Below are 72,089 nucleotides of genomic sequence, written 5' to 3'. Positions count from 1 at the left end.
GTGAAGAAGTTTACAAATTGGAAAAATCCTATATATAAATTAGTCTAAACAGGACAAGGATGAAGTGAGAGAGTTAGTCCTGAAGGAGAAGTATTCCTTGAATAGTGTTATAGAATACAGTTAAGTAAAGATATGCTCAAGGGTTGTCATTTTAAGGTTAGTTATTATGTTAGGTTTGATAGGCAACATTGTTTTGTTTTGTTTTTTGTACACATGAATCACGATGTGATGTATGTGTCCAAGGGGGGAAGTATGCAAGGAGTATTAAGGATGTGAGCAGTAGTAATAATGTGTTATGGGTTAGGTTAAATCATTTTTGTTTTTGTAATAGGAGGCATGGTGTAGAGGTGGTCTGTCTATGAAATAAGTGGATGACAACAAGCTGGAAGCAGGTGTGCTTCATAATCTCAAGGCTTCTCTTGACGGATGAGAGGACAGGAGTAGTATACTGTGTCTCACCTAACATAACAATGTTCTTAAGATTTTATTTTCATGAGTGAAGATAACTCTGCCCAACTGAGTAGGATAATCTGAGTATTTTCTGTGCCCTGGAGACTATGTGATGGCAAAAGACTACAGAAGAAAGAGCTGGAAAGACCCTATGTGGAGGGGCCTGCACCAGGGTTGTAGGCTACCTTAATGATGGTAAAAGTGGTGGAGACAGATACTAAGATCCATGTTCCCCACTATAGGAGTGTTCCAACCTCAGCCATTGGGTAGCATTGTTGTCTTTTGTGTGTGTCTGTGCTTGTGTCTTTGCAGCAGTAACTCTGAGCTTCCCTATGGGAAGGCTGAAAGAAGGACACTTTTCACAGACCGATGTTTATAGATTGAGAGGGACTTTGGCTGATCCGGAGACCCTAGTGACGGGGGAAGGTTAACAACAGAAGTGACCTACATATCGTTGTCCAGGTTATACCAACGATGGTACTGATAGAGGGGAGTATTGGGTATCATCTTAACCATTGTACCAGAGTGAGGGAACTGATGATTGAGAGATCCCAGACCTCCAAGACGCACCAGATATCCTTATCATTGATTAATATGTACTAGACTAGTTACCTGAGAATAAGGGGAATGGAGTACTGATAATAAAATAAAGAGCAGAAGAACAAGACATAGAAGGGATATAGGCAGGAGTAGAATGTAGATTCTTGCACAGGCAGGAACCATAACTAAAAATACAGGAAGGGATCACTATTAAAATACAAGGGTTAAATAGTATTGGTGTGTGAGAAACCAGCACAACGAGTATGGGGAAGTCACATGGGGTAGTGTGACCTTAGGGTAATGAAAGAAAGAGACAGGTGAATCATAGACATAAGGAAAACAGTCCAATACTTAGATAAACAATTTGATGTAGTATTTGGTGTTAGATTTCCAGGGGAAAGTGTTATTAGAAGAGAGAAGTGTAAGCAATTGTTATGAGCAAAAATATAGGAATGTTACAATAAAACAATTGGGTTATATAATTTGGAAGAATTCAAGGGAGAATGTGAAACATAATGATTTGTCATGTAGACAATGTTAATAGGGATGTTTTGGATTGGAAATTAACTCAACTGAACTGTTATGATCTGTCCTTTCCTGAGGTTACAACGGATGGTGTCGTAATGCATTGCAGAGATCAATTGGCTCAGAACGGTGTAAACCTCAATAAAAACCAAAAATCCTCTACTCGGCTGAAGAGGAACAACAAAGGCGTTGAAGATGTTCCTGTCTGACCCACCTCTGACCTGAATTCAACATCAAATCAAAGCAATCAAATGCTTTCTCTTTTGTGCTTTTTCTTTCAAGAATGTGAGGAAAGATGTCTATGCAAATGCAACATTCTTCCTAATTTGGGTATACTGGTTTGCACATGGACAAAACAGGATGATGGTGGAGGTGTGGTGGTTCAGGTGTGACATTGGAATATGAACTATGAAGAACTATGAAGGACATAATGAAGACGCCAGGAGATTGAGTGCCGGTAGAGGAAGGGAGTGTTTGTTGATTAAGGAGGTATTATACACTACTAAATTTATAGTAATTGGGACAATGCATTAGGGTACTGATCTGATGTAATTCTTGGTATGAGGAAGTTAATGCTAGAATTATTATAATATAAATGTACATTCGGCCAGTATCGATATGTGCCAAGGTGGAGTTTGTGTTATGTTTGGAGATGAATGTTGTACTTTTATCCCCAATAATACTGCCCCGGATGGTTCTTTCACGGAAGCAATGACTAAACTCAAGGGACTACGAAAAGAGGTTAAGGAGAATGCTGGGTATGATGTTCATGTTTGGGACTGGATGGAATTAACTTTGAGAAAATGGGGTGCAATGTTTACAAAGATGGGAATAATGATAGGAATATCACTTGTAGTAATGGGAGTAGTGTTTTGTTGTATACTACCTTTGTTAAAATCACTTTTGATTCAAACCACAGTAAAACAAATGACTGTACAGACAAATGTTACTATTTCAGCCAAAGAAATACACCCAGTTCAGGGAGTTCCAGGACAGTATGTTAATAAATTTGGGAAATCTTGTAATGTTAAAGGAGGACCAATGGACTGTCCAATTGGGAATCCTGAATGTCTGTATGGAGTTGTTCCTGGGGGTGGATGGGTCTGTCATGGTTACAAAGCCCAACAGGAAAATGTGGAGGTTAGTTTAGAGGAGAACCTTCCTGACTTGTATCCTATACCTGACTGGGCTCTGGGTCCTCATCAGGATGGGTCAAGTAATGAGGAAGATATATTGGGTTGAATATGTGTGTGTGAAGTGAAACCAAATGTGGCAAGGCTAAGAATAAGTAACTGCATATGCTTACATATATTTGGCAATTAATCTTTGTATTATTTGGGACAATATTGGAATGTCCCATAGGGGGGATATGTAGGATTATTTTATGTATCATTATGACATGTAGGGAGACGCCAAAGGTAAAATGTAATAAACATGTTTGATATTGTATAATTAAGAAACATGTTTAAATAAGAAATGTAGACATTAAGTGTATGCTATGTTTTAAATGAATGCATGTGTTCTTTCACAGAGGCTGTCAACAGTGTGCATTGCATTAGTTCTTTTTTTAAGAAGGGGGCCTGCGCCACTCAGCCAATAGAATGATAGAATGAAAAGGCTTCATATAGAAAAAGCATTCATGACCTTTTGGAGTGGACATTATGTGACAGCTGGATGTTGAAAAAGAAGGGCGGTGCAGAACTAAAATAAGTTAGGAATGTGCGCATGTTTGTTTATTTGTGTGTATAAAAGAGATCTCTAAGCCAGAGAGAGACAGTTTATCCATGGAGAAAAAACTCAGGCTTTTTGTTATGCAATAAAGAGTCTAAATTCTTGAATTCACAGGCTTCCGTGTCTATAGAGATATTTTGTTTGAGTTGATTATTTCTTAGTCAAATGTTTCTACGACACAAGCTCATCATCAAGCTTGAGGCCCTGGGTCTCAATCCCGCCCTGTGCAATTGGATCCTGGATTTCCTGACGGGCCGCCCCCAGGTGGTGAAGGTAGGAAACAACATCTCCACTTCGCTGATCCTCAACATTGGGACCCCACAAGGTTGTGTGCTCAGCCCCCTCCTGTACTCCCTGTTCACCCATGACTGCGTAGCCATGCACTCCTCCAACTCAATCATCAAGTTTGCAGACGACACAACAGTAGTAGGCTTGATTACCAACAACGTTGAGACAGCCTACAGGGAGGAGGTGAGGGCTCTCGGAGTGTGGTGACAGGAAAATAACCTCTCACTCAACGTAAAAAACAACAACAAAGGAGATGATCGTGGACTTCAGAAAACAGCAGAGGGAGTACCCCCCTATCCACATCGACGGGACAGCAGTGGAGAAGGTGGAAAGTTTTAAGTTCCTCGGCGTACATATCACTGACAAACTGAAATGGTCCACACACACAGACAGTTTGGTGAAAAAGGCGCAACAGCTTCTCTTCAACCTCAGGAGGCTGAAGAAATTTGGCCTGTCACCTAAAACCCTCACAAACTTTTACAGATGCACAATTGAGAGCATCCTGTCGGGCTGTATCACCGCCTGGTACAGCAACTGCACAGCCCACAACCGCAGGGCTCTCCAGAGGGTGGTGCGGTCTGCACAATGCATCACCGGGGGCAAACTACCTGCCCTCCAGGACATTTACAGCACCTGATGTCACAGGAAGGCCACAAAGATAATCAAGGACAACTACCACCCGAGCCACTGCCTGTTCACCCCGCTATCATCCAGAAGGCGAGGACAGTACAGGTGCATCAAAGCTGGGACCGAGAGACTGAAAAACAGCTTCTATCTCAAGGCCATCAGACTGTTAAACAGCCATCACTAGCACAGAGAGGCTGCTGCCTACATACAGACTTGGAAATCACTGGCCACTTTAATAAATGGAACACTAGTCACTTTAATAATGCCACTTTAATGTTTACATATCTTGCATTACCCATCTCATATGAATATACTGTATTCTATACTGTCTATTGCATCATAGACTATGCCACTCTGATAATGATAATGACATTGCTCATCCATATATTTATATATTCTAATTCCATTCCTTTACTTAGATTTGTGTGTATTAGGTTTTTGTTGTAGAACTGTTAGATATTACTTGCTAGATATTACTGCACTGTCGGAACTAGAAGCACAAGCATTTCGCTACACTCGCAATAACATCTGCTAACCATGTGTATGTGACCAATAAAATTTGATTTGGAACGCAATGAGCCAAGTAAAGCCCCGCCGGCCAAACTCTCCCCTAACCCGGACGACGCTGGGCCATTTGTGCACCGCCCGGTCACGGACGGTTGTAACACAGCCCGGGAACGAACCCGGGTCTGTAGTGACGCCTCAAGCACTGTGATGCAGTGCCTTAGACCGCTGTGCCACTCGGCCTTGAATGGCCTTTTCTATTCAAAACTTTGAAAGCTTTCAACTTTCCAGATGAAATCATTTAAATTCAATAAAAATATTATATAAATGCTCTAAAGCAAAAATATACACAAATAATACATTATCTGATGAAATTACTTTAGAAAGGGGCACAAGACAGGGATGTCCTATCTCCCCCTTCCTGTTTGCACTGGCAATTGAACCACTTGGACCCAAATGTAACAGGTATCAGTATTGGTAAACATGAATACAAACTAAACTTATTTGCAGGTTATCTCCTAATATACCTGACCAACATTGAAAACTCAATGCAGCCCCTTGCTAAAAATATTTTCAGAATAGTCTAAAATCTCAGGATATAAAATTAACGTGGAAATAAAACAAAATAATGGCAATAAGAAAAATAATAACTCATGATCTACAGCAACCCTTTAAGTGGACCACAAAAAATATAAAATACTTAGGAGGCTTAATAAGTGACAAACAACAAATATATAAAGATAACTTAATCCCATTACTTAACAATATGGAAGCAGATCTAATTAAATGGAACAATCTTCCCATAAATCTAATACAGGTAGAATACATTTATTCAGAATGGCATGGCTTCCAAAGTTTTAATATTTATTCTCGGTAATACCAATTACCCCACTGAAGACATTCTTTAAAAAAGTATACTCGGTCATAAAGGTCTTAATATGGGCAAATAAAACTCATAGACTTAAAAAGGAAAGTTTTACATCTTCCTAAGTCTGAGGGGGTTTTTAACCTTCCAGACATGGAATTGTATCAACTCGCCACCCGAGGCTTTTACTTGCGACATATAGTTAAAAGCACTAAAGAGGAACCATAATAACATATTTTCAAAGGATACAGCGAAGAACATTAACAACTTCATAGTTAAGAACACTATAACAATATGGAAGAAAATGAAACGTATTCTACAAGAACCAATATCACTTCCTAAAAACATAACCCTATGGAACAATCCTTGGATAGCTTTTCAGAATTCACCAATAAATTGGTCCACATGGAAAACTAAAGGCATAAAAACTGTAAATGTCTTGGTAATAGGAAATAGATGTATTTCCATAGCAGAATTAAAAAGCAATTTTGGACTGACCAATGTAGAAACAGTATTTTCAAATACATGCAATTTAAAAGTTTCATATCATGAAATTTCGATTTGAAATCTTTTGGACAGCAGAGCAATCTAGAGGGAATCCTATTTGAGTCAGAAAAGGATATAAATATGCTGGTGAGATATACAAAACCTTGCAGAGAGCATATCCAACTGACAATCTCTTAGTACAAAACATAAACTATTAGAACATAAACTATTAGAACCAAGACTTAAAAAGAGCTGATGGAGGGAATGTTGCAACATAAATAACGAATTACAGTTAACGAAAATGTAGGCTTTATCCAGTATAAACTAATGTATCGAATGTATTATACAAGCACACTACAGCACAATGGCAGAGTCATGTCTTAAGTGTAAAACTAACAATGACTCAGTAATCAATGCCTTCTGGGAATGCTATAAAGTCAGAAAGGTAATGGGCATATTTAGAAAGTTGGCTGTTAGAAATATTACAATGTAAATCTGCTTTTAGTCTGTCTGTCTGCATATTTCAAGACATGGCATATGAGGGTGCAGTGAGATACCCGATGGATTGGATGATACTTTTCTCGTCAATCATCTTGAAAAACGTATACTTAAAACTGGAAATCAACCAATCCTCCATCATTAACACAATGGAAAGGTCAAATGCTTTATTATCTAAATGTTGAAAGTGCGTGGGCGATGAAGAGAAACAAAATGGTGCAGTTTGAGGCCATGTGGTGGAGAGTGATGCAGGCGCTGGAGATGGGGGGTTTGAGTAGGTGGGTCTAAGCAGGTGTGATGTTGTTGATGTTTGTATGCTGTTGGTTGTATGTGTATGTTTTGTATCGTTAAAAAATAAAAAACAGAAAATGATTTAAGTACTATGACATTTTCCCCAGGAATGATTTGATGAGGATGATTTGTATCAATCATGTGGGCATTTGTTTTGCAAACTGCCATCAGAGTAATTTTCTACACCTTATGGTAAACTGTGACAGCAAAAACAAAAAGAACAACAACTTAGTACAATTGATTTGACATTAATGTATTATTTAAGCCTGCCAGCACCTGAATATCATGTTATTTTGGAGATATTATAGGAATATTTCATAACGTTACATTTAGAGCTATGGTTTGTCTACATAATACGTTGCAATTGGAATGATAAAAATACATTTTGGAACGTTGTCTGTAAGTCAAGTGGTGGTGCACTTGTAACATTGTATTTTTAAGTGTGTAGGAACATTTGTTATGTTGGAAATAAGTACTTTAGAGGTTCTGAATGTCAGGAGACTTTACACGGAACGTAACTGAGACATTTGCAACCTTCCCCTTAAGTCTTCCAGAGGTACTGAATGTCATAGCCCATTTGGGACATTATAGGCACATTCATAATGTTTCTAAGAAGTATTATAGAGGTTATAAATATCTGGTCGCTATACAGACATCACGGGGACTTTAAAAACGTTGCTTGGTAGTCCATGAAAGGTTCTGAATATCATGTTATTTTGGAGATATCCTAGGAAGATTTCATAAGGTTACATTTAGAGCTATGGTTTTTGTCTTAATATAACGTTACAATCGGAATGATATAAATACATTTTGGAACATCGTCTGTAAGTCAAGTGGTGGTACACTTGTAACGTTGTCTTTCTAAGTGTGTAGGAACATTTGTTAAGTTCTAAATAAGTACTTTAGATCCCAATATATTGGGGCCAGCATACTTGTGCTTGGAGTAAAGGAAGTGGATCCAGCTCTTCCCCTCTGCAATTTATTTTTCCATATTTTTCCATAATTCTACCGATTTAATAAATGTATGGCAATTCATAATGTAATTTTGACCTCAGTATAGACCTATGGAAGAGGGAACGATACCTAAAAATTATATATTTTTATTATATTAATTTATGAATGTATAACAATAATAATAATTTTTTAAAAAATCAGTAGTGGTGGCCTGACGACGGTTCATCCTGAATATTCCTTTTGACCCCATTATCCGTCATCGTAAATATAAAAGTGGGTGTGGCAACTAACAATACTGAGGCTGGAGCCAGAAAGAAACACCTACGGTACTAATTGGTGAAAGTGAAACAACACAGCTGAACAGCGAAACAACACAGCGGAACAGCGAAGACGCCATCGACTCCGACTGACCGAACACAGTTCACCTCTTGGAAGTTTTTACGAAAGGTAAGTTATCCAGCGTGTACTATTTAAACCAAGTTAGTTAGTGTACTCCCAGCTCCCCAGATAAAGACATTTTGATGATGTCAGGCTATCTAACTAGCGAGGAAGCTTGCCAGTTAGCTAATTAGCCATTTGGCTAATAGATAGTTTAGCCTAGCTACGTTACTTGGATAGTGCCGTGTGTAACCACAGCCTGTGTTACAGGGTTCAGTAATCGTGTTCTTAGGTCCTGATGAAGAACAACATTGACAAGTGTTCTTGGTCTATTACTAGCATAAGCATGTACAAAAAATGAAATGCAGAATATGGCTTGATACATACATTTTTACTAAAGGGCTGTGTTACGGATACAGGTATCCTGTGTCCTGTGTTTTTCCTCTCCTTCTACCCTAATCACAGGTGTCCTGTATGTTCCTGATTGGTGGTCGTTGAGATGTCTGCTGATTGCTAAGGTGGACCAATCAGTGAACATTCCTCTGCATTGCACCACCTGTTGCTGGTTTTTCAATCACACAGCCCATTGTATAAAAACCAGTCAGTTGTGTTTGTTGTTAGAGAGAGACTATTTCCGTATGTGAGTATGGATACTGTTGTGTCCTGTGTACTCACTAAGTTGCTGGTTACCCTGTTTGGTAATTTTGTTAGACTACTTTTTTGTATGTGAGTAATGGAAACTGTGATGTCCTGTGTTTAGAGTACTCACTAATTTGCTGGTTACTCTGTTTGGTAACTTTGTGTGTTTCTGGGAAAAGGGGAAGTTAAGCAAGCTGCCCTTGGGCATACATTACCCGTAGAAAGAACTGTCTATAAACACTAGTTAGACCTGAGCGGACCACCCACTGTATTTTTGTATGAGTAGCAGTAGCTTAGCGGTTCTTGAGGCAGGCAAGATCAGTTTAGGGGTGTTTTACACTATTGTTTCATTTCTTGGGTCCTGCTCAGCCCTTTTTCCCAAACCTTTACCGTGTGTTCACAAATAAACATTTTATGTTTGACGGTAGTTTATGGTTGTCGTGTAGTTTTTCGTTCTCACTGTTCCATGTCATCATCCTAATTTGCATGAATTATGTTACGGGCCTCATGTCCATCCCCCTAGACGTTTAAAGCCACGGGGTTCGTAACATAATGACTAAATCTGCACAATCCAGATAATGAAAAGTGCAATTTATCCGTTCTATAACACCAACATTATTCAAATGCCTTGCAGTGTCACGATAGCCTGAGAAGCTGTAGTCACCTCTTTCCTCATTTAAGTTCTGATTCTAGATGGATATTATTGATAACGTCTTGGGTAGTAGAGATTAATGTTCTTTCCGTTTCTTTACTTAGTGTTCTGAAGATTGAAAATGTCTTCAAAAAAGGTAAACCTACGTGTTGTCTAACTGGTTATTCATTTTAAATGGACAAGTAAGGCAGTCCAATTTTGTACTGTATGTGTAGCGCCATTGTCATATCATTGTTTAATCATTTTCAGACTGTTAAATCCACTGGTGTAACACGGATGTCAAGTACTTCAAGAAAGAGAGAATACAATAGAATCTGGACTAAATTGTCAAGGGAGAAAACTAACCTTAAGAAAAAAAGGGTAGAGAAGGAAGACAATGACAATGAAAGTGGATCTAGTCTCATCAGCCAGTCTGACACGAAGAGTGAAGATACCAGTTCTACTGAATCTGAGAGCAAAATTGAGACAGATAGTGAAGTTGAGGCAGTGGAAGGTATTCCTCCAAGACTGCCAACACATGCTGACGAAGAGTCAGATGGTGAACTTCAGACAGTAGGTGGTACTCCTCCAAGACTGCCAACACACGCTGAGGAAGAGTCAGATGGTGAGCTTGAGGCAGTAGGTGGTACTCCTCCAAGACTGCCATCACACAGTGACATAGATTCAGTGACTGAAGCCAATGCTGGTTGTGCAATTCAGAAGACAACTGACTCTGACAATGATGACGTTGAAAAAGATTCTACCTTCAGAGAGGACCTGGCAACCTGGATAAGTGATTTCCAATTGAAACACAATGCTGTTGATGCACTTCTGAAGATGCTGCAGTCTAATGGTCACCCAGATTTGCCTTCCACTGCTAGAACTCTCCTAGAAAATACCAATGTTTTTGTTGAAGTCAAGTCTAATGTGGAGTTTGTCAGATTTAAAGTGAAGGTGGAGTTAGTGTCGTGGATAATTACCACTATACTTCTTCCAGAGTTTTTGTAGAATGAAGATAGACTTTTATTACACAAAGTAACGAAAAGCCGAGATGATCTACAGAACATCTGTTTTCCCTGACTCGGAGCTCTCCTTTTATACAGCCACAAATGCATAGTCATGCTTTTACAACCTACACAGTTACTCCATTATATGTACATGATTAACATCCTTCGGTGTCACATGTTGTTTACTCACGAGGGCTACGTGCGCTTCTCTAAATGGGGCCTCTGTCACTTATCTCATTATATTGGTGGCGTGACTCAAAACATTATATACATACGTTAAAGAACAATCACACTCTGTATTGACTATATTCACTATCCAGGCATGCATCTGGAGTACAAAGGATCAATCATGTTCATTCTGTTTTACCCTTATCATTTCATAACACATTATAAAACATATCAATTAATACTTAAACATGGTTTACACATGTCATGGCGTGACTCATTCTCAACCACATACATTTAAACCTTTCCCAACAGCCATCCTCCCAGGACCTTGTGGCTATGGTTTTTCCTTGTGACTATGTGCATGTGACTATGTGTGTCAGGTCATAAACACAAACAAGTGACAACACTAGTTCCATTGTTACTCCTATCTCCACACAGCTCCATCACATGTCATTGACATACCCAGACCAGCTGCAGGGAGTTAGAGGGAACCATCCATTATTAGAAGCACAGCATTTGCACTAAAGAAATGTATCTGCTCTGTTTTAACCCTTTAATTGTTTCTTAATCCATAAGCATTTAAGGCATAAGGCGTTTCATTTTACAACATGCATAATTAATATAGTAGTTTTTTATGTTGTCCGCCCCTAAGTGAGAGTAGTTAAAAAAAATAAAAAATCCCCACATTATTGAAACATCTAAGCATCTATCCTCAATCTGTGGTTGGAGATTTGAATGTTTTAGAAATATCCCTTAATCTGGACGGTCTCCCTTTGTTCAAAAGTACCAATATATCGTTATGGCTTTATGGTCTTTTGTGCTCCATCAATCTATCACCACCCACAGTGTTTCCTCTGTCACTTGCAATGGCATCATCGAAACCAAGCTCCCTGGAATTCCTCAATGACACTTTGCTGGAGCTTAAAGAGTTGATGCAGACCGGCTTGAAGTGGGGAGACACAACACTGCAAGTGAAAGTTTGTTCTGTAACATGTGATGCACCTGCAAAAGCCATGGTAAAATGCATAAAGATGTATTCTGGCTACTATGGCAGTGACATGTGCACACAAAAAGGCAGGTATGATGGGAGGATGACGTACCACAGGTAAGAAACCTGTGTCTCAGAACTGACAAATCCTTTAGGGAATTGGTACAGCCAGAACATCACCATGAAGGGAAAACCTCTCCTTTTTGCATCCTCCCCATTGATATGGTGAAGTCATTCCCAATTGACTATATGCACCTTTGTTGCCTCGGAGTAACCCGGAAGCTCTTGATGATGTTGTTGACTAGGGGAAAGACTGGGGCCAGGTTGTCATTGGTGCAAGTCAAGGAGGTCAGTCAACGACTAAACCGACTAAAGGATTCATTTCCAGACTGCTTTGCTCGCAAACCACGGGGATTGGATGATCTTGACCGTTGGAAGGCCACATAATTCAGAGAGTTTCTACTCTGTACTGGGAAAGTAGTGCTGAGAAGAATCTTGTCTAAAGAACAGTACACACACTTCATGGCCTTCAGTGTGGCCATTTGCATTTTAGTTTCTCCTCAACTTTCTTCAATCCACAGTGCCTATGCTCATGCTTTACTGAACTTCTTTGTGGAGCAGGGAAGGGTTTTGTATGGAGACACATTTATCGTGTATAATGTTCACTCCCTCCTACACCTCACTGCTGATGCTGAAGAACATGGCTTCCTTGACAACTGTAGTGCTTTCAAGTTTGAGAACTACTTGCAACAACTAAAGAAGATGGTCTGTTCAGGGAGGTAGCCACTTGTGCAAATTTGTAAAATAATAATAATATGCCATTTAGCAGATGCTTTTATCCAAAGCGACTTACAGTCATGTGTGCATAAATGTTTATGTATGGTGGTCCCGGGGATCGAACCCACTACCCTGGCGTTACACGCGCCATGCTCTACCAATTGAGCTACAGAGGACCACAGAATGCAAGAACGCACAGTAAGAGCTTCTCCCCGCCAACAGGTCATCAAAATTAGACGGCCAAACAATGCCTACCTACTTAATGATAGGTCATGCTGTGAGGTAGTGAGCCAAGAAGATGCCTCTGATACTTACCTCTGCAGGGTGTTTCAGCATCTGGAATCTTACACGCGGAGTCCTTGTGACTCAAGACTGTATTGGACTTTCCGCACCACTACGAGGAGCACACAAATGCATCTCATTGCAAAGAGCAGTCTTGTTAAGCAAGCTATTATACTTGAGGAGGACCATGGCACTCGTGTTGTGCTTACCATCTTGCACAGCCTGTAGCAAGCCCCATTTAGCTATAGCCAAGTTCACAAGCTGTATTAGTTTTGCAAACTATCTTGGCTGGTAAATCAAGAGACTGAACAGTGTGGAATTGGTGTTTTGTTTTTCTGCACAGGGCACACAGCGTTATTATGTTGTACATTTTGTAAAAGAGAACACTGTTGAAGTTGTACCAGAGCAATGGGTGGAGAAGAGCGATGGGGTGAGTTGATCAGTTAAATGGTTTACCCATTTCAGGCAAAGAGATGGATAAATAGTTAACTTTAAACAGTGTCTCATATCTTTCAGGTCCTGTGTTGCTACTGGCCAAGAAATGCCAGCGCAACAATGATTAAGAGAGGAGACCGGCCTAACAAAATATTATGGGAGAAGTACAGAATTTCCATAATTTCATCCACTGGTAAAATAATATTTTTTCTGTATCCATCCACTCCCGTTTATATTGCAATATATGCTTGGTTGTGTGGCTCTGGAGCAGGTTGCATCAGTTGAACATACTCCTACACGTAAGGCTAGTTACAACGTAGAATATGTTCTAAGCCAGGCGTAAACCTGTGTCACCACCTGGTTGTAAGTAATAGCTTTTGCTACGCCAGGGTGTAAAAACTAATTTAATGTGGGGTAGACGTATAGTATAAATCTATAACTAGTTTCCAAGGTAAGTGTTTCATGACTAGTCATGTCGCATCTTGTTCGATTTTCTAAATCATTATGTCGGGCGTAGGTAGGCCCAATTTATCTCTTACGCCTTATTAGCGTCTAACTGGTGCAACCCACTCCTGGTCAGGAGAGTCAGGAACTTCCCCCTCTTAAGTACTATATGTATTTGCTGAAAGTATTACTATGTGAATTACAAATACTCAATACCCTGTTTTGCCAGTGTTAATAGGAAAGTATTTATGACTATGTTTATTGCACGTACAGACAATTACTCTGTGGCAGAGCAACGAGCCAAACGGGGGGTTGACACCTCCAATGTTGAATCTGATGAGGAACCAGCGAAGAGGGCGGTGACTAAACCAATCAGATTCCATGTAGAGCCACCTGGTGAGGATTTCTTAACTGCTCTTATTCCATTGTGTGTATTACATGCATCAGGAAGTAGATGAAATAAATGTCTATGTTTTTGTATTGTGCTTCGTAAGATGATGATGGAAGTGAAGCACTCCAGAAAAAGACAAATGAACCCAGACAAGCCCAGCTTACAGTGCCCCAGCTTCCACCAGCCCCTAGTGGTAAGATCCTGCATTAGGCTACTAGGTCATTAAATGTATAATCAGCAAGTTGATGGTAGGTTTGACACACATTCAAGTATGTGGGTGAAGAAAAGCTTACAGTTAATGCAAGTACTAGTCTTAAATTGAGACGGCATGAAATCATAACCTAATGACAGTTGATATGACAAGAAATTACCACACCCATCTGATCTTGACATACTTGATTATTAGTCACATTACCAAAGTGTAACAGTTATTTTTATTTATTTTATTAGCAACTTCAAGAGCCAGTGTCTTTGAAAAGACCCTACAAGGTACATAATGTTTGAAGTCTGATAAACAAGCCTACTTTCTCAAAGTTCTGTTCCCACCAACTGTATGGGATGAACAGGAAAATCTGTTAAATGTGTACTGTAAATGTGGTAACGGTTTGACATCTGTGATATTCTCTGAAGTTGCAGATGCAGAGGACTTGAGGCCATGTGCCATCTCAAGCCAGAGCGACAGTAAGTGTCTGGTTGTAGTTTGTTAGGGTAAACAATTGAATTTTATGAAGTATTATAGCTTTACAAACATTTACATTTACATCATTTAGCAGACTCTCTTATCCAGAGCGACTTACAAAGCCACTCAATAGAATACAATTACCATCACATTTCTGCATATTAGGTTATTTAAAGTCTTATTACTACTTTGTGCATACTGTTAGAACTTTCCAAATACTTGTGGTGCTGTGTATGGGTGAAACTTGTATTTACAACAGTAGTGAAATCACCCTATTCTTCTGGGGTAAAACACAAGTGTGATGCAATGTTTGTAAATATCTGTATGCATTTGCCATCAAACTAAAAGCATTATTTAAAACAAAATTATGCTTAGCATCTATTTTTGTTGGGATTCATTAACCTTCCCACTGAGCTCCTGCCTGACATCCCTTCACTTTTGGTTCTGTGCCAGTTTCAAAAGCATGCAAAATATGTCTTAATTTTTTTCCTTCTCTTTTCTCAGTTAGTCCAAGTGGCAGCCAGGAAGAAGCTGGCCAAGACAGAGCATCAGAATCAGGTTTCTTTAGCCATCAATATTTTGATCTCGAAATCGTAAATGTAGAAAGTTTAAATAACAGCATGATTTTTTACTTATATTTTAGACCAAGAGCTGCCATCCCTGCTTGATGAGCCTGTGGCTTCTGAGATGCCTGCTGGATACATTAAAGGTATATTATGCTAGCCTATATGTTACAAAATGTTGCTTCTCTTGTATTATCGACATCAATTCCAAATTGTATGGCTGTCAGCAGATATATGGTTATCAATACTACTAATATATATGAAGGGTGGATATTTTGATCGAGGTATTTCACATGGCCTTCATACATGTCCTGCCTGGTACTCATGGCTTGTATCGTCACGCTGCTTGCAGCTAAACTGTTGAGTCTTTATTATTTTGCCGATCTTCAAACAGTGGAGATGAGGATAATGTTGAAACTGTAGATGATCCGTACAAGACTGCTCTGAACCAAGTTATGGAGGCCGTAGAGGCCCGGCAGCCAAAGGAGTCGGAATCCTTGGGGCAACTTGAAATGCTGCAAAACCCAGCAGAAACAAATGAGGAACTAAAGGTTATCTGTGAAACACTTAAAGACTCCCACTATCGAAAGAAAATGGTAGGGATGGCCATTTAAAATGTATCTGTTTGTAGAAAATGTGAAATCTACATCAAGTATTTTAACAGCAATTGACAAAAATAAGTTAGCTGTTTATCAAGAGCCACTTGAATGCGTCCAGATTTGAGAGAAGATTGCAACCTGCAATATTATTGAATCCAAATATCTTAATGTCAACGAAATGCAGTTGTCATACAGTGGGGAGAACAAGCATTTGATACACTGCCGATTTTGCAGGTTTTCCTACTTACAAAGCATGTAGAGGTCTGTAATTTTTTATCATAGGTACACTTCGACTGTGAGAGATGGAATCTAAAACAAAAATCCAGAAAATCACATTGTATGATTTTTAAGTAATTAATTTGCATTTTATTGCATGACATAAGTATTTGATACATCAGAAAAGCTGAACTTAATATTTGGTACAGAAACCTTTGTCTGCAATTACAGAGATTATACTTTTCCTGTAGGTCTTGACCAGGTTTGCACACACTGCAGCAGGGATTTTGGCCCACTCCTCCATACAGACATTCTCCAGATCCTTCAGGTTTCGGGGCTGTCGGTGGGCAATACGGACTTTCAGCTCCCTCCAAAGATTTTCTATTGGGTTCAGGTCTGGAGACTGGCTAGGCCACTCCAGGACCTTGAGATGCTTCTTACGGAGCCACTCCTTAGTTGCCCTGGCTGTGTGTTTCGGGTCGTTGTCATGCTGGAAGACCCAGCCACGACCCATCTTCAATGCTCTTACTGAGGGAAGGAGGTTGTTGGCCAAGATTTCGTGATACATGGCCCCATCCATCCTCCCCTCAATATGGTGCAGTCGTCCTGTCCCCTTTGCAGAAAAGCATCCCCAAAGAATGATGTTTCCACCTCCATGCTTCACGGTTGGGATGGTGTTCTTGGGGTTGTACTCATCCTTCTTCTTCCTCCAAACACGGCGAGTGGAATTTAGACCAAAATGCTCTGTTTTTGTCTCATCAGACCACATGACCTTCTCCCATTCCTCCTCTGGATCATCCAGATGGTCATTGGCAAACTTCAGACGGGCCGGACATGCGCTGGTTTGAGCAGGGGGACCTTGGGTGCGCTGCAGGATTTTAATCCATGACGGCGTAGTGTGTTACTAATGGTTTTCTTTGAGACTGTGGTCCCAGCTCTCTTCAGGTCATTGACCAGGTCCTGCTGTGTAGTTCTGGGCTGATCCCTCACCTTCCTCATGATCATTGATGCCCCACGAGGTGAGATCTTGCATGGAGCCCCAGACTGAGGGTGATTGACCGTCATCTTGAACTTCTTCCATTTTCTAATAATTGCGCCAACAGTTGTTGCCTTCTCACCAAGCTGCTTGCCTATTGTCCTGCAGCCCATCCCAGCCTTGTGCAGGGCTACAATTGTATCCCTGATGTCCTTACACAGCTCTCTGGTCTTGGCCATTGTGGAGAGGTTGGAGTCTGTTTGATTGAGTGTGTAGACAGGTGTCTTTTATACAGGTAACGAGTTCAAACAGGTGCAGTTAATACAGGTAATGAGTGGAGAACAGGAGGGCTTCTTAAAGAAAAACTAACAGGTCTGTGAGAGCCGGAATTCTTACTAGTTGGTAGGTGATCAAATACTTATGTCATGCAATAAAATGCAAATTAATTTCTTAAAAATCATATTGTGATTTTCTGGATTTTTGTTTTAGATTCCGTCTCTCACAGTTGAAGTGTACCTATGATAAAAATTACAGACCTCTACATGCTTTGTAAGTAGGAAAACCTGCAAAATCGGCAATGTATCAAATACTTGTTCTCCCCACTGTATATGCCATATGCCTATTTAGTGTTTGGATTGATTTCCCAATTAACACTTAACTTATCTTAAGAAGAAATGATCAGCCTCTGCCTGTTTACACAAGTTTTAGCCCATGATTACATGATACACTACAAAAATGATTTCTCATTACTATCAATCAGAACTGTATGGCCAGCTGTTTTAGCTGAGGAACACACAAATGAGTGGGAATTATTTTTGTATTATTTAATTTTTTATCAGATTCGATACCCAACCCTCTGCTGTGGCCTGGACCTGGGCTCAGGAATCAGACGAATGATGAAAATTGGAGCAGAGGAGCTGTGGACAGGCTACTCCTTGAAGGGCAGGAAGGGGAAGAGGGCCTTCAATGAGCTATCAATCTATGATGCTGTCACAAGTAAGTAAATACACAAGTTTAGATCGTTATTTATTATTATTTAGTAGATAGTATTATTGGTCAAGTGATGGTAAGTCAAATGTGTATTTATTAACATTTCAAATGATTTAAATCAGTAACAAGGCAGTTACAAACTAAATGTGATATCCTACCACCTGTTAAGATCGGAGTGAGAGGACAAAGGAAAGGTGAAGGAGAGAGGTCTCATGGCCAAAACTGCCTATGAGGGACGAGAGGGACAATACCCAACCTCTGTGGAAAAGTAGTGATATGACATGGGATGTACCATTTCAATTCTTTTTCACAACATAGGAGCGTCCCTGAAAGCACACCCCAAGGCTACCTACCAAGAGGTAGATGACAAAATAGCAGACGCTCTCAAACATGCACCAGCTAGGCTCAAGAGTAATAGAAAGGTATGATTTTGTGTTATTGTGACTTTCAGGAGCGGGTCGAGGAAGCGCCAGTCGATGAGGATGGAGCAGCAGCACCTGAATAAACATAACATAGTTATTCACTTTTAGCTTTAAGCAGTTTTACAGTTCTTGATTGGAGTGCAGTGTTCATGTTTTTACTGACTTGTTATTTTGTGAGATTGCTGTGATTTTGTTTACGACTCTATTGTGATACAGTTAAAAAAAGAAAAAGAAAAAAAAGACCCTCTTATTTTCTGGAATTTTGCATATTTCGTCAGTGGACACCTACCGTCAGGATACTGTGTATACAGTTGAAGTCGGAAGTTTACATACACCATAGCCAATTACATTTACTCCGTTTTTCACAATTCCTGACATTTAATCCTAGTAAAAATTAATTTCAGCTTTTATTTCTTTCATCACATTCCTAGTGGGTCAGAAGTTTACATACACTCAATTAGTATTTGGTAGCATTGCCTTTAAATTGTTTAACTTGGGTCAAACTTTTCGGGTAGCCTTCCACAAGCTTCCCACAATACGTTGGGTGAATTTTGGCCCATTCCTCCAGACAGAGCTGGTGTAACTGAGTCAGGTTTGTAGGCCTCCTTGCTCAAACACACTTTTTCAGTTCTGCCCACACATTTTCTATAGGATTGAGGTCAGGGCTTTGCGATGGCCACTCCAATACCTTGACTTTGTTGTCCTTAAGCCATTTTGCCACAACTTTGGAAGTATGCTTGGGGTCATTGTCCATTTGGAAGACCCATTTGCGACCAAGCTTTAACTTCCTGACTGATGTCTTGAGATGTTGCTTCAATATATCCACATACTTTTCCTTCCTCATGATGCCATCTATTTTGTGAAGTGCACCAGTCCCTCCTGCAGCAAAGCACCCCCACAGCATGATGCTGCCACCCCCGTGCTTCACGGTTGGGATGGTGTTCTTCGGCTTGCAAGCAACCCCCTTTTTCCTCCAAACATAACGATGGTCATTATGGCCAAACAGTTCTATTTTTGTTTCATCAGACCAGAGGACATTTCTCCAAAAAGTACGATCTTTGTTCCAGTCATTTGCAGCAGAGAACTGGAAGGAATGGCGGCCAAAGGAGGTGTTGGCCTTGGGGATGACCAGTGAGATATACCTGCTGGAACGCATACTACGGGTGGGTGTTGCTATGGTGACCAATGATCTAAGATAAGGCGGGGATTTGCCTAGAAGTGATTTATAGATGACCTGGAGCCAGTGGGTTTGGCGACGAATATGTAGTGACGGCCAGCCAACGAGAGCGTACAGGTCACAATGGTGGGTAGTATATGGGGTTTTATTGGGTTCTGATGGGATACGGCAAATAAGTTATATTCTTCAAGAATCAATGGATACAGTGCCTTCAGAAAGTATAATATCCCTTGACTTATTCCACATGTAGTTGTCTTACAGCCTGAATTCAACATGGATTAAATATATTTTTTTCTAACCCATCTACATACAATACCTCATAATGACAAAGTGAAAACATGTTTTTAGAAATGTTAGCAAATTTATTGAAAATGAAATACAGAAATAGCTCGTTGTTAAGATCATTTATTAACTAACTATTTCAGTGTCTCTGTGCGTCTCCCAAAAGGTTGTAAGGCTTTTGGATCAAGAAACGGACAGAGATCCCAGTCTGCAATAGCCAGGTCTTTATTCAGAGAATTCTGTTATCACAATTTCAGAGTCCATCTTTTATACACACACACACACACACACACACACACATGTTCTTATCATAGTCTACTCCCTGCTCGGGCAGGCTGCATTCCTCAGTTATCGCCGTTCTCGCAATATCCTGCAACATATTTCATACTCTCTTCCAAAACGGTTTCTCTTCCTCTTCGCCGTCCGGCCCAACTCCCACTCACATTGCCAAACAGCAACACAATGTAATCTCAACTTGCCCTACGCTCACACATGACCGGGTAGTAGATTCTAACACACCTCACACAGTTTCGGAGTGTAATAATTAGTCACTACCAAGAAAGTACTAATCATACTTAAAACAAGAACATTTCACAACTCTATTTAAGGGTGGAACATTTAGTCATTACTTTTAACCTGTATATATATATATTTACATTTCTATATCACTCGTTTACATAAGTATTCACATCTCTTTGCTATGACACGCCAAACTGACCTCGGGTGCATCCAATTTCCTTTGATCATCTTTGAGATTTCACTACAAATTGATTGGAGTCCACCTATGGCCAATTAAATTGTTTGCTATTAAAATAAATAGAGTCACACACTCTATATACAGTGGGGGAAAAAAGTATTTAGTCAGCCACCAATTGTGCAAGTTCTCCCACTTAAAAAGATGAGAGAGGCCTGTAATTTTCATCATAGGTACACGTCAACTATGACAGACAAAATGAGGGAAAAAAATCCAGAAAATCACATTGTAGGATTTTTAATGAATTTATTTGCAAATGGTGGTGGAAAATAAGTATTTGGTCACCTACAAACAAGCAAGATTTCTGGCTCTCACAGACCTGTAACTTCTTCTTTAAGAGGCTCCTCTGTCCTCCACTCGTTACCTGTATTAATGGCACCTGTTTGAACTTGTTATCAGTATAAAAGACACCTGTCCACAACCTCAAACAGTCACACTCCAAACTCCACTATGGCCAAGACCAAAGAGCTGTCAAAGGACACCAGAAACAAAATTGTAGACCTGCACCAGGCTGGGAAGACTGAATCTGCAATAGGTAAGCAGCTTGGTTTGAAGAAATCAACTGTGGGAGCAATTATTAGGAAATGGAAGACATACAAGACCACTGATAATCTCCCTCGATCTGGGGCTCCACGCAAGATCTCACCCCGTGGGGTCAAAATGATCACAAGAACGGTGAGCAAAAATCCCAGAACCACACGGGGGGACCTAGTGAATGACCTGCAGAGAGCTGGGACCAAAGTAACAAAGCCTACCATCAGTAACACACTACGCCGCCAGGGACTCAAATCCTGCAGTGCCAGACGTGTCCCCCTGCTTAAGCCAGTACATGTCCAGGCCCGTCTGAAGTTTGCTAGAGTGCATTTGGATGATCCAGAAGAGGATTGGGAGAATGTCATATGGTCAGATGAAACCAAAATATAACTTTTTGGTAAACTCAACTCGTCGTGTTTGGAGGACAAAGAATGCTGAGTTGCATCCAAAGAACACCATACCTACTGTGAAGCATGGGGGTGGAAACATCATGCTTTGGGGCTGTTTTTCTGCAAAGGGACCAGGACGACTGATCCGTGTAAAGGAAAGAATGAATGGGGCCATGTATCGTGAGATTTTGAGTGAAAACCTCCTTCCATCAGCAAGGGCATTGAAGATGAAACGTGGCTGGGTCTTTCAGCATGACAATGATCCCAAACACACCGCCCGGGCAACGAAGGAGTGGCTTCGTAAGAAGCATTTCAAGGTGCTGGAGTGGCCTAGCCAGTCTCCAGATCTCAACCCCATAGAAAATCTTTGGAGGGAGTTGAAAGTCTGTGTTGCCCAGCGACAGCCCCAAAACATCACTGCTCTAGAGGAGAGCTGCATGGAGGAATGGGCCAAAATACCAGCAACAGTGTGTGAAAACCTTGTGAAGACTTACAGAAAACGTTTGACCTGTGTCATTGCCAACAAAGGGTATATAACAAAGTATTGAGAAACTTTTGTTATTGACCAAATACTTATTTTCCACCATAATTTGCAAATACATTCATAAAAAATCCTACAATGTGATTTTCTGGATTGATTTTTCTCATTTTGTCTGTCATAGTTGACGTGTACCTATGATGAAAATTACAGGCCTCTCTCATCTTTTTAAGTGGGAGAACTTGCACAATTGGTGGCTGACTAAATACTTTTTTCCCCCACTGTATAAACTCCCAGTAATTTATTGGGTAAAACAACAACGTTTCGGCATCACTGTGCGTTCTTCAGGGTATAGTCATGAATGCTTGAACCAGGTTATGCAACTAATGGCAACCAAAAATGTTTATATCTGTGTCCATGCGTTTTAGTGGATAGACCATATGGTCCAAGAGAATATAGCTTTATTAATGAAAAAGCAGCTAATCATCAATTGCATCATTTTCAAATAACTCTGCAACTCTTCCAGCTATTGACTTTTTTCACAACTGCCACCAGTTTGGTGCCAAAACATTTACAACAAAGACATATTTACATAGTAAAATAAATAAAAGTTTAGGCTTAAGCATCTGCCTCTGATTCCAAAGGTTAGGCATTAACTCCAAAGTCTTAAGGTTAGGCATTAACTCCGGTTAGGCAATAACACACACACACACACACACACACACCTCCCTGTTTGCAGTAAAGATTATCCCATTTGTAGCAGGCGGAGAGCAGGTCTCCTATAAGAGAGCTTCCTGCCTACCTGCAGTCAGTCAGTGTTTACTATGGAGCTGAATGGTTTACAAGAGAAGAGCCAGAGGAATGGGCTGGACAACCAGGCCTTCTACTCTCAGGTAAGGGTACACACATCATTATGGGGTATTGTGTGTACATTGATGAGATTATTTATTTTTTTACTCCATTTTAGAATAAGGCTGTAACGTAACAAAATGTGGAAAAAGTCAAGGGGTCTGAATACTTTCCGAAGGCACTGTATGTGGGTTCTGAATGTGGACAGAAGGTGATGTGCTCTCCCCATCCAAAGTTACTGGAAATCATCACGGGATAAAGATGAAAAACAGTGAAGTTTTGCTTGAACAGATTAAACTCACCATGTGCAAACAATCACGCCTGTGATTGCATGAACAGCACTCATACTGGTGCAATATTTGTTTTTCCTGTTACACACACACACACACACACACATTGTGTGAGTGAACATTCAGACAGACTATACTACCCTATATCCAAGTCTGTATACATTACTTGAATTGCCAACAAGGTACCCACATCTGCCAAGCGCAAGCACTGCAACTCTAGAATAGGCCCATAATGTAATTTACCAGCTACAATAGCCCTACTATTTGCACATCATTAACAATATCCCTTTTGCACCTGACATGCAAAGAAATGTTCTGGGTTGTATAGTCTGTCTGAATGTTCACTCTCACTGTTTGTGTGTGTGTGTCTGACTGTTTGTCTGTCTGTCTGTGTCTCACAGGACACTATCTGCATTGATATGGAAGTTTCTCATCGGCCATCAGAGGATGCAGAATTCACAGAGGAGCTAAAGAAAAAGTCTCTATGGTTTTGTCAATTGTCATTTATTTTCAAGCAATTCCTCAAAAGTCAACACTAAGTGACAGTGGATGTACTGCTTGATATCCCTCCAGGTTCTTGGAAAATAAAATGGAAGGGATCCACCGATATCTAGAGGAGCACAGGTCTAGGATCAGGCTGGTGTTGGGCCTTGTCTTGGCTGCAGGTAAAAAAATAAAATACAGGCCTCTGACCAGTCTGACATGTTATGAGCTGTTTATAGAGTACAGTTATTAGTGGATACTGCATTTCATGTTCGATGGTAAAATTTCCAGTAATTACATGGGGGTGAATTTCTATCATTAAAATGTGGAGTCTGGATATGTTTCCTGCAACAGTCATCCATCAATAAATGTGACTCAACACATCTATGTAAGCTTGTAGTCCAAAATTCAATATACCGTTTTTTACAGTTTATAATAGTTCAAATTCAGAGCTTCAAAATGGTATATCATACACTGCAATTTGAGGATGCTGCTTTGAAAGTTTATAAATGTGTAAACCCACTTAGGAGACAAAGCCCCTTCAAAGAAAGAAAACTTTCACCAATTTGCCAAAAAAGCATTCTCTGAACATTATCTCACCAAGTTTCCCCATTAGAGGAATCATTAACAGTACGAACTTGCCTATTGTTGTATAAGATAGTAAAATCCAGAAAATCACATTGTAAGATTTTTTATGAATTTATTTGCAAATTATGGTGGAAAATAAGTATTTGGTCAATAACAAAAGTTTCTCAATACTTTGTTATATACCCTTTGTTGGCAATGACACAGGTCAAACGTTTTCTGTAAGTCTTCACAAGGTTTTCACACACTGTTGCTGGTATTTTGGCCCATTCCTCCATGCAGATCTCCTCTAGAGCAGTGATGTTTTGGGGCTGTCGCTGGGCAACACGGACTTTCAACTCCCTCCAAAGATTTTCTATGGGGTTGAGATCTGGAGACTGGCTAGGCCACTCCAGGACATTGAAATGCTTCTTACGAAGCCACTCCTTCGTTGCCCGGGCGGTGTGTTTGGGGTCATTGTCATGCTGAAAGACCCAGCCACGTTTCATCTTCAATGCACTCAAAATCTCACGATACATGGCCCCATTCATTCTTTCCTTTACACGGATCAGTCGTCCTGGTCCCTTTGCAGAAAAACAGCCCCAAAGCATGATGTTTCCACCCCCATGCTTCACATTAGGTATGGTGTTCTTTGGATGCAACTCAGCATTCTTTGTCCTCCAAACACGACGAGTTGAGTTTTTACCAAAAAGTTATATTTTGGTTTCATCTGACCATATGACATTCTCCCAATCCTCTTCTGGATCATCCAAATGCACTCTAGCAAACTTCAGACGGGCCTGGACATGTACTGGCTTAAGCAGGGGGACACGTCTGGCACTGCAGGATTTGAGTCCCTGGCGGCATAGTGTGTTACTGATGGTAGGCTTTGTTACTTTGGTCCCAGCTCTCTGCAGGTCATTCACTAGGTCCCCCGTGTGGTTCTGGGATTTTTGCTCACCATTCTTGTGATCATTTTGACCCCACGGGGTGAGATCTTGCGTGGAGCCCCAGATCGAGGGAGATTATCAGTGGTCTTGTATGTCTTCCATTTCCTAATAATTGCTCCCACAGTTGATTTCTTCAAACCAAGCTGCTTACCTATTGCAGATTCAGTCTTCCCAGCCTGGTGCAGGTCTACAATTTTGTTTCTGGTGTCCTTTGACAGCTCTTTGGTCTTGGCCATAGTGGAGTTTGGAGTGTGACTGTTTGAGGTTGTGGACAGGTGTCTTTTATACTGATAACAAGTTCAAACATGTGCCATTAATACAGGTAACGAGTGGAGGACAGAGGAGCCTCTTAAAGAAGAAGTTACAGGTCTGTGAGAGCCAGAAATCTTTCTTGTTTGTAGGTGACCAAATACTTATTTTCCACCATAATTTCCATATAAATTCATTAAAAATCCTACAATGTGATTTTCTGGAGAAAAAAATCTCAATTTGTCTGTCATAGTTGACGTGTACCTATGATGAAAATTACAGGCCTTGCTCATCTTTTTAAGTGGGAGAACTTGCACAATTGGTGGCTGACTAAATACTTTTTTCCCCCACTGTATAACACCAATAAATACACAATAAAAACACAACAAAGGACACACAGACACTAAAAGAAGCACATCGTCAATTAATATTTTTTTTAAAGGCAGAGGCTGTGGATCCGTAGGCAACTGCCCACCCCGTCGCGACCTCTTGGACCTTTCTTCCCCGGAGCTAAAGATCGGAATCACTTTCACATTTATTTTTACGTACAGTGCCTTCAGAAAGTATTCACACCACTCAACTTTTTCCACACTTTCTTGTGTTACAGCCTAAATTTAAAATGAATTAAAAAACGAAAAGCTGAAATGTCTTCTGTAGCTCAGCTGGTAGTCTGTAGCTCAGCTGTGGTCCTCTGTAGCTCAGCTGGTAGAGCACGGCGCTTGTAACGCCAAGGAAGTGGGTTCGATCCCCGGGACCACCCATACACAAAAATGTATGCACGCATGACTGTAAGTCGCTTTGGATAAAAGCGTCTGCTAAATGGCATATTATTATTTATTATCTTGAGTCAATAAGTATTCAACCCCTTTGTTATAGCAAGCCAAAATAGGTTCAAGAGTAAAAATGTGCTTAACAAGTCACATAATAAGTTGCATGGACTCACTCTGTGTGCTGTAATCGTGTCCTTAAGAGTCTATTGATGCATTAGTGCGTCTACATAAGTAACATAGTAATAAAATGTAACAAATCCCCATCAAAATCCGTTAGTTTAAGCTAGAAATATCAGTTTTTTGCATTAGCTTCATAGGTATCCGCCTATGTTGGCCTTCTGCATCTGCAGTGGAAGGTGGCCGAGCTACAGCTGTTTGTCAGACCAAGAGACATCCCGAAAATCGGTCTTCTCAAGAAAACATCTGTAGCGTTCTAACAGTTTGACCACTCTATGGAAAGATGAGACTCTCACGAACACGATGGTGTTCTCCGTTTTAGTCTATGACCCCCCCACAAGACCCACGGGACTCATCTGAAGTTAGCACCGCTGATATGCCAACTTCTGTCTGTAGCGTTCGAACCGTTTGGGCTACAAACTAATATGACCCGACTATGGAAAGGGTGTTCTCTGTTTTGCTCTATGACTCCCACAAGTGTCACGGTCCTTGTCTGAAGGTAACCGGTTTAAAAAAATTATTGGAAGTATGGAGGTCGTTTTGTGCCAACAAAAAAAGGGATTAAATATGTGTCTAAAAAACTATGTGTTTTCAATGTGTTTCTATGGGCTAAAGTAATAAAGGCCAAATTCAATATTCTATTAAAAATATATATATATATTAAAACATATTTATACATACAGGGGTCCTAAAATTCTAAATCAAACAGCTAAATGATCCATGGTATGACCATCTTAAAACAATTCCATAGAGGCTTAGACTTTTAGAGGTTTTTAATATGATTTTTGAATGACTACCTTATCTCCTTACCCCACACATGCAATTAACTGTAAGGTCCCTCAGTCGAGAAGTGAATTTCAAACACAGATTCAACCACTACAAAATGTATTTATTTTTGCCATGTCTGTTTTCCAATGCCTCACAAAGAAGGGTGCCTACTGGTAGATGGGTAAAAGTAAAATAAAAATGATCCCTTAAAACAGTGTCACGGTTCAGACAGACGACCAGAGGACCACAATTGCGTCACACCAGAAAGTTTATTAAAACTTAAGGGAAAAGGGAAGTAGGGAGTGAATGAAGGCTCCAGGGGTAACAGGGATCCCGTCCAATGTGCTGGGTCTGTGCCCCCCCCAGTGGCAGCGATGCGTCCTATGAAGCCGGTGGTGGGTGGTCCAGAAGTCCTGGGGGGGGGGAGACACAGACACAACAGGGCGGAATGAAACAAGGCAGCAGTACAGTTCAAGGGAAATCCAAAATACGTAGTAGCAAGGCAGAAGGCTGGTCAGAGTTACCGGGAGTGAAGAGTAGTCAGGAGTCGTTATGGCAGAAGCAGGTCTGGATCTCCTGGGGCAGAAGAGTATCCAAAAATTCAGGCAGGTCCGGGGTCACAAAACCAGGGTGAGCCAGAAGCGCGAGCAAACAGGTTCCGGGTGTGAGCTTTGCAGACGATCTGACACCGGAGAGCTGAAAGACAGGGCCTTAAATACTGGGAGAGGTAGTGGGTAATGCAGCGCAGCTGGCAGAGTAATTAGAGCAGAGCAGAGCAGGGACAGGTGGAGCTAGTTAGGCTGAGTAGAGAGAGTGGTGAGCAGAGTGGAAGAAAATTAAGGTGGTAACCCGGTGGAGTGAGAGGCTCATGACAGAACCCCCCCCCCAAGGGACGGCCCCAGAAGTCCCAAGAGCAACACCACGCCGGGCGGGAGGAGGGGAGCCGGAGGAGGGCTAGAACTCCTCCGAACGGTCCGAGTGAACGTCCTCATCCTCGGAGGAAGCCGGAGGGCCGTGGTCGGGAGATGGGACAGGTCCCGAGACAGGATCAGGCACAGGACAGGAAGCCGAGCGGGCAGGACGGTTAGGGACCCCTCTGGGGCGGCCCCTACGGATTGCAGGTTGATCAGGATGCCGTTGGTGGAAAGCGGTGATGAGAGTCCTATCCACAATCCGACTAGCTGGCACCCAGGTCCTTTCCTCAGGTCCATAGCCCTCCCAGTCAATGAGGTACTGGAGACCCCTACGTCTGGACCGAAGCAGGCGGCGGACGGTGTAAACCAGACCACCATCGACGAGCCGTGGAGGAGGAGGACAAGGCGCAGCAGGGACCAGCGGACTCTCATGGATGGGCTTAATCTTAGACACATGGAAAGTGGGGTGCACCCTCAGGGAATTAGGCAGTTGGAGCCGGACAGCAGTTGGGCTAATCACTCTTATGATAGGGAATGGGCCAATGAACCGAGGTGCCAGCTTCTGCGACTCCACCCTGAGTGGCAGGTTCTTCGATGACAACCACACCCTTTGACCAACATGGTAGGTGGGAGCAGGAATTCTCCGACGGTTGGCCCCGGTAGTGTAGCTGGCAACGGATCTGAGGAGTGTGGCTCGGGCTTGTGACCAGGTGCGGCGACATCGACGGGCAAAAGCAAGTGCAGATGGGCAAGTAACCTCCTCTTCCTGGCTGGCAAATAGAGGAGGCTGGTATCCATAAACACATTGGAAAGGGGACATACCGATGGCAGAGCAGGTCAGAGAATTGTGTGCGTACTCCACCCATGTCAATTGCTGCGACCAGGAGTGGGGGTTGCGTGAAGTCATGCATCGCAGTGCCTTCTCGAGCTCCTGATTAGCCCGCTCTGACTGCCCATTGGATTGGGGATGGAATCCGGAAGTCAGACTGACTGTGGCTCCCAGCAGGTGACAGAACTCCTTCCAAAAAGCGGAGGAGAATTGTGGACCACGGTCAGAAACTACATCCTTTGGCAGTCCGTGGATCCGGAAGACGTGTTCCAGGACCACCTGGGCGGTCTCCTTGGCGGTTGGGAGCTTGGGGAGGGGAATGAAGTGTGCCATCTTGCTGAAACGGTCAACTATGGTGAGAATGACGGTCATGCCCCTTGAAGGGGGCAGCCCCGTGACAAAGTCAAGGGCGATGTGAGACCAGGGACGTCTGGGCACAGGCAGGGGCTGCAGCAATCCGGCTGGGGGCTGGCAGGACGACTTGTGTTGGTTGCAGATGGGGCAGGCTTGGACGAACTCCCGTACATCCTTTCTCAGAGAGGGCCACCAGAACCTCTGGGCGAGCAGGTTGTAAGTGCGGGTGGAGCCAGGGTGACAAGCTAGGCGGGAGTCATGTCCCCACTGAACGACCTGGGACCTCAGGTCTTCGGGGACAAAAAGGCGGTCAGCTGGGCAAGTGCTGGGACCTGGCTGGTTACGGAGAGCCTCCAGCACCTGTTCCTCAACAGCCCAGGTCAGAGCTGCAACGATGCAGGGACTTGGCAGAATCGACACAGGGTCCTTGGAGGGGTTGTCATCCTTCTGGAATTGACGGGAGAGGGCGTCTGGCTTGGTGTTACGTGATCCAGGCCGGTATGACAGAGTGAAATTAAACCTGGTGAAGAACAGGGCCCAGCGGGACTGCCTGGAGTTCAACCGTTTGGCCGTGCGGATGTACTCCAAGTTCTTATGATCGGTCCAAACGAGAAATGGAATGGTGGACCCCTCCAGCCAGTGACGCCACTCCTCCAAGGCAAGCTTCACAGCCAGCAGCTCACGGTTCCCTATGTCGTAATTGCACTCAGAGGGGGACAACCGACGTGAGAAAAAGGCACAGGGATGGAGCTTCCTATCCTCCGCAGCCCACTGAGAAATCACAGCACCAACTCCCACATCCGAGGCGTCCACCTCCACAATGAATTGCCGGTCCACATCAGGCATCTGGAGGATGGGAGCGGAGGTGAACCTCACCTTGAGGGTACTGAAGGCTTTGTCGGCTGCTGGGGTCCAGGTGAAGGGTTGCTTGGTGCTGGTTAGAGCAGTGAGAGGGGCAGCAACGGTACTGTAGTTCCGGATAAACTTTCTATAGAAGTTAGCAAACCCCAGAAACTGTTGCAGCTTCTTTCTGTTCTCCGGAACTGGCCATGAAGTGACTGCTGATACTTTGGCAGGATCCATTTGGATACTTCCCTCTGCCACTATGTACCCCAGGAAGGCCACTGTCTTGACGTGAAACTCACATTTCTCTGCCTTGGCGTAGAGGGAATTCTCCAGAAGACGATGAAGGACTTGCTGGACATGGCGGGTGTGTTCAGACAGGTTTCTGGAGTAGATTAAGATGTCATCCAGGTAAACGAAGACAAACTTGTTTAACATGTCCCGCAGTACATCATTCACTAGAGCCTGGAACACAGCAGGAGCATTGGTGAGGCCAAAAGGCATAACCAGATACTCGTAGTGACCTGTTGGTGTATTGAATGCGGTTTTCCATTCATCTCCCTCCCGGATCCGCACTAGGTGGTAAGCGTTTCTGAGATCCAACTTGGTAAAAACAGTGGCTCCCTGGAGCAACTCAAAAGCAGAGGTGAGCAGAGGCAGAGGGTAACGGTTTTTCACTGTGATGTCGTTGAGTCCCCTGTAGTCGATGCAGGGGCGAAGAGATCCGTCCTTCTTCCCCACAAAGAAGAAGCCAGCACCAGCAGGAGATGAAGATGAACGGATTAATCCTGCGGACAGAGAGCCATTGATGTAGTCCTCCATGGACTTTCTTTCAGGAGCAGACAACGAATAAAGACGACCCTTTGGAGGGGCTGTTCCAGGGAGGAGGTCGATGGCACAGTCGTACGGTCGGTGAGGGGGCAGAGATGTGGCTCTTGCTTTGTTAAACACCTCTCTGAGACCATGGTAGCATTCTGGGACATTGGAGAGGTCAGGAGCGGAGTTAGTAGGTACTGGCCGAGGGGGTAGTGCGGCAGCAAGCAGGCAGGTTCGGTGGCAGTCCTCTCCCCACTCCCTGATCACCCCGGTCACCCAGTCGAGCTGAGGGTTGTGCCGGCGGAGCCATGGGTAACCCAGGATGAGGGGTTGGCCTGGAGAGGGGAGCAGGTGAAACTGGATAGTTTCTTGATGGTTTCCGGACAGACCCATCGAGACCGGGGCCGTGACATGAGTGACCGATCCGAGTAAGTGTCCGTCCAGTGCCCGGGCAGGAATAGGAGGTGTCAAACGGAGGTTCTCCAGTCCCAGTTGGCGTGCCAGCTTGATGTCCATTATGTTGGCTTCGGCGCCAGAATCCACCAGAGCAGCCAGGGTGTGAGTTGAGTCAGAGAGGCGGAGGTGAACTTGCAGCAGGGGTTTGCGGTCGGAGGACTGGATGGTCATTGAACTCAACCGGACTCCCCCTATGCCCGGTGAGCTTCGGCCCTTTAAAGGGCAGGTTACCACACGATGTCCATCACCTCCACAATAGAGGCAGAGGTTTGAGGTGAAGCGGCGCTGGCGCTCTGCAGGAGTGAGAGAGGCTCGCCCAATCTCCATAGGCTCAGACTGATCAAGCTGACCTGGGTGAGTGGCAGTAGATGACAGGAGCCCAGTCGGATCTCTCCGAATGCCGGTAGTAGGTGGACCTTGGCGCCCCCTCTCACGACGACGGGTCTGTATCCTTCTGTCGATCCTGACAGTCAGTGCGATGGCTTCATCAAGAGTGGAAGGCAGTTCATGGGAGACCAACTCGTCCTTGATATAGTCAGCCAAACTATGGAAGAACGCGTCCACCAACGATGGTGTGTTCCAAGAACTTCGTCTAGCCAGGGTTCGGAAGTCGATGGAATGGTCTGCGACTGTACGTCTGCCTTGTCGAATACTGAACAGTTCACGAGACGCCTCTGCGGTTGGTGAATCCAGGTCAAACACCTTCAGCATCTCCTCAGCAAACAGGTCGAAGGTTGCACATGCGGGGGTTTGACGTTCGAACTCTGCTGTTCCCCAGAGTCGAGCTCGGCCCGTCAGGTGAGTGATGGCATACCCAACTTTAGCCCCCTCCGTGGCGAAGGTCCTTGGCTGCAAGGAGAACTGAAGTCGGCAGCTAGTCAGGAATGGCCGGACCTGGGTTGAATCGCCGTTGAACCGCTCGGGGTTTCCAATCTTGGGTTCCGGAGCAGCGGCTGCAATGACCGGGGCAGGTAACTCGGGGGCAGGGCTGGTGGGCAGACTGGCTGGGGTAAGGTTGGTGAGGAGTTGAATGATCATGGCGAGTTGTTGTTGCTGCTGCTGGAACTGCTGCTCATGCTCATCGGTTTCCATGTCGGGGAAAGTGTGCGCTGAGTCCATAATGGTCAGATCGTACTGTCACGGTTCAGACAGACGACCAGAGGACCACAATTGCGTCACACCAGAAAGTTTATTAAAACTTAAGGGAAAAGGGAAGTAGGGAGTGAATGAAGGCTCCAGGGGTAACAGGGATCCCGTCCAATGTGCTGGGTCTGTGCCCCCCCCAGTGGCAGCGATGCGTCCTATGAAGCCGGTGGTGGGTGGTCCAGAAGTCCTGGGGGGGGGGAGACACAGACACAACAGGGCGGAATGAAACAAGGCAGCAGTACAGTTCAAGGGAAATCCAAAATACGTAGTAGCAAGGCAGAAGGCTGGTCAGAGTTACCGGGAGTGAAGAGTAGTCAGGAGTCGTTATGGCAGAAGCAGGTCTGGATCTCCTGGGGCAGAAGAGTATCCAAAAATTCAGGCAGGTCCGGGGTCACAAAACCAGGGTGAGCCAGAAGCGCGAGCAAACAGGTTCCGGGTGTGAGCTTTGCAGACGATCTGACACCGGAGAGCTGAAAGACAGGGCCTTAAATACTGGGAGAGGTAGTGGGTAATGCAGCGCAGCTGGCAGAGTAATTAGAGCAGAGCAGAGCAGGGACAGGTGGAGCTAGTTAGGCTGAGTAGAGAGAGTGGTGAGCAGAGTGGAAGAAAATTAAGGTGGTAACCCGGTGGAGTGAGAGGCTCATGACAAAGCAGGGGTGCCCAGACTTTAGTTACATAGGATCTACTTTTTCCACCCTCTTCATAACACGGTCTACCTACCACCCCCCTCATTATTTTTCAACAGACTCGATGGTAACGCTGTGAATTGCCAAATATATATATTTTTAGTGCATACATTTTGAAAACTTTTATGCAGTCTACTAGAAAGAAGTTTGCAATCGACAGGTCGACCGCGATCAACGTCCTGGGCACCAATGCCTTAGAGCATCGTGAAGTTATTAATTACACTTTGGATGGTGTATCAATACACCCAGTCACTACAAAGATACAGGCGTCATTCCTAGCTCAGTTGCCGGAGAGGAAGGAAACCGCTCAGGGATTTCACCATGAGGCCAATGGTGACTTTAAAACAGTTCCAGAGTTTAATGGCTCTGATAGGAGAAAACTGAGGATGGATCAACAGCATTATAGTTACTCTACAATACTAACCTAATTGACTGAGAGAAAATAAGGTAGCCTGTACAGAATAAAAAATATTCGAAAACATGCATCCTGTTGCAATAAGGCAATAAAGTGATACTGCAAAAAAATTTAGCAAAGCAATTAAGTTTTATTCCTGAATACAAAGTGTTATGTCCAATACAAATCCAATACAACACATTACTGAGTACCACTCTCCATATTTTCAAGCATAGTGGTGGCTGCATCATGTTATGGGTATGCTTGTAATTGTTAATTGTTAATGACTGGGGAGTTTTTCAAGATAAAAAAGACATGGAAAGGAGTTAAGTACAAGCTAACCCCTGAGGAGTATATTTTTTTATAATAATGTATACTTTTTTTTAGTTTTTGCTCAATCTGATTGGGTGTGCCTGGCTGGGCCTGGCTGCCCAGTGGGTGGGCCTGTGTCCACCTAGGCCTACGCCCCTGTATTACAGTGTATTGCATTGGGAGCTATAGAGGGGGCAAAGCGAAAAGCCAGCAGCAGGCCGTGCGACACAGTCCCCCTAAAAAACAAACCATATTTGGTTAGTAGAGACCCTACTGAATATTTCCCACCCACTTTAGCTGAGACAGGTAGAACAATTCACATTTTAGCAGGACAATAACCTAAAATACAAGGCCAAATCTACACTGGAGTTGCTTACCAAGAAGACAGTGAATGCTCCTGAGTGGCCGAGTTTCAGTTTTGACTTAAATCTACTTGAAAATCTATGGCAAGTCCTCAAAATGGTTGTCTAGCAATTGTCAACAACCAATTTGAGAGGGCTTGAAGAATTCTGAAAAGAATAATGGGCAAATGTTGCACAATCCAGGTGTGGAAAGCTCTTAGAAACTTACCCAGAAAGACTCACAGCTGTAATCGCTGTCAAATGGGCTTTTACAAAGTATTGACTCAGGGGTGTGAATTCGTATGTAAATTCAATATCTGTATTTCATTTTCAATACATTTGCAAACATTTCTAAAAACATGTTTTCACTTTGTCATTATGGGGAATTGTGTGTAAATGGATAAGAAAAATATCTATTTAATTGATTTTGAATTCAGGCTGTAACACAACAAAATGTGGAATAGGTCAAGGGGTATGAATAGTTTCTGAAAGCACCCTCCCCATCCATTCACGTTTCTTAAGTATGTGCTGCTCAACCTCCCCCTTCACGTTTCTCTCTTTACTCACCCTCTTCTGGAAACTCAACCAATTTGATTGACATGATGAAGTAGCATACTGCATCATATTTCTGAATAGCAGAATTAAATATCCTGCTACATTTAGGATGTAGGCTAAAATCTTCTCTGTCTGTTGTAACTAAGGATATTGGAGTAGCACAAGCAGGGCATAGTCTACACGTTGAATGGGGAAAAACAATCAGCGTTCTAAACACTACACTTGTGATGAGGTCATCTTTATAGTTATGCTGCCATATCGTAGCCTGAGTTGCTGAAAAAGAACACTACTACTTTGACTGCTTTTCACCCCCTGCTTTGCCAATGTTTGCAACGATGGTGAAGAAAGAACATTAAATCGCTGTTTAGACTGCCTGTCTGTGTCTTGCATGTGTTTGAAATGCTGTCTAAATAGCTTGCCTCAATAGCTGTATGTAGCCTACTCCCTCCTGAAAAAAGAACATGAATCGTTACTTAGACTGCCTGTTTGTGTCATTCTTACAGTACCAGTCAAAAGTTTGCACACCTACTCATTCAAGGGTTTTTCTTTATTTTTACTATTTTCTACATTGTAGAATAATAGTGAAGACATCAAAACTATGAAATAACACATATTGAATCATGTAGTAACCAAAAAAGTGTTTAACAAATCAAAATGTATTTTATATTTGAGATTCTTCAAAGTAGCAACCCTTTGCCTTGATGACAGCTTTGCACACTCTTGGCATTCTCTCAACCAGCTTCATGAGATAGTCACCTGGAATGCATTTCAATTAACAGGTGTGCCTTGTTAAAAGTTAATTTGTGGAATTTCATTCCTTCTTAAGGCGTTTGAGCCAATCAGTTGTATTGTGACAAGGTAGGGGTGGTATACAGAAGATAGCCCTATTTGGTAAAAGACCAAGTCCATATTATGGCAAGAACAGTTCAAATAAGCAAAGGGAAACGACAGTCCATCATTACTTTAAGACATGAAGGTCAGTCAATCCGGAACATTTCAAGAACTTTGAAAGTTTGCAATAGCCTACTGTTACAAAAAACAAAGAAGTTCGTTGTTCAACATGTCGATCATGTCTATTGTTCAACATGTCAAAGTTTGTAGACTACACCAGGCAATGACGCCCCCCCCCCCCCCCCCCCCCACCCCACCCCCAGCAGATCACACTGTAGAACAGGACACTAGCCACAACATTATTAAAACACATTTGGAGTATTTGGGGGCAGACATCAAAGGATCTGAGCTTCCTTAAAAATAATAGCCTTTTCTGAGCATTTTTAAAAACCATGGAGGTATTCTCTCTCCACTGCAACTTGTCGTCTATCACCATCCCCAGGTGATCCCATTGGTGACCACAGGTGATGTGTTTTCCTTCTTCCTCCTGAAGTCTATCACCAGCTTTTTAGTTTTAGACACATTCAGCACCAGGTGGTTTTAGCTGCACCATGACACAAATGAGGATATTTCCTCCCTGCATAGGGAGTCATCATCCTTCCGTGATGCAGCCTACAATTGGTGCATTGCAATGAACAGACAGAACATAACACGCACCTGCAGGTTACCGCTGAATTCCTTAACATGCTACTAACCGGAGCTCCGAGCTAAAATAACTGCTGGTTACAACAAAAAGAACAGCGGAATAAACTAATCAGAACAGCTGATCTGACATTGTTACGGTGTCAAGCCAGCTTGGTAGGCTACTAGACTGTGGAAAAGGTCATTGTCTGCGTTCACTAGGCCTACTCCCGCCCAAATGAGGTAACATCCTATCAGGAACAACGAAATTGAAATAGGACAAATATAAATGAAGGAATAGCACATATTACAACTGAAATAAAAGGATTTGACTGGAAATGTTGCCTGTGTAAATTACGATGATTTAGTTAACACGTTAAATGCCAGCCAAATTATACCTATCGAGGCTACACTTCTGCGAAAATAAAGTTATTGAAGACCAACTTTTAATTAATTACCACATTGTAAATCAAATGTTAGCTGACATGGGCTAATTGAGTGACTGTCCGTGACTGACATAACAAGGGTGGCAGGTAGCCTAGTGGTTAAGAGCGTTGGGTCAGTACCTGAAAAGTTGCCCGGGTCGAATCCCTGAGCCAACTAGGTCAAAATCTGTTGATGTGCCCTTGAGCAAGGCACTTAACCCTAATTGCGCCTTTAAATTGCTCTGGATAAGAGTGTCTGCTAAAAGGTCAAGGAAAACTCCTGATGCACTACCAAATTTTGAAATGACATGTTGTGTATTCCACTATACTTACAGTATGTTAATACCCCGACTGATAAAAAGTAGTACGCAGTAGGAAATAGGGTGCAATTTCGCCTGTATGTGTTTCAGGTTATGTTGCCGTGGTGATTGCGGCATGCGTGCTGAACTTGCAGCGTGCCCTGGCCCTGTTGGTGCTGACCCTGCTGGCTGTCTTCTTTCTTCTGTGGGACTGGCTGATGGGCCGCTATGGACAGCGCCTCTGGGACACCCTGCAACCCGCCAGGAACACCCTCAACACACACTGGCTCTGGGTCAAATGGTGGGAGAACTGCATTTTCTCTCCTTCTCACTCTCTCTCTTTTCTGTATAATATCACATTTGTCCTGTATGTGTAGTCCTTTTGGTGATTCTTGTTGTTGTTCCTCTGCTCTCTACCTCTGGTCGGTCTGTCTGTGCAGGGTGGTGTTTGTGCTGCTGCTGGTGGCAGTGGTGTGCTGGCTGGTATTTGACACGGCCAAACAGGGAACACGGCAGCTAGTCTCTTTCTCCGGACTCGTCTGCTTCGTAATGCTCATGCTGGTGTTCTCCAGGAATCCATTCAGGGTATGGCAAACCAACAAACACACACCCTAATGCATCGACTCCGTATCGTTCCAAAGACCATTCGCTGTAGTTCTGAGTGATCTTGTGGGTATATGTTTTTGTGTGTGCTTCCCTGCAAGCCTGTGCGTTTGTGTGTGTGTCTACCCGTATGTTTATGTGTGTGTGGTGTAGGTGTCATGGCGAACTTTACTGTGGGGTGTGGCGCTGCAGTTCTTATTTGGACTCATCATCCTCAGAACCAAAGCAGGATTCACTGCTGTAGACTGGCTGGGCCATCAAGTGGAGGTATACTATACATCTACTGTGTACTATCCAGGGAAACTCAAGCAGAGGGCAAAATGGACATCAATTGGATCATTGATATTACAAATATTAGCCAGCACAAAGGCCCTTGTTTTTCTTTGGACCACATTGCTAATGTCACTCTCATCAGCATAATCACATTTCCCTGTCCACTGTTCCAGCATCCTCAGCAGATATACAGTAGAGTAGACCTGTGAGGAAAGAGTGACCTCATTATTTCAGTCTGTGTCGAAACATCTCTCCTCTCTCACCCAGGTGTTTCTGTCCTACACTGACACCGGCTCTAGGTTTGTGTTTGGCAACAAATACACAGACCACTTCTTTGCATTCAAGGTATAGGATCATATGAGTATGTCTGTATACGTGAGAGACTTTGAGAAAATGACATGAGGTGAAAAGAAAAGACAGAAACCCAACACTGTCATCTTCTTTCTCTGCTTCCAGGTTCTGCCTATTGTAGTGTTCTTCAGCACTGTCATCTCTATGCTCTACTACCTTGGCTTCATGCAGTGGCTCATCCTCAAGGTACTCATCACATCATATACGTTCAAATCTTATTCAATCATCATACAAGTGACTAAATTAGACAATGATAATTCAGCCGCCACACAGTACTGTATCAAGGTTGTCATTTACCGGGGGATGGGGGGGGGGTAAATGTGACCAGTATTATTGTTTTATATGTTGTATACTTGGGTATCATTTTGGCACAGAAACGTTGGCATCATTGTTTACGTTTGTCTGTGCATACATCCAGGTGGGCTTCATAATGCAGATTACCATGGGAACTTCTCCCACAGAGTCAATGGTCGCCGCTGGCAACATATTTGTGGGACAGGTGAGAATAGTATGAGTGACAGATGTGCTAGGCAGCAAAAGAGAATTACATGACAACCAGGCAAAGGAGTATCACCCTCTCTCTCTCTCGCTCTCAGACAGAATCTCCACTCCTGATTCGTCCGTACATCTCCCAGCTGACCTTGTCAGAGATCCATGCCGTGATGGCAGCAGGGTTCGCCACCATTGCTGGCAGCGTACTGGGAGCCTTCATCTCTTTTGGGGTGAGGAGGAGGAGGAGGATGAGAGGAAGAGGGGCGGGAGGAGGGGAGGAGAGGGAAGAAGAGGAAGAGGAGGGAGTAGGGGAGGCAGGAGGAGAGGGAAGAGGAGAGAGAAGAGGAGGGAGTAGGGGAGGCAGGAGGAGAGGGAAGAGGAGAGAGAAGAGGAGGGAGTAGGGGAGGCAGGAGGAGAGGGAAGAGGAGGAAGAGTAGGGGAGGCAGGAGGAGAGGGAAGAGGAGGAAGAGGAGGGAGTAGGGGAGGCAGGAGGAGAGAGAAGAGGAGGGAGTAGGGGAGGCAGGAGGAGAGGGAAGAGGAGGAAGAGGAGGGAGTAGGGGAGGCAGGAGGAGAGGGAAGAGGAGGAAGAGGAGGGAGTAAGGGAGGCAGGAGGAGAGGGAAGAGGAGGAAGAGGGGGAGTAGGGGAGGCAGGAGGAGAGGGAAGAGGAGAGAGAAGAGGAGGGAGTAGGGGAGGCAGGAGGAGGGGGAAGAGGAGATAGAGGAAGGAGTAGGAGAGGCAGGAGGATAGGGAAGAGGAGGAAGAGGAGGGAGTAGGGGAGGCAGGAGGAGAGGGAAGAGGAGAGAGAAGAGGAGGAAAGTCAATAAACAATGTTCAAACCTTTGTTTTCTACCAAAGACACACCTGAAATCTCACCCAATTGACCTTGTGCCTTGTGTCTCTCTTAAATGTAACTAAATATAATCTATGTAATCCCCAAAAGTAATTATTTATCATGAGAGGGCCATAAACAATAACTAGTAACGCTGCATACTCCAAGAAAGGTTACAATCTCACCTTTCTGGTGTAGTCACTTTTGAGGACACAAGCTCAAGTACACAGTACAAATATGATGAAAATATGAAATATTTTATGATGTATTTCCTATTCAACAAAAATGTATGAATAAGGCTTGAAATTACTTATATTTATATCCATTTATAAAACGACTAACTAAGATTTCACCTTCCTTATAACTGTAAAATACATAATATGTATATCTGCCCCCATCGCTGTGAATGTCTCACAGAGCTCAAGCGTGGCTTCCTGAACTCGTTATGAATTCGCCTTGCATCTCATATTAATCTTGCCTGTCTATGACAAACAGAAAGTGTTTTTTGTTTAGAATCTATGAACTATTTTAGATCACTGGCTACAAATCGATCTCTAAATGTGCTACAGCGGCGAAACCACTATCTCATGCTGCGTTACGATGTAAGGATTCCAGGCATATGCGTTGTTTGTGGCTGTGATGTAGGGTTCAGCCAGGAGTTAATGGAAAGTCAGAAGATAGAATGAAATGGTAGGAGGGACATCCCAGCTTCAAGTGGTTTCAGATTTCACATCCTGCTTCATACAGGCAGAAGAGACATATTCCGGTGTCTGTGAGAATCCGGGCTACCGCTCAATGCAAGCCATTTCGATCTACGGTGTCCACAGATCGATTTATAAGTGTAAATGTCGGAACTGAAAAGAACCTCTGGCAGAGAGGTTTGGAACTCTATTTTTTATTGGTCTATTACCTAATTTACCGCCTGGTGGGCCCACCAGGCAGGCCAAAACTCCAACCCATCAAAACAGGCTGAAATTTCAGGCGGTCTTCTCAAACAGCTCTTACACTTAAATTATCATAATTTTTACAATTTCACAATATTATTCCAATCTCATAGTATGGAAATATATATAAAACACAGGAAAATCACATTTCTGACTGCACTGGGCCTTTAAAATATGTTAATGTTGAGCTGTTTCCTCCTGCCTATATCCCCCTCTTCTCTCTGACCCAACCCTTCACCTCTTCCCTACCCCTCACTTTTGACACATACCCCCCCCCCCCAACACACACATATACAGATTGAAGCATCCCACTTGCTGACAGCCTCCGTAATGTCAGCCCCGGCCTCCCTGGCCATCGCCAAGACCTTCTGGCCAGAGACAGAGATCCCCAAAGTCACAGCCAAGAAAGGCCTCAAACTGGAGACAGAGTGAGACACAGGCACACCTACACACGTGCACGTACGCACATAAGCACCAATGTCTGCCTAATGAGCATGAGAGTCTTTCTGGTTTTGTCTAGGGAGGGCAGTAACCTGCTGGAGGCAGCGTCTCACGGAGCGTCCTCCTCTATTGTCCTGGTGGCCAACATCGCTGTCAACCTCATCGCCTTCCTGGCCCTGCTCGCTTTCCTCAACGCCGTTCTGTCATGGCTGGGCAACATGTTCGACTACCCCCAGCTCAGCTTCTCTGTGAGGACACACAAGTGTGCATGTGCATAGAAGCACACACACACACACACACACACACACACACACACACAGACACACAGAGACACACTAAATACAGGCTGGATAGAAATCAATGCTTCTCTAAGACACAGACTCTCTGTCCCTCTCTCTTTCTCTCTCTGATGACAGATCATTTGCTCGTACGTATTCATGCCCTTCTCCTTCCTGATGGGTGTGGCCTGGGAGGACAGCTTCATGGTGGGTGAGCTGATTGGCTACAAGACCTTCTTCAATGAGTTTGTGGCCTATCAGAGGTTGGCAGAACTCATCAAGAGGAGAGAGGACAGAGGCCCAGAGTACGTGGACGACGTCAAGCAGTATCTGTCTGTGAGTGGTGTCAGGGGTCCTGTCAGTAAGTGGTAATATGGGCACTGAATTGATATTTGGGTATCTGTTTTTTCCTAGACAGACAGGCGGACGGACGGACAGACACACACACACAAACAGACTACTTTCTTTATTCAACTTTTCCAATTTGATTTGTCTACATCAAACTCTCCATAAATGGTGGAAATATTTTTGGACCATTAAATCACCTCTTAAGGATCGGACCCTTTTTTTAAATTTTCGCCTAAAATGACATAACCAAATCTAACTACCTGTAGCTCAGGACCTGAAGCAAGGATATGCATATTCTTGATACCATTTGAAAGGAAACACTTTGACGTTTGTGGAAATGTGAAATGAATGTAGGAAAATATGACACATTATATCTGGTAAAAGACAATACAAACAAAAAGACATGTGTTTTCTATTGTTCCATCATCTTTGAAATGCAAGAGAAAGGCCACAATATAATATTGCAGTTTAGGCGTAATTTAGATTTTGGCCACTAGATGGCAGCACTGTGTGTGCAAAGTTTCAGATTGATCCAGTGAAGCATTGCAATACTGGACTATTTTGTATGAAGTCTTCCCAAATGTGCCGAATTGGTCAATTGATCCATTTTCAAGTACATAACTATAGAGAGCATACAAAAATGATATGGTAATACAAAATGTAAGTTTAATCACTCCCAGGAATGTCATACATGATGGATCATTAGCTTATACGACTCCCGAGTTGCGCAGTGGTCTAAGGCACTGCATCGCAGTGCTAGCTGTGCCACTAGATTCCTGGTTCGAGTCCAGGCTCTGTCACAGCCGGCCGCAACCGGGAGACCCATGGGCGGCGCACAATTGGTCCAAGGTAGGTTAGGGTTTGGCCGGCAGGGATATGGGTTCGTTTCCCACGGGGGGCCAGTATGAAAAATAAAAAATAAAAAATAAACGTATGCATTCACTAACTGTAAGTCGCTCTGGATAAGAGCGTCTGCTAAAATGTAAAATGTCAATGTATACGCTAACCTTCACGCATCTAGATGGCCGGGCGGGGTGGGTGTGGAGCCAGAGACAGCAGGGGTTCAAACTGTAGAACCCAGTTCCTACATTTGAATACAGAAATTGATTTTATCAAAAAAAACTATGCTACATTTTATCTCTGGGACCCTGAGGATGACAAATCAGAGCAAGATTACTGAATGTAAGTACATTATTTACAGTTGAAGTCGGAAGTTTACATACACCTTAGTCAAATACATTTAAACTCAGTTTTTCACAATTCCTGACATTTAATCCTAGTAAATATACCCTGTCTTAGGTCAGTTAGGATCACCACTTTATTTTAAGAATGTGAAATGTCAGAATAATAGCAGAGAGAATTATTTATTTAAGCTTTTATTTATTTAATCTCATTCCCAGTGGGTCAGAAATTTACATACACTCAATTAGTATTTGGTAGCATTGCCTTTAAATTGTTTAACTTGGGTCAAACGCTTCGGGTAGCCTTCCACAAGCTTCCCACAATAAGTTGGGTGAATTTTGGCCCATTCCTCCTGACAGAGCTGGTGTAACTGAGTCAGGTTTGTAGTCCTCCTTGCTTGCACACGCTTTTCAGTTCTGCCCACACATTTTCTATAGGATTGAGGTCAGAGCTTTGTGATGGCCACTCCAATACCTTGACTTTGTTGTCCTTAAGCCATTTTGCCACAACTTTGGAAGTATGCTTGGGGTCATTGTCCATTTGTAAGACCCATTTGCGACCAAGCTTTAACTTCCTGACTGATGTCTTGAGATGTTGCTTCAATATATCCACATAATTTTCCTTCCTCATGATGCCATATATTTTGTGAAGTGCACCAGTCCCTCCTGCAGCAAAGCACCCCCACAACATGATGCTGCCACCCCCGGGCTTCACGGTTGGGATGGTGTTTTTCCGCTTGCAAGCCACCTCCTTTTTCCTTCAAACATAACAATGGTCATTATGGCCAAACAGTTCTATTGTTGTTTCATCAGACCAGAGGACATTTCTCCAAAAAGTACGATCTTTGTCCCCATGTGCAGTTGCAAACCGTAGTCTGGCTTTTTTATGGCGGTTTTGGAGCAGTGGCTTCTTCCTTGCTGAGCGGCCTTTCAGGATATGTCAATATAGGACTTGTTTTACTGTGGATATAGATACGTTTGTACCTGTTTCCTCCAGCATCTTCACAAGGTCCTTTGCTGTTGTTCTGGGATTGATTTGCACTTTTCACACCAAAGTACGTTCATCTCTAGGAGACAGAACGCATCTCCTTCCTGAGCGGTATGACGGCTGTGTGGTCCCATGGTGTTTATACTTGCGTACTATTGTTTGTACAGATGAACGTGGTACCTTCAGGCGTTTGGAAATTGCTCCCAAGGATGAACCAGACTTGTGGAGGTCTACCATTTTTTGGCTGATTTCTTTTGATTTTCCCATGATGTCAAGCAAAGAGGCATTGAGTTTGAAGGTAGGCCTTGAAATACATCCACAGGTACACCTCCAATTGACTCAAATGATGTCAATTAGCCTATCAGAAGCTTCTAAAGTCATGACATCATTTTCTGGAATTTTCCAAGCTGTTTAAAGGCACAGTCAACTTAGTGTATGTAAACTTCTGACCCACTGGAATTGTGATACAGTGAATTATAAGTGAAATAATCTGTCTGTAAACAATTGTTGGAAAAATTACTTGTGTCATGCTCAAAGTAGATGTCCTAACCGACTTGCCAAAACTATAGTTTGTTAACAAGAAATGTGTGGAGTGGTTGAAGAACGAATTTAAATGACTCCAACCTAAGTATATGTAAACTTACAACTTCAACTGTACCTTCAGAGGTGAATGTATCAAACCAGTTGCCGTGCTAAGTTTTTGTTGTTGTTGTGCACTCTCCTCAAACAATAGCATGGTATTTTTTCACAGTAATAGCTACTGTAAATTGGACAGTGCAGTTAGATTAACAATAATTTAAGCTTTCTGCCTATATAAGACATGTCTATGTCCTGGAAAGTTTGCTGTTACTTACAACAGTCATGCTAATCACATTAGCGCACGTTAGCTCAACCGTCCCGTATAAGGGACACCGATCCCGTAGAGGTTAAATCATACCTTCTCTAAATCAGTTCTGATATTATCAGGCCAGAGCTGATATTACGAGTGCTCTCTGTATCAAGGATTTATCGTTGCATTTGCTTCGTTGCACATTGCTTCAGTAACAGATCATTTAGTGAATATCATTTATGGTAATTTAACTGTTGCATATGTAATGTTAATGGCTTGTTGCATATCGCATGGATGTTGATTGGCTGTTGCATATTTATTATATATCTAAAGATTTAGACCCAGGCTGTTTTCTGTCCCCCAGGTCCACTCTGAAACCATAGCGACGTATGCTCTGTGTGGCTTCGCTAACATCAGCTCTCTGGGTGTGATGATAGGAGGCCTCTGTGAGTCAAGCCCTCTAACATCTGTCCTTTCCTGAATCTCAAATCAACCCCTAGCCCCTCCCCCCTAGGCACTCTACAGTGAGTGAAAAAAAGTATTTGATCCCTTGCTGATTTTGTACGTTTTCCCACTGACAAAGACATGATCAGTCTATAATTTTAATGGTAGGTTTATTTGAACAGTGAGAGACAGAATAACAACAAAAAAATCCAGACAAATGCATGTCGAAAATGTTAGAAATTGATTTGCATTTTAATGAGGGAAATAAGTATTTGACCCCTCTGCAAAACATGACTTAGTACTTGGTGGCAAAACCCTTGTTGGCAATCACAGAGGTCAGACGTTTCTTGTAGTTTGCCACCAGGTTTGCACACATCTCAGGAGGGATTTTGTTCCACTCCTCTTTGCAGATCTTCTCCAAGTCATTAAGGTTTCGAGGCTGACGTTTGGCAACTTGAACCTTCAGCTCCCTCCACAGATTTTCTATGGGATTAAGGTCTGGAGACTGGCTAGGCCACTCCAGGACCTTAATGTGCTTCTTGTTGAGCCACTCCTTTGTTGCCTTGGTCGTGTGTTTTGGGTCATTGTCATGCTGGAGTACCCATCCACGACCCATTTGCAATGCCTTGGCTGAGGGAAGGAGGTTCTCACCCAAGATTTAACGGTACATGGCCCTGTCCATCGTCCCTTTGATGCGGTGAAGTTGTCCTGTCCCCTTAGCAGAAAAACACCCCCAGAGCATAATGTTTCTACCTCCATGTTTGACGGTGGGGATGGTGTTCTTGGGGTCATAGGCAGCATTCCTCCTCCTCCAAACACGGCGAGTTGAGTTGATTCCAAAGAGCTCGATTTTCCTCTGAATCACCCAGTTCTCCTCTGAATCATTCAGATGTTCATTGGCAAACTTCAGACGGCCCTGTATATGTGCTTTCTTGAGCAGGGGGACCTTGCGGGCGCTGCAGGATTTCAGTCCTTAAAGGCGTAGTGTGTTACCAATTGTTTTCTTGATGACTATGGTCCCAGCTGCCTTGAGATCATTGATAAGATCCTCCCATGTAGTTCTGGGCTGATTCCTCACCGTTCTCATGATCATTGCAACTCCACGAGGTGAGATCTTGCATGGAGCCCCAGGCCGAGGGAGATTGACATTTCTTTTGTGTTTCTTCCATTTGCAAATAATCACACCAACTGTTGTCACCTTCTCACCAAGCTGCTTGGCGATGGTCTTGAAGCCCATTCCAGCCTTGTGTAGGTCTACAATCTTGTCCCTGACATCCTTGGAGAGCTCTTTGGTGTTGGCCATGGTGGAGAGTTTGGAATCTGATTGATTGATTGCTTCTGTGGACAGGTGTCTTTTATACAGGTAACAAGCAGAGATTAGGAGCACTCCCTTTAAGAGTGTGCTCCTAATCTCAGCTCGTTACCTGTATAAAAGACACCTGGGAGCCAGAAATCTTTCTGATTGAGAGGGGGTCAAATACTTATTTCCCTCATTAAAATGCAAATCAATTTATAAAATTTTTGACATGCGTTCTTCTGGATTTTTTGTTGTTATTCTGTCTCTCACTGTTCAAATAAACCTACCATTAAAATTATAGACTGATCATTTCTTTGTCAGTGGGCAAACGTACAAAATCAGCAGGGGATCAAATACTTTTTTCCCTCACTGTAAATGTAGTGTGTTTTGTCCTATTGATATTATAGTATTGTTGAGACATCACTTTGATTTTACAAGAATATGTTTCATTTGTGAGGTTCTTAAAATGTCGCTATTATGTTATTGTATGTTAAACCATTGCAATGTTGTTCTGCTGTAACACTGTGTCTCTGTATATTGGTGTGTTGTGGCTGTACTGTGGCGGTATGGTTGATGTAGTGTTCTTCAAATGTTTTTGTAACGTTATCCTGCTATAGCGGCTATGGCCCCAGAGCGGAGGGGCGATATTTCCAGGTGTGCCATCAGAGCTCTTATCTCAGGCACAGTGGCATGCTTCATGACAGCATGCATCGCAGGTAACCTCCAAAATAGTGTGCGTTATATATCTTGTCATCATCATGCATTATCCTCTTTGGTGACATTATGGTTTTATGTGTGTGTATTTGTTTGTCTTCCCAGGTATGCTGTATATCCCAGAGCTGCTGTGTGAAGACTTCCTGAAGGAAGAGTTTAACTCCACATTAGTCACTAACAGCACTCAGCTCCTCACCTGCTGCACTGAGCTCTACCACAGGTACCACCAGTGTGCGTGTTTGTGGGAGGGGGTAGGGTGACCACGTTCCGGATTGTGCGGTACAGTCCCGCATTCTGGCCCTTTGTCCCGCGTCCCACTACCAAACAATTATATCCTGCATTTTATCAAATTAAAACAAGACTAATTTACTTTTTTTTTTTTTTTTTTTTTTTCAGTCAGACTGTCTTTTTTGCAGTTACGTTGCGCTTATGACAACATACGGATGTGGTACTGGTGATGTTAAACACTTCTCCAATTGTTGTTAAGATCTGATATTCTGCGCAGCGCAAGATGAGACGTAGGCCAATGTCATATCGTCAACCAATCACATTTGTCAAATCCTTTCGGGCTAAATTCCAGCTGAACTTGGAAAGGACAGTTAACTACTTACAAAAAGCGTGCTTCTAACGAAGAGCTACAAAATTAAGTAAATGGCCCATATTACACTGAAAGATAGGCTATAAGGTAATTTCTTCAAATTTGTGAATCTCTCCATGCTCATTAGTTGCTCATTCAACATAGGCCTATTTGCTGCCACTTCACTCAATTCCGTTTTAGAAGTCTGCCTTAATAATATCCCCCTAGAGTCGATGTCCGCGGCCCACTGAAATATAATTAGCATTATACAAAAATCCCCATCCAAATCCGTCAGTTTAAGGTAGTTATTTGTTTTTTTGCATGGGCTGCGTCTCAATCCACCGCATCCGCCGATGTCGCCGTTCCGCATCTGCCGTGTAAGGTGGCAGAGCTAGAGCTGAGTTTGAAAATTGGTCTTCTTACGAAAACGTCTGTAGCATCCGATCGGTTTGGCCCATCGGTTGCTGGCTATGCTACACTGTTCCGCAAATGTCTCACAAAATCGTCCTGTTGTCCTGCATTTGGGCCAAAGCGGTCGGCCACACCACAAAAACTCTCCTGGTTGGCCAACACGTGATCCTCCAGGCGTTCTCCTCTGTAGGGAACCAGAGGGTTGAGTTACTCACACAATATCTGAAAAACAAAGAAAAATGTGTGTTTTGCCCTTCACCACTGTAAGACAGAGGAAATTAGCAACGATACAACTGTGTATTGTTCATTATAGGCTTACTGTACTACATTGTACTTTTACATCGTACTTTCACATTTTTACATTTGGATTATTTTCCCTTTGTGGTAACTGTTGCTAGATAAGGGGCCTTATAAATAATATACGTATAATGTACACAAATAACAATTTGATTGATTATAAAGGACTATTATGTAAATTGGGTACAGTAACACATTTGGTTGACTGTATACCCCACCCAGCTCTCTGGTTGGTCAACTAACTAGGCTGCTGCGTGCATTCCTGCTTCTTTATAGATAGCTACAGGGGTGCAACTTTGGTTTTAGAAGTGGGGGGGACATAACTTGGTGGGGAGTCTGGGGGTCCTCCTATTTTTGGGGGTATCTAAAGCTAATTTCCTGCATTTCTATACAATCTAATATGACCCATGGCCCTTCTAGCGTCTCTATTTAGAACAACATAAAGTAAGCAAAAATGCCCAGTCATCTAGCTACGTAAGAGATCATTATTAAATATGTTTAAGTGATTGATAAGACTGAACTAGATCAATGATAATTCAATAATAAATATTTTGTTGCACCTTTAACCAATAGCCTAACAAATGAACAACTCTTACAAATAAAGTACAAAGACTTTTGATTGTCTTTATTAAGACATCCTCTATATCAAATTTCAGCCAGACCACCAGCCACCTGCACTCCCAACCCCCACCAGTCTAGTTAATAACTCAACTCTCTCCCTAACACAACCTCCTTCCCATGTTTTTTTTAAATGTCTCAAGTTTTTTTTTTTATGTCTCAAGGAAAGGTTTGGAAAACAAACGTTTTATAAAAACACACATACACCTACACATTAACACACAGAAACAGTCCACCTTCCATATAATTTATATCATAGGCCTAATTTATATCAGGGCCAGGACTGAGCAGCCTAGCAGCTAGGGATTGCCTAAGTAGGTATCTCCCCTGACGTGGGCATGTTTTCAATATAGACTCCTTTTGTCGTACATAAGGCATCCAGACCTTATGAAAGCTGCACAGTATACCCTTTATCTTGTAATACATCATATACATCCAATCTAGTGATACATAACTTTACATTTCTTCCATCTACTGTGTGGGCGAGGGGATGGACGGAGTCAGGCGCAGGAGTGTGAAGAAGGAATATACTTTATTCAGCCCAATACGGTAGTCCGCAGCAATGCGTAAACACGATCCCAGTGCGACTTAAATGTGTACTGGGAACCAAACATACACGGATAAATATTCCCGGCGATAAAATAACAAAATGCTCAACCGAGCTAGCGATACCTCCACAAAGTAACAATCACACACAAAGACAAGGGGGGCAGAGGGAATACTTATACAGGTACTGATGAGGGGGTATGAACCAGGTGTGTGTAATAAACAAGACAAAACAAATGGAATGATGAGATGAGGAGCGGCAGTAGCTAGAAGGCCGGTGACGACGAACGCCGAAGCCTGCCCGAACAAGGAGAGGAGGCAGCTTCGGAGGAAGTCGTGACACACTGTGGGAGGATAACCAACCTTCCAATTAATGTTAATGCATTTCTTAGCCGCTATAAATGCTAGGTTACACAGTTTCTTCTGATAATAGTCTCCAGTATCAACATTTACAAGCAAACAAAAACAGGGAGAAGGGAGAATCTGTAGACATGCTGACATAAAAGAACATACTCTTTGCCAGAATTCAGCCAGCCTTCACAAGACCATAACATACAGTGTAAGGGAAAATATTCAGACCCCTTCCCTTTTTCCACATTTTGTTACGTTACAGTCTTATTCTAAAATTGATTAAATAAAAACAATCTAGACACAATACCCCATAATGACAACGCGAAAACAGGTTTTTTAAACTGTGGCCTCCATCATTCTTAAATGGAAGAAGTTTGGAACCACCAAGACTCTTCCTAGAGCTGGCCGCCCGGCCAAAATGAGCAATCGGGGGAGAAGGGCCTTGGTCAGGGAGGTGACCAAGAACCTGATGGTCACTCTGACAGAGCTCCAGAGTTCCTCTGTGGAGATGGGAGAACCTTCCAGAAGGAGAACCATCTCCGCAGCGCTCTACCAATCAGGCCTTTATGGTGGAGTGGCCAGACGGAAGCCACTCCTCAGTAAAAGGCACATGACAGCCCGCTTGGAGTTTGCCAAAAGGCACCTAAAGGACTCTCAGAACATGAGAAACAAGATAATATGGTCTGATGAAACCAAGATTGAATTCTTTGGCCTGAATGCCAAGCATCACGTCTGGAGGAAACCTGGCACCATCCCTATGGTGAAGCATGGTGGTGGCAGCATCATGCTGTGGATATGTTTTTCAGCGGCAGGGACTGGGAGACTAGTCAGGAGAGTCCTTGATGAAAACCTGCTTCAGAGTGCTCAGGACCTCAGACTGGGGCGAAGGTTCACCTTCCAACAGGACAACGACCCTAAGAACACATCCAAGACAACGCAGGAGTGTTGAAAGTCTCTGAATGTCCTTGAGTGGCCCAGCCAAAGCCCAGACTTGAATCCGATCGAACATCTCTGGAGAGACCTGAAAATAGCTGTGCAGCGACACTCCCCATCCAACCTGAGAGAGCTTGAGAGGATCTGCAGAGAAGAATTGGAGAAACTCCCCAAATACAGGTGTGCCAAGCTTGTAGCGTCATACCCAAGAAGAATCTAGGCTGTAATCGCTGCCAAAGGTGCTTCAACAAAAAACGTGTTTTTGCTTTGTCATTATGGGGTATTGTGGGTAGATTGATGAGGGGGGGGAAACAATTTAATCAATTTTAGAATAAGGTTGTAACGTAACAAAATGTGGAAAAAGTCAAGGGGTCTGAATACTTTCTGAATGCAATGTATGCAAATATGTCCCCTTTTGTGTTTTACTCCTCCAGCAAAACAGTTACATTTGTGTGCATGATATTCAGTTTCACTGGCATATAGTACGTCTTAAACTGCAGTAATTTATGTCTGGGATTATATGAACATGACTGGGCATTCTAACATATCTGTATCCATTCATTATCATCAATAGCGTCTCCCAGGTCTTCCTCATATTTTTGTGAGGAAGACTGTGCACCATGACAGTGAAGCCTGTAGAGCTGTTTACACCGTGTTTGTGTGAAAAGCCGGGAATTAGCTGTGGAGAAACTGACAGAACAATAACGTTACTTGCTATACTGACTTATAAAAACTCACATTGCGCTGAAAAAACTTCAGTCATCTGGCCTCTGGTTTCATCACTTTATTCAGGTCTAGTGTGATTGAGGCAAATATAATAGCTAAAGTTAGTGCGATAGCTAGCTAGCTAGCTAACGTTAGCTAACTTTTGACTAGCTCTGCTAACTAATGGTACAATGATACATTATCAAATTTACTTCTGTTGAAACAAAACAAAGGCTACAAAACAAAGGCTACAAAACATTTCCATACACACAAAAGCTGTTAGATACTGCTATCTGACAGATAGCTAGAGGCTAGCTAGAGCTGAACTGCCTGTGGTAGCTACTAGCTAGCTACCTAGCTGCTAGTAGTTCATTCACTTCAGTCCTTGTTGAACGCGTCTCTGATCAGATCAGAGCGAATGGTTATGTAGGGTAAATATGCTTGTTATCTAGCTAGTTAGTTATGCTGTCAATACAAACTCATTTTTACTTGATTTCAGTTCGTTCTGCTGCTGACATCTGCCTATTACTAACAAGCAGTCGAAAACAATTATTTGTCCCTAACAGTGGGAGACACACATGACAGATCCAACTCAAAAGTAGCCTCCTTCCTGTATTCATGTCTCCCTGTCTGGCAAATCAGACGAGTACGCTCTTGGCGGGGGAGGGGGTATTTTCTTTGATTCAAGAGCTTATGAAATTAGCTACTGTAGTTTGATGTGCAATTCGTTACATTTAAAATTAAAACACAAATTAAAAGACTCAAAATAAAATGTAAAAGTAATTCTTAAAATAAAACAAATCCACTGAGCTGCGAGGTGCAAAAGGGCACTGTTTGAGCCCTATCTGTGGATGTGCCTGTATGTGTATCCATGTACTATCAACCTTGCTAAACCACTGTGTGTGCGTGTGTGTGAATGTGTGTGTGTTCGTTTGTGTGTGTGTGTTGTCCCAGTGTGGTAGTTGGAAGCCCTTCTAACATGACTCTGGGAGGAGGATTCAATATGGCTTCTCTCAATGGCTGTTGCGCCATCCTGTCCTCCCCACTCTTCAAATGCAGCCTGGTCTACCCCTGAGAGGCAGGAGGAGGACAGAAAATAATGGAGAGAAGACGATGGACAGAAAAGGCTTGAGAGAAAAGGATGGAAAGAGGAGCATGGAGTGTGGAAGCACCCTGACCTCTTTCTTGTCACAAGTCAAGTATGAAACTGTATGCACTCACTAACTGTAAGTCGCTCTGGATAAGAGCGTCTGCTAAATTACGTAAATGTAAATGTAGAAGGTTTTCCATTTTGAGGAAGTTTGTAATGAAATTACATGATATTTACAATTACTCTTTTTCTAAATGTAAAGATTTTAAAGATATTTTAGAACATTGAACGTTTCATATTTCATATTGATATTGATGTCATTAGAGTGCTGTTATTTTTAGATGAATTCTTTGTAATACAGTTTTTTATTCATTCATTTCCTGAGACCTATATAGCTTGTGACCACATGGTGGCAATACAGCATTCTCTTTTGGTATACGTGTGTTTTTGGACCGAGTCAGCTGACCAGGTGTCTGTCTGTCTGTCTGTTTGTTCCCCATGGCCAGGCTTTGTACCTGCGTATTTTCTAATTCCTAATTCTATGGTTCTACTATTGAAATTCTCCAGAAAACGATTAGTTTCCCCTCCCATAGCTGTGTAGTGTAGTGTAGTGTGGGGGAAGGACAGGCCACATTGACCTCCATAAAGTTATTGGATTTGTGTGTGTGTGTGTTTGGTTTTACTATCCTTGTGGGGACCAGAAGTCTGGTTAATCCTTGGGAGCAATTTCCAAACGCCTGAAGGTACCAGATTCATCTGTACAAACAATAGTACGCAAGTATAAACTCCATGGGCCATGCAGCCGTCATTCGCTCAGGAAGGAGACGCGTTCTGTCTCTTAGAGATGAACGTACTTTGGTGTGAAAAGTGCAAATCAATCCCAGAACAACAGCAAAGGACCTTGTGAAGATGCTGGAGGAAACAGGTACAAAAGTAAATATATCCACAGTAAAACGAGTCCTATACATACATAACCTGAAAGGCTGCCCAGCAAGGAAGAAGCCACTGCTCCAAAAACACCATAAAAAAAGCCAGACTACGGTTTGCAACTGCACATGGGGACAAAGATCATACTTTTTGGAGAAATGTCCTCTGGTCTGAACAAAAATAGAACTGTTTGGCCATAATGACCATCGTTATGTTTGGAGGAAAAAGGGGGTGCTTGCAAGCCGAAGAACACCATCCCAACTGTGAAGCACTAGGGTGGCAGCATCATGCTGTGGGGGTGCTTTGCTGCAGGAGGGACTGGTGCACTTCACAAAATAGATGGCATCATGAGGAAGGAAAATTAGGTGGATATATTGAAGCAACATCTCAAGACATCAGTCAGGAAGTTAAAGCTTGGTTGCAAATGGGTCTTCCAAATGGACAATGACCCCAAGCATACTTCCAAAGTTTGGCTTAAGGACAACAAAGTCAAGGTATTGGAGTGGCCATCACAAAGCCCTGACCTCAATCCTATAGAAGATTTGTCGGTAGGACCCAAGTTAAACAATTTAAATGCAACGCTACCAAATACTAATTGAGTGTATGTAAACTTCTGACCCACTGGGAATGTGATGAAAGAAATAAAAGCTTAAATAAATCATTCTCTCTACTATTATTCTGACATTTCACATTCTTAAAATAAAGTGGTGATCCTAACTGACCTAAGACAGGGAATTTTTACTAGGATTAAATGTCAGGAATTGTGAAAAACTGAGTTTAAATGTATTTGACTAAGGTGTATGTAAACTTCTGACTTCAACTGTAATTGGTTAAATAAAATTGTGATAAATAAAGAAGTATACCAGTTTCATTTAAGGACCAAAGGATTGACAGCCGTCCCATATAGATAGTTGGGAAGAGATTTTTGACGTACCGATTCCATGGCAGAGTGTTTATGAACTGATACGCAAAACGACGCCGGATTCAAAACATATAATTTTTCATTTAAAATTATTATACAAAATACTTACTACCAATATAATGTTATTTATATGGAGGATACAATCTTACCAGCTCTGCAGATTTTGCTGCGAAGTGACAGAATCATTAGTTCATTTGTTTTAGTACTGTCCATTTGTGGCTTGTTTTTGGTCACAAGTCCAGGAATGGCTGAAGGATTGCAATATTTACCTGGAGCTAACCCTGCAGATAGCACTACTGGGTGATCTGAAAAGTTATAGTCAATCGATCAATAATATAATAATACTTTTAGCAAAAATGTTTATTTTCAATTTACAATCTGTAGAAACAATGAGAATAGAAGGGTTCAGAACTTTTGTGAAACATCACAGTACAGTTGAAAAATATATGGCAAATAGAAATCCAATATGGATGGTGTTAAGAGATAGATGCGAGGTGTTGAATGGAGCTGAAGGACAGGACTAATAACAACTAACAACAACTAATAACAGCAAGATAACTAAAAGGTCATATGTATGTATGTGTGTGTATATACAGTATATATTTGCGAGAAAAAAAAACATGGGGGATTGGAAGTGATGCAGACAATTACATTGATGGAAGTGCAATTGTGTTTGTTGTCCGTAGTTTATGCCTGCCCATACCATAACCCCACCATGGTGCACTCTGTTCACAACATTGACATCATCAAACTGCTCGCCCACACAACACCATACACACTATCTGCCAGGTACAGTTGAAACCAGGATTAATCCGTGAAGAGCACACTTCTCCAGCATGACAGTGGCCATTGAAGGTGAGCATTTTCCCACCAAAGTCGGTTACGATGCCGAACTGCAGTCAGGTCAAGACCCTGGTGAGGAAGACAAGCATGCAGGCGAGCTTCCCTGAGACGGTTTCTGACAGATGGTGCCGAAATTCTTTGGTTGTGCAAACCCACAGTTTCATCAGCTGTTCAGATGGCTGGTCTCAGACGACCCGCAGGTGAAGAAGCCGGATGTGGAGGTCCTAGGCTGGTGTGGTTACACGTGGTCTGTGGTTGTGCGGCCGGTTGGACGTACTGCCAAATTCTCTAAAACGACTTTGGAGGCAGCTTATGGTAGAGAAATGAACATTAAATTCTCTGGCAACAGCTCTGGTGGACATTCCTGCAGTCAGCATGCCAATTGCACACGCAATTGGCATGCTGTAGCATTGTGTTGTGTGACAAAACTGCTTTTTAGAGTGGTCTTTTATTGTCCCCAGTACAAGGTGCACCTGTGTAATGATCATGCTGTTTAATCAGCTTCTTGATATGGCAAACCTGTCAGGTGGATGGATTATCTTGGCAAAGGAGAAATGCTCACAAACAGGGATGTAAATAAATGTGTGCACAAACGTACAGTCTAGGTAGGACAGTAGTTACACTACATTATCATGGTATCACCCCGACCTCTGCTGTATAGGCTATTTTGTTGTGTACTGTTTAACATGATTTTTTAAGTTCACTTGCGACCTGCCACATTAGTTGTTGTCTAATAAAATCAAATTTTATTTTATTTGTCACATGCGCCGAATACGACAGGTGTAGACCTTACCATGAAATGCTTACCTACAAGCCCTTAACCAACAATGCAGCTCAAGAAATAGAGTTAAGAAAATATTTACTAAATAGACTAAAGTAAAAAATAAAACGTAACACAATAAAATTACATAACATAATGAGGCTATATACAGGGGGTACAGGTACCGAGTCAATGTGCAGGGGTACAGGTTAGTCAAGGTAGTTTGTACATGTAGGTTGGGGTAAAGTGACTATGCATAGATAATAAACAGCGAGTAGCATCAGTGTAAAAACAAAGGGGGAGGGGGGGGGGGGCACCAAACGGGTGGCCATTTGATTAATTGTTCAGCAGTCTTATAACTTGGGGGTAGAAGCTGTTAAGGAGCCTTTTGGACCTAGACTTGGCGCTCCGGTACCACTTGCTGTGCGGTAGCAGAGAGAACAGTCTATGACTTGGGTGACTGGAGTCTTTGACAATTGTTTGGGCCTTCCTCTGACACCGCCTAGTATATAGGTCCTGGATGGCAGGAAGCTTGGCCCCAGTGATGTATTGGGCCGTACGCATTGCCCTCCGTAGCGCCTTACGGTCGGATGCCAAGCAGTTGCCATACCAGGTAGTGATGCAACCGGTCAGGATGCTCTCGATGGTGCAGCTGTATAACTTTTTGAGGATCTGGGGACCCATGCCAAATCTTTTCAGTCTGCTGAGGGGGAAAAGGTGTTGTTGTGCCCTCTTCACGACTGTCTTGGTGTGTTTGGACCATGATAGTTTGTTGGTGATGTGGACACCAAGGAACTTGAAACTCTCAACCCGCTCCACTACAGCCCCATCGATGTTAATGGGGGTCTGTTCGGCCCTTCTTTTCCTGTAGTCCACGATAATTTCCTTTGTCTTGCTCACGTTGAGGGAGAGGTTGTTGTCCTGGCACCACCCTGCCAGGTCTCTGACCTCCTCCCTATAGGCTGTCTCATTGTTGTCGGTGATCAGGCCTACCACTGTTGTGTCGTCAGCAAACTTAATGATGGTGTTGGAGTCGTACTTGGCCACGCAGTTGTGGGTGAACAGGGAGTACAGGGGGGGAATAAGCACGCACCCCTGAGGGGCCCAGGTGTTGAGGATCAGCGTTGCAGATGTGTTGTTGCCTTCCCTTACCACCTGGGGGGCGGCCCGTCAGGAAGTCCAGGATCCAGTTGCAGAGGGAGGTGTTTAGTCCCAGGGTCCTTAGCTTAGTGATGAGCTTTGTGGGCACTATGGTGTTGAATGCTGAGCTGTAGTCAATTAACAGCATTCTCACATAGGTGTTCCTTTTGTCCAGGTGGAAAAGGGCAGTGTGGATTGCGATTGGAATTGCGTCATTTGTGGATCTGTTGGGGCAGTATGCAAATTGGAGTGGGTCTAGGGTTTCCGGGATGATGGTGTTGATGTGAGCCATGACCAGCCTTTCAAAGCACTTCATGGCTACCGACGTGAGTGCTATGGGGCGATAGTCATTTAGGCAGGTTACCTCGCATTTTTGGGCACAGGGACTATGGTGGTCTGCTTGAAACTTGTGGGTATTACAGACTCGGACAGGGAGAGGTTGAAAATGTCAGTGAAGACACTTGCCAGTTGATCTGCGCATGTTCTGAGTACACGCCCTGGTAATCCGTCTGGCCCCGCGGCCTTGTGAATGTTGACCTGTTTAAAGGTCTTGCTCACATCGGCTACGGAGAGTGTGATCACACAGTCGTCCGGAACAGCTTGTGCTCTCATGCATGCTTCAGTGTTGCTTGCCTCAAAGTATCTGGGGTTGAATTTTCTTGATTATAATAAGTGTATAACTAAGCAAATTAAGCTCTTGGTGCCATTATTGCAAAGTGTAAAGCCATGGGTGGCCTACCATTTCAATGTTTTACCAAACATTTTGACTGATTGGTGTTACCTATTATTACAAATGCAGCATGTGGTTAAACGAGTATACTGTTTTTTTTCTTTGTTAAAGGCCCAATGCAGCCATTTTATATATCACTATCAAATCATTTCTGGGTAACAATTAAGTACCTTACTGTAATAGATTTCCATTAAAATTGCAAAAAAAGCTTTTTAGCAAAAATATTTCTCAAGCAAGAATTTTGCTAGGACTGTCTGGGAGTGGTCTGAGTGGGGAGGGGAACACTGAAAACGAGCTATTTTTGGCAGAGAGATTTGGAACTCTCTTTGTTATTGTTCTATTAACCAATTTACCTCAGAAACCCCTGCCCATGCAAACCTGCTTATTAGAAGGTCCTATGTAGATTGTATTTTCAACCAGCAGCAACTATCAGGAAATAACACTAGTTTCATTCCTTTCACACTTTTACAGTGTTAGTTTTATCCGATGTTGTACAATATGATACAAGACACACGAAAAACAGAATTTTGACTGCACTGGGCCTTTAATACTGCTGCAATGCTACAATACAAAGTGATATAGAGTGGCTTGCGAAAGTATTCACCCCCCTTGGCATTTTTCCTATTTTGTTGCCTTACAACCTGGAATTAAAATTGATTTTGTGGGGGTTTGTATCATTTGATTTACACAACATGCCTACCACTTTGAAGATGCAAAGTATTTTTTCTTGTGAAACAAACAAGTCTCTTGGGGATTTTTGCCCATTCTTCAAGGCAAAACTGCTCAAGCTCCTTCAAGTTGGATGGGTTCCGCTGGTGTACAGCAATCTTTAAGTCATACCACAGATTCTCAATTGGATTGAGGTCTGGGCTTTGACTAGGCCATTCCAAGACATTTAAATGTTTCCCCTTAAACCACTAGAGTGTTGCTTTAGCAGTATGCTTAGGGTCATTCTCCTGCTGGAAGGTGAACCTCCGTCCCAGTCTCAAATCTCTGGAAGACTGAAACAGGTTTCCCTCAAGAATTTCCCTGTATTTAGCGCCATCCATCATTCCTTCAATTCTGACCAGTTTCCCAGTCCCTGCCGATGGAAAAACATCCCCACAGCATGATCCTGCCACCACCATGCTTCACTGATGGTGTTCTCGGGGTGATGAGAGGTGTTGGGTTTGCGCCAGACATAGCGTTTTCCTTGATGGCCAAAAAGCTCAATTTTAGTCTCATCTGACCAGAGCACCTTCTTCCATATGTTTGGGGAGTCTCCCACATGCCTTTTGGCGAACACCAAACGTGTTTGCTTATTTTATTCTTTAAGCAATGGCTTTTTTCTGGCCACTCTTCCGTAAAGCCCAGCTCTGTGGAGTGTATAGCTTAAAGTGGTCCTATGGACAGATACTCCAATCTCCGCTGTGGAGCTTTGCAGCTCCTTCAGGGTTATCTTTGGTCTCTTTGTTGCCTCTCTGATTAATGCCCTCCTTGCCTGGTCCGTGAGTTTTAGTGGGCGGCCCTCTCTTGGCAGGTTTGTTGTGGTACCATATTCTTTCCATTTTTTAATAATGGATTTAATGGTGCTCTGTGGGATGTTCAAAGTTTCTGATATTTTTTTATAACCCAACCCTGATCTGTACTTCTCCACAACTTTGTCCCTGACCTGTTTGGAGAGCTCCTTGGTCTTCATGGTGCCGCTTGCTTGGTGGTGCCCCTTGCTTAGTGGTGTTGCAGACTCTGGTGCCTTTCAGAACAGGTGTATATATACTGAGATCATGTGACATATCATGTGACACTTAGATTGCACACAGGTGGACTTTATTTAACTAATTATGTGACTTCTGAAGGTAATTGGTTGCACCGGATCTTATTTAGGGGCTTCATAGCAAAGGGGGTGAATACATATGCACACACCACTTTTCCATTATTACTTTTTTTGAATTTTTTCGAAGAAGTAATTTTTTCCATTTCACTTAACCAATTTGGACTATTTTGTGTATGTCCATTACATGAAATCCAAATAAAAATACATTTAAATTACAGGTTGTAATGCAACAAAATAGGAAAAACGCCAAGGGGGATGAATCCTTTTGCAAGGCACTGTATGCAGGTAAGGTGACAAATGCAAAGATACATTTATGCACCATATTGTAGGCGAAATACCTTTTTTAGTTCTATTCACTTTTTTTTGTATTTGTCGAAAAGATAATTAAAATATTGATAAACAACACAATGATTTGTGTAGTGCCTATTACGTCATGATTGCTTTGAGTGGTTAACCATCCTTAATTGATGTATAAGAGGTTGTTGACACTTAATTGCATGGCTGTGTTCAGTGGCATTGGAGCATAATGCAAAACTATATCGGAGAATCCAATGTGCCTTAACAGAAGGATAGATGTAATGCAAAACACAGAGTCTAGTTTGTTCAGTGTCAAGATTATCTATCTATCTATGGCATATTTCAGACAAATGTATTTTTTTATTCATTCTAATTTTAAGATAAGATCAACTTTATTGTCCCCAATGGGGAAATGCATTGGACAGCCAATATAGCTGCATAAAAATACATGTACAATTTTAATTATTTTCATTTATTTTGCCCCATGTACATAGTGTTGCGTGTTTGTTCTGCGAACCGCATGGCACTTGCAATTCCCTGTATCACCTTAGATTAGATGTGTGTATTCCAAAGCCCGGGTTCTGGCGAGTGTTTGACTGCCTATATAAATGCACAGCTTTCCACTGTGAGGTTAGGCAAGGCCCCCCTGTCCGTAAATTTGAGAATTTCACATTTTTGAAACACCTGAATTAGCTTTTTCCTGTAATCTAGAGCCATAATCATTATGCTTAATTATATTTAAAAAATATGTATATTTTTCTGCATATCAAAGCATACCTCTTGAGCTGTCTGTATCCTCCTGACTGGTGGTTATTTTTTTAAAGAAACTAAATATGCTTTCTGCATGTCTGCTAACATCTGTGTAAAAGACTGAAAGGAATTTGAGTCTTCCTCAGTACATTTAGTTATTGCTTCCTTTTCTACCAAGTCTACAAACCTTGCCTGCAGGCATGCCAGCTAAAATAGTTAGACCAGGGCTCTCCAACCCTGTTCCTGTAGGTTTTCAATCCAACCCCAGTTGTAACTAACCTGATTCAGCCTATCAACCAGCTATTTATTTGAATCAGGGGCACTACATTATGGTTGGAGCGAAAACCTACAGGACGGTAGCTCTCCAGGAACAGGGTTGGAGAGCCTTGAGTTAGACAAGCTAGCTACTCTTAGACAAGCTAGCTACCGAGTGGCGCAGTGGTCTAAGGCACTGCATCGCAGTGCTAGCTGTGCCACTAGAGATCCTGGTTCGTATCCAGGCTCTGTCGTAGCCGGCCGTGACCGGGAGACCCATGGGGCGGCGCACAATTGGCCCAGCGTCGTCCAGGGTAGGGGAGGGAATGGCCGGCAGGGATGTTGGTAGAGCATGGCGTTTGTGGGTTCGTTTCCCACGGGGGGCCAGTATGAAAAAAATAATGTATGCACTCACTAACTGTAAGTCGCTCTGGATAAGAGCGTCTGCTAAATGACTAAAATGTAAATGTAAAATACTCTAACTCGATTGATAGCCTGAAAAGGCTTCTTGGTAGCTAGTTATGAGGTTGGGATATTGGGAACCTATCTGGGCTAGCTAAAGCCAACTTCATAAAATTGCTAAGTGGCTAGTAGTACTACATAGAAATAATACTTTAAAAAAATTAAAAGAATTAAAAGAAATGTCAACAGGACAAATCTGAGGGGGCACGTGCCCCTGTTCCCCCTATGGACGCCTCTGGTTGTTGTTTTTGTGTTTTTTGTTAAAATTTTTACAAGGGGTCAAGTTGGTCTAAAAATATAATTTCCTTTAGGCTATAAGGTATTGGTTGGAGAAACGTCAGTGTAATGTTTTTAAAAGCATTTCAAAGCACACAAGGAGTGCATTCTGTACTTCCAGATGTTTCCATGTGTTCACAGGGCTTTTTGGTAGTAAATGTGGATATTCACCTATATAACCGTATTCCTGCTGAATTACTAATGTCACCATGGCAACTGGTGTCCATAACAGAGAGACAAGAGCCCTTGAGGATGCATTAGGATGCTTTCGCTAGGGAGAACAATGTTTTACTTGAGAGGGGATGTGCGTCTAGGACCTAATAACAATCTACTGTATCCGTCCTGTTCAATGCACATCTTATTAGAGCTTGGATATTAAAACCCCTAAAAAGGTCTGGGGTTAAGGTTGGGCCACCGGGTCTATGTGCAAGTAAAGTACCAACAGAATGTACTGTTGTTCTTGTTTTTACTCATGACAGATGCATCTCCATTTTGTGCGTCATTCTCAACGTTTTTGCATTTGATTATCAATTCAGACTCCTTATTGAATCTGGTGTTATACAGCAGCCACTACTTCCGGCCTTGTTCTGCCTGTGCCTCCACTCAGCCCTAGGACAAAGTCACCTTAGTGTGTGTACTTATACACACACACACACACAAACTCCAGGAAGTGATGGAGGTTAATGTGGCCTGTCCTTCCTCCACACTACACAACTATGAGAGGGGAAACTAATCGTTTTCGGGAGTATTGCAATAGTAGAAGGCTCTTTGACGCAGGTACAAAGCCTGGCCATGTGTGTGTTTCTTTGTGCGTGTATGGGGGGGTGGGCACTCTACTTTACATTGAGCTCATACACAGACATGCTATTTCCAGGGAACACGTGCAGAGAACCATTCAATTATGTGGCTCTCTGTAGCTCAGCTGGTAGAGCACAGCGCTTGTAATGCCAAGGTAGTGGGTTCGATCCCCAGGACCACCCATACACAAAAAATGTATGCACGCATGACTGTAAGTCGCTTTGGATAAAAGCGTCTGCTAAATGGCATATTATATTATATTATATAATTAATTATAATTACTTCCTCTATGACTGTGAGGTGGTATTTTGGGCGGGTTTATTAATTTCAGTCTGAAAGGCATCTCAATTACGGCAAAGGAACATTTCTCAAAAAGTTTTCCCTCAAATCAGAGATGTTAGTTTCCGAGGCCTTGGTAAAGAGCATCTGGTGCCTCTGGAAGGACATGTGCTCTTGCTTGTTTGCTTGTTTCAAAAATCCTCCTGCATGCTCTAACCAAGTCAATGCACCATCCAGCTCTACTATTGATTTGTTTTACCTTTATTTAACTAGGCAAGTCAGTTAAGAACAAATTCTTATTTACAATGGACGACTGTGTCAACTGTGCGCCGTCCTAAGGGACTCCCAATCACAGCTGGATTGTGATACAGCCTGGAACCAGGGTCTGTAGTGACGCCTCTAGCACTGAGATGCAGTGCCTTAGACCGCTGCGCCACTCGGGAGTCCGAGCGTCTCCTGCTGCCTCACATCTGAAGGTAAGGGATGTAAACTTGTCATTTAAAGGCACAATATGGGATATTTTCAGTTCTTCAAAATGGTAATTAAATCCCCATTGATTCTTGAATAACTTAGCTTGTATGAGCTCAGTATAACTGACTGTCTTACCCTGTCATAACCCCAAATATAAGGTTAAATACTGTTGCTTATATGTAAATTAGGTACTTTAAGCTATTTTCACCTATCACTTGTAAGTAAATATATTCCGTTTTGGTACAATGCATATAAATTCATACAGGGCACAGTCCTGGATTAAAAAGGAAGTTCAATAGAGAATATCCATTGAAAATAATTGTTTGTCCAGTACTACATTTAATCTTTGTCCAGGAACTTTTACTATAAGGTCCATCTCCACATGAGGAGCATAGGCCATCAGCGAACTCGACTTGGGGCAGTCTTCTCCATCTCATTCCAGGAGGAGCCCATCTTTCTGCTCTACTTCGATGTCACGTCTCCATGTGTTTTTGGTCGTCCTCCCTTCCTTTTCCCCTGTGGATTCCATGTCAAGGCTTGCCTTGTGTCCGGGAAGCCACCCCTATATGTAATTAAAAAGTGGGGTTAAATGGTTTCATAAATACAAAGGTAGTCGCAGCAGAAGGGACTACTTTCTAAACAAGATGTGCCAACGTTTCCTATTAATACAAAAAACACAGGTAGTTTACTTGCGAGCGTATGATAATAACTTCTAATTGATAACAGACTATTGGCTGCCAGCTGTTACATTTTCGATTTAATAGATTAATAAGACAGAGTGACTGTGTTTCTGACAGAGGGAGACGCTGATGATCATAATTATGTTGGTATAATTTAGCCTCTCTAGCTTAACCCCTGTTGCCGGAGTGCTAGTTGTTTACAGAGTGCTGGTGTGTGGTGACAATTTAGTGATTAGCAGCGGGCTCTCTGGTGGCTCGTGTCGTTCCAGCTGTGCGACACTCGTAGACATGATGTTCTTGCTCCTGGTGCCCCGCTGTTAAGAACATTGTTAACAACCACACCTGCTATAGTCCAGACTGGAAGGACCATAGATATAGGGATCATGGGGGGGAAAGGTGACTGAATTAGAAGAGGCTAGGAGTCAATTCCATCAATTCAGGAGATTCAAGCACTTGCACACTGTGCAGGTTTTCCTTTTCAGTCCATAATCAAGAGATGAGATCAACCATCCGGTGTCTTTTTGAAGGTTTATGCACATTGGTAGCATTACAATACAGCACATGGAAGCATAATAACTAGAGCTCTGTAGTAAGTAGTGTAAATCAGCAGAGACACAGCAAAGCCTTGTTGACCTATTCTGCTGGGAACAGACTATGGAAATGGCATGTTTATGGTAGGCTACTCAAGGTCAAAGGAGAAGATATCGCTAGGCCTCAGATAGTCTAACTAGTTTGTGGATGGTAGTGGAAAACGTTATTGTAGTAGTAACAGCAGTGTTATTATAAAAGTTTAGTCAGTGCACATTTAAAGTTGGTTTGGTGTGTCTAGCTTAAATTGTTCAAGAGCAGTAGTCCGCCTAATTTATTTTTATCAGTGAAATGACCATTGACATTTTATGCAAATATATTTTTGTGTAAATACCATCAATAATACTTTTTCCAGCTACCCGAAGATCACCAATCTACAATTGTTAAAGTTGCAGGTGAAGATGAAGCGGTTTAACAGCTAGAGTGAGCAGAAAAACGTTACAAGCACACTGATGCAGTTTAACACACTGACACCCACACACAGGTATGGATGTCGTGGGCAACAAAGTATCCCAAAATTAACGTCAAAAACTGTTTAATTTCACAGCCATACTTCGGTCACTCTGAGAGCTCTTAAAGATGGGCAACGTGTTATTGTGAAGGGGTAAGATGTGAGCAAAAAATATCCTTCAATTTAGAGAACATCTGTCCTAATCCTCTGCTGCCTTCATTTAATCACTGTGGCAACAGAAAAAAACAGCCAAACAACCTTTCATTAATTGTTTCGGGTACAGCAAGTCAGAGATGGGAAGACATCTTGATTGACGCTGATTTGAGCTCTGTCGCCTCAACCTTTATGTGACCTTTATTTCTCCATCTCCTCTCTCTTTAACACACACACACACGCACATGCACACACACTATTCATTTTGAGGTCTCATTTCCCTTAATTCATCCTTTTCTCAATGGTTTCTTGGTGATGACCTTTTCATTCATATCCTACCTCATAAATAAAAGGCAATATCTAAACCAATAAACACCAAAAGGTACCAATAAACACACATACAGTGCATTCGGAAAGTATTCAGACCCCTTGACTTTTTCCAAATTTTATTATATTACAACCTTGTTCTAAAATGGATTAAATAATTTTTTCCCCTCATCAATCTACACACAATACCCCATAATGACAAAGCGAACACCTCAGCCCCCAGAAACAAAACAAGTAGCTGGCTAGCTCATGTGAAATGTGGTTCTTTGTTCAGAGATTAGAGCAATATCTACATGGACAGTTCAGTAGGTGGTGTGAGAGGGTCTGTGTCAACTCCCTAAAGGAGGCATATAAATGACCCTTGGCATAGGTATTTTTAACCTCACCTTTTCTCCATCACATCATCTTCTCCTCCCAAACACATGAGAACAGGTTTGTGTTCATTAGGGCATGCAGCTGATAACGTTTTAAAACATTTTGCAACAAATCACAAAAATGGTTGTTTCAGTCCAGTGCGTTTCTTCCATTTGGTGCCTAATGAACATGACCCTGGGCTTCCAGGTATTCAGAATGGGGAAGGTAAGGGGGGTTGAGGTGGTGTCAGGTCAACATTACATTTATATTTTAGTCATTTAACATGAACATGATTTATACCATTTTCATTACCCTCCAATTAATGAGCTTGACAGACCGCTCTCCTATTTAAAGAAAGGACAAGTGGAGGCCAACGTATTCTCTGTGTCTTTTTTTATGCTTAATCACCCATTCTCTCAATCTTTTCTTTCTCTTCCATATAGCACATATTCAAATGGATGTAATTATTTTATATGGTGAAAGAATGGACTGACTGTGCCTTGAAAGTGGGTCAGGGAGAAGAAGACGTTTTTTGTCTCTCTGTATTGTAGCGCTGTCATGGCTCTGTCATAGTAGCTCTTTCAGCGCGCCCAGGCTAATAGGCTTTCCCATTAGTCGGGTAAGGTTAACGATGCATCGCTGCAGCACTGAATGGAGGAAAAATACCAAATTAATGTAGTTCAGTAATAGAAGTTTTATCCCCCCTCACTCACACTCCTCTCTTATTGTTTCTTGTTTCCATGAGAGAGAGAGAGAGAGAGAGAGAGAGAGAGAGAGAGAGAGAGAGAGAGAGAGAGAGAGAGAGAGAGAGAGAGAGAGAGAGAGAGAGAGAGAGAGAGAGAGAGAGAGAGAGAGAGAGAGAGAGAGAGAGAGAGAGAGAGAGAGAGAGAGAGAGAGATATTAAGGTAGGATTGTTTGGTTTGGACTGCTATATTCCAGTGAGTTTCAAGACTGAAATTCAGATTGTGGGTGAAAACAATATTTGTGGATTGTATGGCGGTTTGGGTTGAAGCCTTAGTTACTACACTGTAAAAAAGCCAACTTAACCAATTGCTTGATCAGCGTTATTCTGTGAGTTGAGTGGACTTCAGAAGGACAAGAATTTGAGCTAATGTGTTCATGTTTGTTTACTCAAACTCAGCTTGAAGTGAGCTGAATTTTAATAAACTTGTTGAGTAAAATGACAAATTCATGTTTGCTCAAAACCACACCCATCATTATCATATTTCCCAGCTTGCTCTATTGTAGGTTGATTTTCAGAATTGTTTGTTTCAATACCTGTGTTTTTGCATGTACATTGATTGGTTGATTAATCTTATGCTACACACACATAAATAACATACATTTTTCTAAACTAATCCAATATGTTAGTAGTCGGACTTATTGCACCCGTTACTGAGATGGCTGTTCCAGTTTATATGATTTAGGTAGTCTCAATAATCAATCTTCCCCACCCCGGCAGTAATTCTCAATGCAGGTTGCGGGTGATTAAAAATTCCAATGGTTGGGTATCCTCACTCTAGCTGGATTCCAATAGCAATTACACACCACTTTGTAAGCCAACATAATGTGACTTGCAGGCTTGATGTGGCCTGTAAACCAGGAGTTTTCAGACCACTGTGTTAGTGTGTAACTATGCTCTCAAAGAAAGGCCTTATGATATACACTGAGTGTACAAAACATTAAGAAAACCTTCCTAATATTGAGTTGCACCCCCTTTTGCCCTCAGAACAGCCTCAATTCGTCGGGGCATGGACTCTACAAAGTGTCGAAAGCATTCCACAAGGATGCTGGCCCATGTTGACTCCAATGCTTCCCACAGTTGTGTCAAGTTGGCTGGATGTCCTTTGGGTGGTGGACCATTCTTGATGCACACAGGAAACTGTTGAGTGTGAAAACCCCAGCAGCATTGCAGCTCTTGACACAAACCAATGCGCCTGGCACCTACTACCATACCCCGTTCAAAGGCACTTAAATATTGTGTCTTCCCCATTCACCCTCTGAATGGCACACATACACAATCCATGTCTCAATTGTCTCTTAAAAATACCAACATGTTTCAAGCAGACCACCATAGTCCCCGTGCCCAAGGACACTAAGATAACCTGCCTAAATGACTACCGACCCGTAGCACTGACGTCTGTAGCCATGAAGTGCTTTGAAAGGCTGGTCATGGCTCACATCAACACCATTATCCCAGAAACATGGACAAGAGTAGGGCTGGAAAGATCTCCTTTATAGTAAAAGCATTGCATGCATCTATCATCATATTTGCAGGTCCGAGAAAAAAGTGTATTTTATAAACATTTCATGCAATTCTACGTAATTTTACATACAGCATTAGCAGAATCTCTTTTAATACCACACCAATTACCGAAATGACAGGCTGAGAATGGACAGAGAGATAGGCTTATGTGTTCATCGTATCATATTTCTCCAATGCCAAATCAGTGTGTCTTGTCTGCAACGAAACTGTCCCTGTTTGCAAATAATTAAATCTGAGACATCATTAGGAATCTGAGCATGATACTTTCAAAAGTTAGGCCTACCTTTCCACCCCAGACAGAGTAGGCCTACCGACGCAGAAAAATGTAAGCTTTAACTGCTGGCTACTCTTCTTCCGTGGCTTAACCCAATGAGAGAAGGTCACAAGTGTTTTCCTAAAAGCTGTATGTGTTAAAACATCTTCTATTGTACAGAAAGTGATTTTATTTTATTTGAAATGAATAGCTTAATCAATTGATAGTGACAGAATTAGATGACTTCCCAAGCAAAGTCAATTTTTTGTCTCCTCGGCTCAGCCTCTGAATGTCAAAGAAACTAAACAATGATATTCCCATATGTGTCACACCCTGATCTGTTTCACCTGTCTTGTGCTTGTCCCCCCCACCAGGTGTCTCCCATTTTTCCCCATTATCTCCTGTGTATTTATACCTGCGTTTTCTGTTTGTCTGTGTCAGTTCGTACCAGCGTGTTTCCCGGTTTCCTATTTCTCAAGTTTTGTTCTGACCATTCTGCCTACCCTGAGCCTGCCTGCCGTTCTGTCCCTGCTTGACTCTGCCTTGGATTACTGACCTCTGCCTGCCCTTGACCTGCCGTTTGCCAGCCCCGTTTTATAATAAATATCTGAGATTCGAACTGTTCGCCTCCTTTGTCTGCATCTGGGTCTTATCCTGAATCGTGATAATATGCATCGGAGTCACGTCGTTCCCGGGTATTTTACACCTTGTTTCTAGCATAAAGCATCGCGGAACAAAGCGCTGTTATAGATCACTTTATATAATCGGATAAAGCTAACAATGGGTAGGCCTGTGCTTTTTGCCATTTTCTTTAATAAAAGGTAGGCCTATGGAATACCCTCTCATACCCCTCAATGCGAGTCTTGGTTTTAACTTAACAGCCCTTCACTGACATGGAGGTAGGCTATTTAAAGAGTGCTTGGTGGGTGGAGGAATTGACTGACAAATCTATGGATATAGCAGCCTACAGCCTAATTTAGTCTGTCAAACAGGAAGGCCTATCTCTTATTTATTAAATAGGAAGAAATAGACTCCAACACAAAGCCCTCCTTTTGTTATTAAAGTCTAATTAAAATGAAGACGGTTTAAATGAATTATGCCTACTCGAATTTGCTTACTTTTAGCAGCATTTCCATTTCTGACTAATTGTGCCGCGGCTGCCACTTCAAGTTTCAACACCACAAGAATTACTTGAATCTGGCTTATTGTGAGGTCAATAACTCTGATAAATAGGCTACATCATGGGCAAGAAACATATTGTTTTTAATCAAATCAATTATAGTAGTAGCAAGCTATCAACGTTGACCTCCAGTCCTCCTTCTCATCTTCACGCTCTCCTCAAACTAAACAGAACACTTAGGCTATAGGCTAGTCCACACGCAAGATTTCTTGGACTAAGACCTAATCAACAACAAAAAAATTGAAACAAACCTTTGACTCTCCTCCTGAACTGCCACCGTACACCTACACAGCACAGCCATTGGATAGGCAGCACACAAAAAATGTTCTGATCAGCAAGAGCAGAGCAGGCCAGGGCTCATGGTTGGAATATCCATTGCAGTGTGTAATGCAGCCTAGTTTTATTTACACCATCCCAGCAGCTACTGTATGTTAGAAATATAACTTTGCTCTGTGTTTCTCCGAGCATGCACTTCGTAGCCTATCGGCTATGATTCATTTGATTGAGACCACACTAAATAGCCTATAGGAGCACTTAAAATTGCACGGCCAGCGGAGAATCAGAGATGAGGGGCGGCATCGGGCACACGTCGATATACAGAGCATTCGGAAAGTATTCAGATCCCTTCACTTTTTTCTCTAAACAAATTATGTTACAGCCTTATTCTAAAATTGATTAAATTGGTGTTTTCCCTCATGAATCTACACACAATACCCCATAATGACAAAGCAAAACCAGGTTTTTAGAAATGTTTGCACATTTATAACAAATAAAAAACGGAATTATACATTTACATATGTATTCAGACCCTTTATTCAGTACTTTGTTGAAGCACCTTTGGCAGCGATTACAGCCTCTAGTCTTCTTCGGTATGACACTACAAGCTTGGCACACCTGTATTTGGGGAGTTTCTCCCATTCTTATCTGCTGATCCTCTCAAGCTCTGTCAGGTTGGATGGGGAGTGTCGCTGCACAGCTATTTTCAGGTCTCTCCAGAGATGTTCGATCGGGTTCAAGTCCAGGCTCTGGCTGGGCCACTCAAGGACATTCAGAGACTTGTCCCGAAGCCACTCCTGCATTGAATTGGCTGTGTGCTTAGGGTCGTTGTTCTGTTGGAAGGAGAACCTTCGCCCCAGTCTGAGGTCCTGAGCGCTCTGGAGCAGGTTTTCATCAAGGATCTCTCTGTACTTTGCTCTGTTCATCTTTCCCTCGATCCTGACTAGTCTCCCAGTCCCTGCTGCTGAAAAACATCCCCACAGCATGATGCTGCCACCACCATGCTTCACCGTAGGGCAGGGACGGCTTGTTCAATAGGGCGATATGGGCGACGCACTGCCAAACGGGAAAAGGAAGGGATTTTTTTTCTAATCAATTATATCACGGCAACAGCAGTTATCAGTGTTCACGTCTGATCTGCCAGCCACTAAATGTCAAATCAGGCTAAAGTCGTGCTTCAAATGGCCCCGCCCGTTTTTGGGGCGATTTCAGTCAAGTTGAAAATCGCCCAGAAGTCTCTCATAGCCTGTCATGTAAAATCTATTTTTTTCACATTTCAAAGCTTTCAATACATTCTCTATGGGTGTCTGTGGGCTTGCACTTACGCGCTTTCGTCATACGTGACGTAACGTTGAACGTAACTAAGACAATGGCGGCTAGAAGCGTCTCTGTTGCGACCTGCAGTGCGGCGTTATTTTATGTTTTTAATTTGTAGACTTAGTTTACAAACATTCTGCCAACCATGGATTTCCAGTGGTTGGTTTTGGACTGATCTTGTTGATCGTGTACATACCCGCTACGAACGGACTAAATAATGAAAACGCTGCTGGCAGCTGAATCCCAATACAGCTGGGAGACTTGGCTGGATGAGTCCCGGACAGAGAAGTGGAGCCGGCCACCTTCACCCTGGTCAGAGCGGACCGCGATCCTGGTAAGAGAGCGACTCTGTACCCCGACATTGAACTGCTTTCTGTGTCATTGCGACCTTACTATCAATTCAATTCAATTTAAGGGCTTTATTGGCATGGGAAACGTGTGTTAACATTGCCAAAGCAAGGGAAGTAGATAGTAAACAAAAGTGAAATAAACAATAAATATTAACAGTAAACATTACACTCAGAAGTTTCAAAATAATAAAGACATTTCAAATGTCATATTATGTATATATACAGTGTTGTTACAATGTGCAAATAGTTAAAGTACAAATGGGAAAATAAATAAACATAAATATGGGTTGTATTTACAATGGTGTTTGTTCTTCACTGGTTGCCCTTTTCTTGTGGCAACAGGTCACAAATCTTGCAGCTGTGATGGCACACTGTGGTTTTTCACCCAGTAGATAAGGGAGTTTATCAAAATTGGGTTTGTTTTCGAATTCTTTGTGGATCGCTGTAATCTGAGGGAAATATGTGTCTCTAATATGGTCATACATTTGGCAGGAGGTTAGGAAGTGCAGCTCAGTTTCCACCTCATTTTGTGGGCAGTGTGCACATAGCCTGTCTTCTCTTGAGAGCCAGGTCTGCCTACGGCGGCCTTTCTCAATAGCAAGGCTATGGTCACTGAGTCTGTACATAGTCAAAGCTTTCATTAAGTTTGGGTCAGTCACAGTGGTCAGGTATTCTGCCACTGTGTACTCT

General features: G+C 42.7%; 1 protein-coding gene across 1 annotated transcript; it reads left to right on the top strand.

Annotated features, from left to right (window-relative positions):
- The first annotated feature begins 22,728 nt into the window (after positions 1-22,728).
- On the top strand, positions 22,729-54,069 carry LOC311144830 (solute carrier family 28 member 3-like). Its single transcript, XM_084180979.1, has 17 exons — positions 22,729-22,851; positions 23,499-23,575; positions 23,671-23,762; positions 37,052-37,241; positions 37,381-37,525; positions 37,697-37,810; positions 38,084-38,161; positions 38,273-38,353; positions 38,586-38,666; positions 38,764-38,889; positions 40,731-40,861; positions 40,954-41,122; positions 41,291-41,488; positions 44,863-44,944; positions 46,857-46,955; positions 47,059-47,173; positions 52,346-54,069. The coding sequence occupies exons 1-17, from the start codon at positions 22,783-22,785 to the stop codon at positions 52,464-52,466; spliced, it is 1,968 nt and encodes a 655-aa protein (XP_084037105.1). The 5' UTR covers positions 22,729-22,782; the 3' UTR covers positions 52,467-54,069.
- The last annotated feature ends 18,020 nt before the right edge of the window (positions 54,070-72,089 follow it).

This window comes from Coregonus lavaretus, assembly GCF_964263955.1.
Source record: "Coregonus lavaretus genome assembly, chromosome: 17".
Taxonomy (NCBI): domain Eukaryota; kingdom Metazoa; phylum Chordata; class Actinopteri; order Salmoniformes; family Salmonidae; genus Coregonus; species Coregonus lavaretus.
The sequence above is the reverse complement of the archived record's forward strand: the minus strand, read 5'-3'. Positions and strand labels throughout refer to the sequence as shown.

What these genes read in the sequence shown, in the direction of transcription:
- LOC311144830 (XM_084180979.1), top strand. Translation starts at nt 22,783, where the DNA reads ATGGAGCTGAATGGTTTACAAGAGAAGAGCCAGAGGAATGGGCTGGAC. An exon ending in TCTCCAGGAATCCATTCAGG is followed by an intron (nt 37,526 to 37,696) that starts GTATGGCAAACC and finishes TGTGTGGTGTAG; the next exon opens with GTGTCATGGCGAACTTTACT. An exon ending in ACCACTTCTTTGCATTCAAG is followed by an intron (nt 38,162 to 38,272) that starts GTATAGGATCAT and finishes CTCTGCTTCCAG; the next exon opens with GTTCTGCCTATTGTAGTGTT.